Source organism: Leptosomus discolor, chromosome 5, assembly GCF_034619465.1.
Source record: "Leptosomus discolor isolate bLepDis1 chromosome 5, bLepDis1.hap2, whole genome shotgun sequence".
Taxonomy (NCBI): Eukaryota; Metazoa; Chordata; class Aves; order Leptosomiformes; family Leptosomidae; genus Leptosomus; species Leptosomus discolor.
The window spans coordinates 5,233,389-5,305,477 of record NC_141395.1 but is presented as its reverse complement, the minus strand read 5'-3'; the positions used below and the strand labels follow the sequence as shown (position 1 = coordinate 5,305,477).

The 72,089-nt window shown below is 40.4% G+C and overlaps 1 protein-coding gene across 1 annotated transcript; it reads left to right on the top strand.

Annotated features, from left to right (window-relative positions):
- Positions 1 to 16,811: 16,811 nt before the first annotated feature.
- On the top strand, positions 16,812 to 70,839 carry KYNU (kynureninase). The gene is made up of 13 exons (XM_009952266.2): positions 16,812 to 16,995; positions 22,446 to 22,566; positions 29,352 to 29,434; positions 35,091 to 35,152; positions 36,536 to 36,607; positions 38,013 to 38,087; positions 39,428 to 39,574; positions 45,608 to 45,706; positions 46,486 to 46,559; positions 63,950 to 64,002; positions 65,511 to 65,596; positions 68,926 to 69,156; positions 70,687 to 70,839. The coding sequence occupies exons 1-13, from the start codon at positions 16,827 to 16,829 to the stop codon at positions 70,837 to 70,839; spliced, it is 1,425 nt and encodes a 474-aa protein (XP_009950568.1). The 5' UTR covers positions 16,812 to 16,826.
- The last annotated feature ends 1,250 nt before the right edge of the window (positions 70,840 to 72,089 follow it).

Sequence of the window (72,089 nt, the reverse complement as noted above, 5' to 3'; positions counted from 1 at the left end):
AGGTTGCTGCATGATTCAATGTATACCAATATCTTTTCCATTAAATATATATTTAACCAACTAAGCATTTAATGCATAAATAGATAGAATAATTTTAAGTTCCTCCTATGTCATGCATGAGAGTTTGGTATGTTGATGTTTGGGGTTTTTTTGAGCAAGATCCAACATGTTGATAAAGAGACAAAATAGAGCTTGCCTGTAGAAAACCCTGAGGCCTTAAATCTGACCCATCACTTGAGGCTCCTTGTGTTGAGTTGCCACAGCCCTTAACGGACTCATGAAGGAGCCTGGGCTTTTACTTCTTTAGTCTAAAGCCATATGAATTTACTACTTGAAAAAATGAAGTTCTTTAACAGTTTTCAAATAGGTGGACATCCTTTTGTGGTTTGCTTGCTCTTTATTGGGCCAGATATTTATGTACACCTCAGTGTTGCATTGCTAAACTCCGTGCATTCAAGAAATGGAAATGCATAATGCAGTAGCCACCCCCTTAGGTGGTGTAGTGGTTGATTTAGGCTCCGGTGCCATAGACAACTGAAGTCTGCACGACCCTACTTTGGACTAGCTATTTATTCTTGCTATTTTCCCCGTGTGAGTTCTAGCACCCCTGCAGATATATGGCTGAAAAATAATCCAGCACTTCAATATATACAGCTGCAGCTTGTGATTTGGTTATAGAAATGCTAGTGCTAGCAAAAAAGGGGGTGAGCATTGACACACAGTTTAGACAGAGAGAGATCAAATCTGTCAGCAGTAGCCAAGCCTTGCACCAACTTAAAGTGATTGTGGAACTGCAACCTTTGAGCTCCTTTCTTCAACCTGAGAGATGCATCTTCCCTATAAAGCTTTATGGAACGGCAAGTGAAGTGCAGGGCACCATGGCACGTGTGACTTACGCCGCAAAGAGGCATAATTAATTAATTAACAAATGGAGCCAAGTCTGGCATAGTTGGGTTGAGTGGCACTGACCTTGAGCATCCTGAAATCTGCTCTCACCAAGGCAATCAGTGGCTGATTCAAAGGGCAGAGAAAGCAGCCAGGAATCGATAAGATGTAAGACACGCCATGGCCACGGTCCTGTGTCCTCAGACCTGAATGCTTTTCCTACTGCAGAAAGTAGGAACAAGGTGGGAATAACTGTATTTGTTATATTGACAGTTTGCATATGTTTGCATGATATCTCCACAGACAGCTATTTTGGCTACAGCCTCTCTGGTAAAGTCTATACAGTAATTATATCATACACTATTATTAGCTGAACATTTGAGTAATACTAAATAGTGCCTCATTTTGTTATGTTCTTACACCAAAAAAAAAAAAAAAAAAAAAAAAAGGCATTTAAGAAAACTGTGGGAAGTGTGAAAATAGCTTTTTCCCTGGAGTCTTAAGAAAAAACAGATCAAGTAGTTTCAAGAATTGACTTTAATTGCAGCAAACAGTACACCACATAACTAGCTATCCATCATTTTGCCTTATATTTAGCAGACTGCCAAGAATTCCAAGTGGGGAAAAAAGTAACAATGAAATAAAAGGGTGATGGCACACTTGGCACCCCTCACCCATCACAATTTGGTGTGGAAAGGGTCAAACATTTTGCTTTGCTCTGGTGACACTGCCAAGAGATGTTACAGGACCCTAAACTCTGGTCTCCATAAAGGCATGTTCTAGACCTCATTGAAAATGATCATGTGGGTCTTCCCACAACCTTGACTTCATCTTCCTTTGCATTTATCTCCTTTTATCAGCCAGGATCACCCCAGCATCCCCTATACTGTCTTCTTTTATGGCCATCTGTGGAGGAACTCCTCTCTGAACTTGTGCTGAGCACGCTGTGAGAAGGAAGCCCTTCCGCCTCACCTGAATTCACACCTTGCCGTATGTATACTACACAAGGTAGACTACAGCAGCAGGAGTTGTTGCGTGCCATGTTCTTCAGTGGTGACTAAGTAGATTGCTGCATCAAAATGTGCATGTTTGACAAATCTTCATTACAACAGCAGGCAAACTGATGAGCAGTAGGGGAGAGACTTGGTGAAAGACAGAGATTGAGCCATTTGTTTGTCTCGGGTTGCTAGTATACTTTTTTACAGTGTCAGGTTTTAATCAGAATATCTCAGGGTTAGTTACCACTCAGGCATTTCTGTTAAAGGCAGAGTTATACCAGAAAGGTTTTTGGTTGCAAATATCTGCAAAAGTCTAGTTCAAATGACCCTGAACGTGCCTGGGGTCATCCTGACCTAGCTGACAAAGGATGGGGACTTGCAAAGAGAGATGGCCATCTATGAGAAGAAGAAAGTCTGCATCCACTTTCAGGATGCCAAGGAATAAAGACATAAAAGAGTGTCATTGTGGCTTGAATATAAGATTGACCATGAGAAAAAATAAAATTGTGTGAGAAAGGAATCTCATAACGGGAACAGCTTGGTTCTCCAGACTGCATCTATATCTCTGTCTGGCTGTCACTGAAGAATAACTGCCCAGGCATCATGCTGGGACACACTTCCTAAGAAGATCCATGAGCAGGTACTCAGGTGCCCACAGCCCCGTGGACAGCTTGTGTTGTGCCCGGCAAGTATTTATCTCCCTTGCAGGAGATAAACGGCAAGTGTGCCCAGCACAGGTTGAACAGACTTTACGTTGTGAACAACTGGCAGGCGGCATTTCCCTCGGAGAGTGAGAACTGTGCTCTGGGGTGGCCACGATGACTTTGCAGGACAGCTCGGCCACTCCTGCTCCTGTCCGTGCTGTCACGGCTGAAGCCGTTCTCCCTAAAGCTAGCACCTTTAGGGCCTTTTTACGGGGGACTTGCCCAAGTGCTTCATCTCTTATAAGGATGAGTAGGAGTTATTATTCCTCCTGAGCCACATACTTTGCTGCACTTGAGAGATGAGGCTCTTGCTAAAGTAGAATAAGATTAACAAACATCTTATTCCAGAAACGAGTTAACAACTTATGCTGTGAAGAAGCCTCATCTCTCAAACTGCAAAGGGGTCTCAGCAAAGCTCTCCTCCCCTTGTGTTTCTCTAAAATTCCTTTTTTGCAAAGGGTCTTTCCTGCAACCCTGTATCTCCTCCAGCTATTATCTAAGCTGTCAGAACATACAAATACACGTGGTGATTTGGTCAGTGATGGCTACCAGCCCAGGAAAAGGTCCTGCTGAACAAGCCTCCAGCATGTTCGGCAGCTTGCGTTCGGAGGACTGCCTCTGATATGGGAGATAGTGCTCTCTGTGCAGTGGCAGGGGAGTAGGTGTTGGTGGCCAGCATTTTCTATCCACCAGCCGGGTCTGATCACCCTTTCTGTGCTTGTTGATGCTGCCTCCCAGTCTAGATTTTGGATGTGCTCGGTGGTTTGGGAACGTAGAACTCGGATGCCTACAGGTTTGATCTAAATCTAATGAGAGATCCTAGGATGCTGCCTGAAATCATTACAGATATCCTATATCATAGAATATTCACATCTTTTCCTTTCTTGCTGGTTCTTTCCATGTAGCTTGACATGCAAAGAGTTAACAATACCCGCCAGACTTAATATTAAAAACCAGCAGCTGTAGCATCTTCACTGTAATTTTCTGAGTTACATTATTTTCACTGAGTTACACATTCTTTAAAATACTAAAGTGAAATGTTCAAAACCTAGCAGTTTTCCAAAAGCCTCTGGCTTCTTTTTCTTTTTTTTTTCTTTTTTTTTTTTTTTTTTTGTGCAGAAGAATACACAAAGAACCTTGGCAAATAATTAAACATTCTAATTTGAGATAATCTGTGATTAATGAAGAAGCTGCTTTCGAATGTTCTTCTCTGGCTCTAATAATTGATCTCTAATTGTCCCATCTAAAGGTTATATATTGCCTTTCCTCATGATTGTGTCCTCCTAATGCCTTATAACTCAGATCCAGCTATTAGCAACGTTCATTAATTCCTCTTGAAAATGTTGTGAACTTTCCAAATTGAAATAGTGCTTTATAAAACCAAGTTTAGTTTTGTACTAGGGTTTTTAGTCTCTTGAGAAAACCACACCAAGAGATGTCAGAAACATGATGTCTAATTATGAAATTTAAATTATTATTAAATTTATCTATAAACTATTTGAGGGTGTTGGACAGAGGAGGTGTAGGAGGACAACCTAATTAAAAACAATGGCACAGGTGTTTTTGTTCTCTTACTGCAAATAAACAAGTGATGGATTTGCAACTAAGTGCATGATGTCTTCAGTGGTAAATGCATTTATGCAAAAATTAGAAAAATATAAAATTTAATATCTGGTGAAATGTTCATGATGATAGAAAAACGCTGGGTTATTTCAGAGGAATCTTTCTTGGATCTCTAACAAGCTGGGACAGCTAAACATATTTACTTAATTGCCTATCTAATTGAGCGATGAGGCTTCTTCATAGCCTAAGTTGTTAACTCATTTCTGGAATAAACAGTTTTTAAATTTTTTTCTATTTCAGTAAGACAAACTCTCTTAACCTGTTGCTTGGCAAGCTTCCTTTTATATAGCTTAAAGAAAATTGGCTAAACTTCTTTGTTTTTCCTTCTAGACATTAAATTGTGTACCCCAAATGTTGGTGTGTGCCTGGTGCTTGACCACAGCATTACAGCACTAAAAGCTTGTAATTGCCCAGGAGATTTTCTGCATATTAAAGAAGTTCGATATTAAAAAATGTATAAGGTACTTGCATGAACACAGGTTTTTACAAATGTGTCTTAATTAATAATTTGAAAATGCTTTTACTTCCTTTGCTCCTGAATTTTTCAGTCTAATTTCATTAAAGTGGAATACTTATTCATGTGCTGGTTTCCCCAATTTTGGCTTAATTGTTTCCAGTCTGTACAGCCTGGCTGTCTGGAGATGTTTATTACTGAGTAAATGTATTCTGGAAGGAGAGAGCCTGGCTAAATTGCTGGAAAGAAAAATTCTACGATCTGACCTTATCAAGACAGGATCCAGAAGGTTCTTATTTTTCATTTTGACTGTGGACAGTTAGCAAGGAGAAAAACAATCCAAAGTAGTTAACTAAAGTCTATCACAACAATCATCAGTGCTGGGGGAAAAAAAAAATAAAATAAAAGAGGGAAAAAAAAAAAAACACTGTCAAAAGCTTATAATCCATTCTGCAGAACTGCAAAAAAAGTGTTATGTATCCTATAATGATACAAAGCTATTTTCTTCTGCCTTTGGAATACACAGACCTATTCTACACAAATACACTTGGTATTTAGGGAACCTTTTAATGTATTTTAAGTATATGATAACACAGAATGAGAGTGTGGCATCAAAGTATTCAATAATATATTTTGAGCGATCTTTAGCAACTCTCCTGAGCATTTCTGACTTGCTAGAGGGAAATGCACTTTTCAAAGATCATGTGCAGTCCCTATGGAGACCCGTAACCTTCCTGAGAGCAATTCACCACAAACTGATAGGTCTGATCACAGCACAAGTGAGACAGTCAGTGTAAAACGCTCTGGAAGTGCTCTAGGAATACTAATAGGAGCCCTGCGACTGCTGAGTCACTGCCTGCAACCGTGGGTTCAAGCAAAGGGTTATTTGGGGACTGTAAATATCGGTAGGAAGTCAGGTATTGGCAAAAGCTTCATTTAGACCTTGGCCGGTTTGTGGTCTGATTTGCTGCATAATCAGTTTATTAGTGAATCCAACAAAGATAAAATCTCCAGTTAGGGAGTGCTGCGAGGTTCAGATCTAGGGCTGGGGAGGGAAGGAGTGAGTGTGTGGATATCAAAAGGCTCCTCTGAGTGGCACAAGAACCCGTATTTGTTCGTCTAGAAAGAGTTTGATACTTGTCTGTCATTCCCACGGAACCTGCTGGGTGTTTGAATAAAGGGCAAGGTTTTCTCCTCACCTCTGTCCCCTTGCAGGAGTGATGCTGTGACCCGGTGGCCTTAAAGCAGGAGCTTGTTGGTTTCCTCGTGTTATTTAGAATTAAAGTATTTTTCAGGAACTTCAGCTTTGCCGGAAGGATCAACCACTGTTTGAATGTGTGTTGTTAAACCCCTTCTGACAGAAAGCAGCAGAATGAGTTTCTTATCACAGGATGGGTATGAACATAGTCCCTTCCTAAGCCACTGCTGGCTCTTTATTGTGGCCTTCCTCGGGTGTCACAAACCACTTTGCTGCCTGTCATGATCCTTTATGTACTACTGCTTCCTCTGCTGCTTCGAGGCCATCCAGAACAGTAGCACGCTCTTTAAGTCAGGCATAGCCCGTCTTTGCAATTTCAGCTCTTGGAGGGTCCAGATCTGCATGGTGCTTCAAATTAATCAGTACTACGCTGTGTGTGGCACTCTTTTTCTTTTAATTCTTTTTTTTTGGATACAACACACGCATAGCAAAAGCTCAGCTTGTTATTTTCTGACCTGTCTTTTCTTCTTTCTTCCCTCCCCGAGTCTTGCTCCAGATGGTAACTGCTGCAAGAGCTTAAAAATAAAAATGAAAGTGTGAAGTACATTCACTTTTATGGAGCTGCAAACAGGGGGCAGGGGAGGGAGGGAAAATGCTCCAGGATCGTTTGTCTACCTCAGTTCAGTTAATGTCCTCGGTTCTTTTTCAGCCTGCAATGGTGTGAAGTGCATCATAAAAGACATAGTACACAAATATTTAAGAAAAAAAGAAAGCTCTGCTGTTGTGGGGAGCCTCTCTATAAGCTCTTGTTGTTGTTATCCCATTGAGTCTGGCCTGTAGCTGATTTCTTATTTCCCCTTTCTCAGAAGGTCTTTGACCACAGATAGGAAATGTGGTACAAGCAGATGAAGCAGTTGGTGATTGTCCTGTACTGTGAGAGTCCGGACACACAGCTGGTCACGTGGTGGGTGAGGATCTGCAGATGAAACCCTGGCTGTATAGAAAGAGGCTATATCTGATACACAAACACTTTTACCTGTCTCTGAGAGGACTTTGGAGAAAGAGTAGTTGGGAGATTTGCTGTAAATCCATCCCCAAAGCACTCACATTTATTTTTAAGAAGGTTGTGCAAAACTTAGCAAGCAGCTGCCGTGAGAACAGTGGGTGTCAGTTCCTCCATTTTGCTCTCAGTCTCTCCAATGCTCCCTTGGCTGTCATACTACTGCTCCCTCGGGAAGGGACAGACACATATCCCCTGCTGTCCCTGCATTTGGTAAAAACAACCTGAAATGTCCTCACTGTCCAAAGCAAACTTCAAGACCAAATATTTGACTAAAGAGGGGAAAAAACCAAAAAAAAAGCTCTTATCCTTTGCAAAACATGAAAATAAACAACGTTGATAAACCATTCCTCATAGCAAGAGGCCTTTAAAACATATGTGTCTGTGTGTGTGTTATTTGGCCTGGAAATGCAGGCGAGGGCATCGGAAATACAGTTGTCTTTTATTAGGAGCAGCTAACTTGGAGAGATACAAGGAAGTTTCATCTGTTCAAAATATATTCTTTTGCTGTTGCAGCTACCACAGAGTCATCAAAGCCGGGGGGAGTTACTGTTCTTGTTTTACTTTACGTGGAAATCGCTTGACTCCGATTCCCTTATTGTCCCTCTCTGGATATTGCTGTTGTTAGTGCAATGGTGGAATTTTTCTTGCTACATGTTACTGCAGAAAAGTAAATAATTTTTATTTCTATTCTTTCTTTTTTTTTTTTTTTTTCCCCCACAGAGACTCTACTTTAAGAATAGATTTTAAAGGACAAACACTATATTTAGACTCAGAAAGAAATGAAAACGATAACTGATACAGAGCCTGAAGAAAAACAATATTACAAGCATGACACTTAACAGGGAAAAATCCATATGTATTTAAGTAGGTGTGCCTAACAGTCCAACTGAAAAGAAAATAGGGATAAGTGCTTCAGACAAGCAAGAAGATTTCAGGAGCTCATTTTGCCACCCAAAAGGCAGCCAATAAATTATCAGGAGCTACTAATAACTGCTCCATAAATAATAAAAAAAAAAAAGCCCAAACCCTGGATCATAGTTACAGAGCGTTAACTCTCCAAAAGATAAAGCTAAGTGGACTGTGTGAGGTTTTTTCAGTCAGAATCACATGACCAGAGTGATCCACTGCTGCAAATAGGCCAGATATGCATCTTCCTTTCAAATCAGTGCAGAAGCAAGATGCAACTGCCTAGGGTCTGGGAGGGAGGAGAACAAGGTAAGTGAGAGCAGGTGTAGGACATCCTGGCCAAGTAGGGTTTAAATATGGCCTGAGGTAAAAGGTGAGCTTTTCAAGTAGATCAGAAGTGTCGATGGGGGTGGAGAGAAAACAAAAGTGATAAGAAGGTTGGTGTAGCAAGCTCAGCAGAAAGAAGACCAAAGGTTTTATGCTGTTATTTACCAAGTTGTTGCTGTCAGGCCTGAGGAGGAATGGATCGTGCCATCATAAGGTGCAGATGGCATGCTTTAAAAAATAGCTGTGGGGTTTGCCTTACAAATAGAGACAGTCTTGGTTTTTCTGAGCAGCTGTGCAATGAGCAGAGCTCTGTGCTGCAGGTGCAGTGTGTGCTGCTTGGACACATCATTGCCTTGCTGCTCCTTTTCAGACTGTAGAAGCCACAGTGTTTTGCTGCTGGAGGGTCTTCCAGACCATCTCATTCTGCATAAGACCTGCCTTTTTCTTTTAAAGAGGATCCTTTGTTTGCTGGATCATTTTACTCTCTTGACAGCAAGAGCGCTCTGGGCTAGCAGTGCTAAGGCGAGCCTTCATGACTTAATGGACCAAGTGTCCTGGCATCCCATCTGGTATGGGGTGAGTGTGCTTTAGGGCACCCTTGGTTATTTGTTGTTGTCACATGTCTTGAGAAATTTGTCAAATTAATTTATTAGAAGTTTTATTGGCTTTCCTGTGGAAAAGCTCACGCAGTTTCTTTCAGTCAAGGGACAAGGCTCCTATGACAAGGACCCGAACGCGCCCCGGGGAGCCTGGGGCTGTCAGTGACGGGTGGCAGATGGGTGTGGTAAATGGTGAAGGATGAGATGAAGCAGCATCAGCGTGCTGGTGGATGCGTCTTGCAGCACATGGCTTAATGTGGTTATGCACCTCTGAAGGAGCTGGGAAAGCTGTTACTATGAGAAATGTGTTCGCCTGTCCACCCCTTAATTCCTTCTCCGCCCCATCTACCCTATACAACCCTCAGTAACAGACATTCAGAGCTTGTCCTCCCACAAAGCTGCAAATCCTTTTTATTCTTTTTTTTTTTTTTCTTTCTCCAAACTGTCTGTCAAATGTCACTGCCTTCCCATCACTTTCCTAACAGCTCCTTTGAGAGGGTGATGGCAGGGCTGCCCTCTGCTGCGTTTTCTGCCTTTTCTCTTCTACATCAGCCAGTGCCTGCTAGGACTTCGACCAACTTGTGCGGCCTTGCTCCCTTGCATGTCGGTCTCACTGTGGCTTCCAGTTCCTCCTTCTTCTCTTCCTGCCCTTTGGTTACTTTGCAGCATCGCAGGAAAAAAGATACAGACCATTAGATTAGTTCTGCAGCTAAAAAAGGTACCAAGGAGATATGATTGCTGATTTTTGAGCCTTGACTTTAAGGGCAAAGGTTTTTGTCTTTGTTTTTCTTTCGTTCCATATGAAGAGTTGAGAAGAATAGCTGGGAAAAAGGGTTCAATATTCCTACTCTTACAAAAGTCTACAAACATAGGGCCTTTGCCAGCACAGCTGCTTTCCTGCCACCATTGACAATGAAGAGCAAAACTCAAGATGCTTTTTCAAAGGAAAACACAGTGTGAATATTTTCACTCTAGTGTTCATATAGTTTTATTTCCAAGAGCAAAATGAAAAGTTGCATCGTATTTCAGCTTGGTTTGACCTAAATGGCAAACCAAACAAGAAATAAATAACCTTTTGGGGTGAGTTTGACATGGGATTGCTCTTGCCTCAGTAGCTGAAGTGCCTCAACCTCCTGCTTCTCTTTCTTGGCCCAAATTCCTGGTGGTACAAAGTTTCTTGAGCAGTAGTCCTGTTGTCTTGCTGGTGCAGTAAACAAGCAAGTTAGTGGGAAGTCCAAAAAAATCATCTGACAGTGCAAAACATGGTAAGGATAGTGCAGGAATTGATGGATAGAGGCTAGCTCTATTTTGGGTCAATATAAAGTGCTTTCTGTGGTTGTTTTGTTGTGTTTTTTTTTTCTGTCAAAGAAGATGAAATGTTACAGATCAAGAGTGTCAAATATATTGGTGCTGGCTGAGAATGGAAATCATAGAATCAAAGACTGGTTTGAGTTAGGAGAGACTTTAAAGATCACCTAGTACCAACCCCCCTGCCATAGGTAGGGACACCTCCCACCAGACCAGGTTGCTCCCAGCCCCATCCAGCCTGGCCTTGAGCCCTGTCAGGGAGGGGGCAGCCACAGCTTCTCTGGGCAGCCTGTGCCAGTGCCTCACCTCCCTCACAGTGAAGAATTTCTTCCTAATAACTAATATAAATCTCCCCTCTTTCAGTTTGAAACCATTACCCCTTGTGCTATCACTCCCCTCCCTGATCCAGAGTCCCTCCCCACCTCTCCTGCAGCCCCCTTTCAGCACTGGAAGCCGCTCTAAGGTCTCCCTGGAGCCTTCTCTTCTCCAGGCTGAACAACCCCAACTCCCTCAGCCTGTCCTCTCAGGGGAGGTGCTCCAGCCCCCTGAGCATCTTTGTGGCCTCCTCTGGACCCGCACAAGCAGGTCTGTGTCTGTCTTGTGCTGGGGGCCCTGTGCATGGAGAACACCACGATGGAGTTGTATCTCTAAATGACATTATTAGTTCACAAGTCTGACCCCTTTGCCCCGATATCTCTCCTCATTGTTTGGGGTTTTTTGTGGATTTGTTTTTTTTTTTTTTTCCCTCTGAAACTTCAGAGGCTGAATAGAAAGAAACTATTTTTATTGCTTCCAGATGACTATGTTCTCGCTATGTGTAGGAATGGGTGTCATTGAAGCTCGAACAGAGGGGTTTGGGCTAACACATGGCTGAGATAACATTTATGGAGAGTAAAGAGAGAGATCAACTCTGTTCTTCTCTAATTTAATCTCTCATTCTTCTTGTTTTCCACCCTGGCAAATCCATGCTCCGTGTAAATTCTCACCACTCCCTCTATCATGTGGCTGTGAACATTGCTGCCTTCTAGCTGTTACACTATCGATCCGCTCCTTCACTAAAGCGAAAGAGTTTGGTTTGAAACCATTCTCATTGTAATTGTGTGTGTATTCTTGTGCCTGTATGGGAGAAAGTTGCCTTCTTAACTTAATCAAAGCTTTAAATTTGGCCGTGGTGATAAAGGAAAAAACAAAAAGATATTACGCACCTGGTTTTTGGTTAACTCTCGGAGGTCATGTGTTTGGTTGCTGTGAGGGTCAGAGTCTGGAGAAGCAGGCACGTGACTGCGGTTGTTTCTTCATGCAACGCCGAGTATTTGCACAAGGATTTCATCATCTCTCTCAGGAACGGCTGCCAACCGCAGGGTAACGTGGTTTCACTGTGGAGGGGAAAAGATGAGTTTTATATGTAAAATTACTTTTAACACCGTAACACTTCTTGACATGAAGGTCAACGTGTGCCTAAACTGCTCTAAGTAACTGAGTTTATTATAATTCCTCTCTGTCACATTCCCTTGCTCCAGCTGTGACACTGCGCTGTGTAACTTATTTAATGATACAGTTGTGTTTGCCACGGTGTGTCTGTTGTTGGGTGTGCTGTGAATATTTAGATTTTTCTTTCTCGGCAGTTCTGCGATTTAAACAAATTCACTGAAGTGTATTTAACCTGAAGTAACCTCGGATGCGTGCTGCTTTGGGCTGTGGGTTTTTAGGAAGTTCCTTCAGCAGAATTGTGTTCATAAAAGTGATTTTTTCTCTTCTGTAAAGATGGGGAGGAAAATCAGACCTCACACACTGTGCATTTCTGTAGTTTTTCTTTGTTTGTTTTTAAAGCAACTTCAATCCACAGTGCTATTGGTGTTTTCAGTGGGTGTATTTTGACAGCGTGGACCTATACTGCTAACTTGCACGCTTATACGTGTGCACACCCCCAGTTTTCCTTCCAAAGAGTTCATTTGGACGCTAACCTGAAAATGTCCAAGGTCTGTGGGCTGAGCTGCGTTTAGCAACCTGGTAAACAGCTATTGGAGGGCAGAAAGTGCAGGACATGCTATTTCCATGATAAACTCTGTTTCTCAGAGGATATTGGAACAGCTTTTTAAATAAGGATTCATTGCATGCTTGTCAGCACTGTGCTGGGTAGAAAGACTGTGAGTAACATCTTGAAATATTTAGAGAAAATGTTTAAGGGGGGGTGAGGGGTCTTTATAGGTGTTTTTTTTAATAAAGACATCAAGATACAGTTGTAGACAGAGGGTAGATCTATAAAAATATCATAAGTGGATCTAAAAATAAGACAAATTATCATTCTTATGATTAAGCCTAATGGACCTTCCTGTGTACGTTTGCTAAGATGGCTTGCTAATATTCACACTTTTTTTTTTCTATTTAGTCAGTAAATTATGCATAAAGGACAAACCAGAAATAATCACCCAGACATTCATGTCACTTGTGTGTGACTAATTCTCATCTATTGTCTTTTATAGCCTTAAAATGGGAGATGAAGTAGCGGGGCTGATACCTGTGCTGATAACATATGCAATAATGACTGTTTTCTTAACTTAAGTCGCATATGCTCCTTTTGAGAATGAAAGAATGCCAACAGTTGTTGGGGAATTCTTTACACTGAATCAGTATGCAACACAGGCAAATTCTGCAGAAGAGTCAAAAGAGCAAAGAAAGAGACAAAAAAAAAATAATGCTGACTTCGTGTCATCTGTATCTGTTAAGTCAAAAAGTGTAATAAAGTTTCAAGGAAAAGAAGAAAAAAACACCTAAATGCTTTTTTATTTCAGAGTAGGTGGTGGAGGCAAGTTATTTCTCTTAAAATATTGATTATTTTTACTTTAAGTTGTACAAAAAAAATGCTGATAAGGAACCGTGTTTATCAAGGTGGGAATTACATTTTGCACTGATGGGTCTGGATTTTAATTTGAAGAGGATACAGAACATAGTTTTCAGATAAATGAAGATAATTGGATGGAATAAATGTGGGCTGCACTTATACAAATATGTTTGCTCTACATGTAGAAAACAACATGTATGACTCATGAATTATTGTAAAATAATTGCATGGGACTCAATTCTGCAGCAATTAGAAAATGCAATAATGCCAGTGAGTGTAAAACAACAACAACAAAACATTAAAAAACCCCAAACCCAAGCAATTCTGGGATTCTGTCTCTATGAAGCCCAATTCCCATTCAAAGGACAAAAGTACTTTCTTATTCTGGTCTCAGAATTTGATCTCTGGGATTTTGTTCCTCAATAGGATTTTGATTGATTTTATTTTAGTAGTTTTATCTTATTTCATAACGTTTCTATTAAATCAGATACCTCTGAGCACTTAATCATTTTTAGCCTCTAGATCTTTGTATTTAATATTATATTTGCTGTCAAAATTTAATATAAATAAGAATCACAATAAACATTAGTCATTGATCAGATGCAGCAAACTACAGCAATGACAGGGAACCAAAAGCCTGATCCAGAAATCTTTGTCTGTAATAGAGACACCTATTGACTTCAGTGGGTTTTGGGTCAGGCCTCAAATGGAAACAATACCCATCTATGCTTGCCAGACAGGTCAGCAGATGACCTGGAATATGACAGCCATTAATCCACTGTAATAACTCTGTGTCCTTACTGAAAAATGGTAACTAGTAAGACAAATGGAAGGATGTTGTGCTGTGTTCATGGGGTGTAAAACAGAGACTCTACAGACCAGGTGAGAGGGATCTGGTGTATAAAACTCCACTACGCTTCAAGAGTCCTTATCACCCATCTCCTGATCATAAATTACAGGGGAATTAGCTGGCTTTGCCTGTGTGGGCCCCAGGAGATAAACTTTGGGGGCTCCCAAACCTTCCTCGTAGGCAGTATCCTGGAGAGGACATAAGTGACGGCAATACAAATGCTGCATGGTCCCCCTCCTAGGGACCGGGGGAGCTAAGCATGACTGAATAAATATCCCTAACTCAAGTGAGTCATCTGTTTAGGGAGATTAAAAGGCTCCTTCCCTTACTTCAAGAGCTATGTCACTGGGGAGCAAAAAAAAAACGGGAATTAACTTGAGTGGGAAGGAGATTGACTGTATAGAAAAGACTACATAGACTACTGTGTGGTCTTTTAAGCTGGAAGGAGAAAGTCAGGGAGATCTAATTTCCAGCCCTTTCTCCAAGGATTGTTTCCACAATTTGCATTAAAATCCTCTATTTTTAATAATGATTATTTATCTTGATTGTGTAAGTATGTACTGGACATGCTTTGATAATGTCTGTGGGATCAGGACACCCAAGCTAGTGTTGTAAATCAAAGAAATAACCCTTTGGAAACAAAAAGTAGTTTTACTTTCCAAGTGCTCATCCCAGTATTGCTTGAAAATAAACCCTGATTTACTCATTAACCCCATGGGTTCTTAAAATTTGTAATTTGGATAAATGAAACTTGAGGTGTCTTATACTGTCTTTAGATTATTACAAGGTGTGTGTATTAGTGATGGCCGTAGTGTCTGTGAACCTATTTTGCATTTCTAGATGTTTCACAACATCTGCTGGAGGCTATAAAGATCTCTAAACCATCCTCCCTGGTATCTGCCAAATGAGGTCCAGAAGGCCATACTCTTTTGACCTGCAGAAGAGCACGTGTGTTGTTACCAATACCCCAGCAGGGCAGCTGGCAGGGGCAAGGTCTTGGATCTGCTGTTCAGGTGTGGAGGAACTGAGAAGTAGTTCCCTGGGAAACAGGGGGGCTGGTCACACCTCCCGTGGGGCTTTTAGCAGGGTGGCAGCAATTTGGAAGGTGGCTGGTTGGGTGTATTGTTTCCAGCTGGCTCAGCCCCTGTAGCGTCACACCCAACTAGTCTAGGTGTAGCCCTTTGCCTTGAAAAGCACTCTTACAATGAAGATGTTAAATGTGGCTTTTTCCACCATTTTTTTGCCATTTTATTTTCCTTCTTACCAGCAAAGGGATGGTTAGGATGTCTGAGTGGGAATGGAGAGAGTGAACATTAGCTAGATGTTCTGTCTGTTAAACTGCTGTCTTAAACACCTCTGCTTGCAAATTTTTATTATTTTTTTTAACTCTACATGCTGGTGGGAGAGGAACAATTGCTGCTATCAAGTCTGGAGGGGAAAAATAAAATGTTTTCATTGTAAACTAGATGATAGCAAATTAAACCAGGTAACTAGCATCATGCTGGCCATTTGGCTAGAGTATAAACAGGTTTGGATTAATTGGCACTAATGAGGCTGTGCTGTTTAGGGATTTGTATTTAAATAGCAAGTGTTGTCCTTTCCATATGTGTCAATAAAGCTCTTCTGGATGGTGTTCAGGGGTTGGCATAAAAATTTGATAAAAATCCTAATCTGCACTTATGTATTTGCAGTGAAAAGATGTATCATAGGGGTTTTAATTTTTAAAAATATCTATAACTTGGAATATACAATCACACTGACTCTCAGAACCCCTCTTCCACAAAAGCCCGAGCTAGGTTAAGTGACAATGAACGTAATGCTCAGCTGGCTACAACCCATATAATTGTCTGTTCTATCCACAGCTTGTTTCTGGATAACTATCCATAGTATACTAGAGGTTTCAAGAAAAGAGAGCTGGTACTTATGGAGGATATGTACTTAAAGAGTTTGCTTTCTCAGAGAGAAAAAGCTATATTCTCTGGTGGCTCTATGCTGTATATTATGTACTAATCTGTCCTATTTCAGCCTATCCCCTAGAGTTTTTCTGTTGCATCAAAACACTTGGGGATGTTAAGCAGAGAGTATTGTTCTAAATAAATGGTTCCCTAACCTGGGGCAACCTGCAAGCATCTCGGTAAGCCCCTTGGATGCCTTCTGCACCAGAACGCAGCGGGCAGCACCCATGAAGTTTTGCCCTAAAGTACAAAGTACCTGTCATAAATTTTCTTTGCCAATAGATACGTAAAGCCAAGAGCACAAATGCTATTTTGAACACAATGGCTTCTCTGAGCATTACAGTTAAAGAGCTATTTTTCTAATCAAGATCAATGAGCTTGTAAATGTTGCAGTTATTGTTTTGGATATTCTGTTAGAAACTATGATCTGGCATGTTTGCAGCTTGACTTGGGCTTCTCTCCTTTCCCGGGACAAACAGAGTTAAAACACCAGGATATTCGGTGTAGCTAGAAAGAAATATTAATTCAAGGTCCTGGTCTTGAAGCTACATTTCTAACGCTGCCTTTGTCTGCCATCTGTGTCCTGCCTGCTCTGCCCTGGTACGTGAGCACGGCTGTACACAAACATCCTCTCCTATTTTTAAGGCAGAAAATCTGAAAGAGGCTGAACATTGTGCAGCCTGGAAACAACTTCAGCTTAGCTGTGCACCTGCTATTTTTAGGAGCACAGACTGCGGAAACAATAACGCTGCCTCTGGCTTTGAGATCTCAAAATTGTGAATGACACTTCAGCGTTTGTAACTGCTATCGGTCTGGTGGGAGAACTTAGAAGCTGTTGATAGATCTTAAAAAGGGAAGAGGATTGTATCTATAGCAGGAAAAAAAAAAAAAGCCTTTGGGGTTTACAGCAATATGTTGCCTTGGCAATACTCAAACTGATCAGTTTTACCATTCTATTCAAATACTTCACTTTTTAAAAGCTTTAAATCAAGTAAGTTTGGGTCTTGAATGATGCGGCTTTAGTGGCTGCTTATCAGCCACTCGTGAATATGCATACTGCAGAAGCTAAACTGTGACATTTTTTTGTTTTAAGGTGAAATTGAATGACCTGAAAATGGATCCATCTTCTCCTGTGTTGCCAGCAACCATTTTAGAACAAACTGCCTTGCAGCTAGGATGCAGTCCTGCAGACAAGAAACTTGCTTTTCGCTTAGATGAAGAAGATGAGTTAAAGCATCTTCGTGAATGTTTCTGTATCCCAAAAGTCAAGGATCTGCCTCCAAGTGAGAATTATAATTACAGTGAGGGAGTGGGGGGAAAGGGTGGGGCTTCACGTCTTCTGCAAATGTTTATCACAAATTTTTGGAAATCATTGTCACTTATGAGATAATTGAGCAATTGCAGTCATGTCTGAGCACAGTATGTCCCCGGTGTTGCTAAATCAATCCATCAACTTATTCTAGCACCAAAAGCTTCATGCTCTCATTCCCATCCTGAATAAAATGTGAGGATGCAGTACTTAGATGGTGCTTATGCTGTCAGTCAGCTGCTTTGAACAATATAGTGACTGATTGAAAATTATAGGCAGAAGCATTTCTATCTGACGGTTTGAAATGGCAACGTCGCTTACAATAGTTCAGAGCAGTTGCTTCCTTGGTATAATATAGTTTGGTATTATCTGGTTACAATTATTTTAGTTAATGAAAGAGATGGTACGTATATTAACATTTATGCCTTATTGCTGGTAGTAGAGATGATTTTCTTCCTGAGGCCAAATGGAAGACTGTGCCTTAGAACAAATAATTGATCTGAGCAAATAATTCATAATGAAACCTTTTATTTGAAGATCTTTTCCCACTTTCCTCATGAATTGCTTACAAATAGATAACTGCACATAGCTTCAATGTAGCCATGCAAAATGGTTCTCAATATTGTCCTGCTTCGTTCCTGGTCTGTAGGTTTTTCGAGGAGCCTGTGGCATGCCTGGGCATGGCAGCAGGGCTACCTTTCATTAATTTATTAAGTGAGGACCTGGTGTGCAAGCAGGGAGGCGGGAGAGCTATGCAGAAGGGGTGGCAAGCTGAGAGGGAAGCATTTGCTTTCAGTTAGGACTCCCAGCCCAGTGAAACTACAAAACACTTCCACGTGTTGTAGTTTTTTGTGGGTTTTGTTTTTTTTTTTTTTTTTGTACCCACTGCTGCTGCTGTGTCAGGCCAAAATCATGCAGGGAAACCCACCTATGGAAGCAGCGTGGTTCTGGGCTCTTCTCCTGCTTCCCGGGTCCTGCCTGTGTTTATTTTCAGCTCACACGTCAGATACACGGGGAGCAAGAGCTGTGCCTGCTCTGCAGGCCCTGGTCATCACACGCTGGAAGCTGAAGAAATGGCATATTATTTCCTTAGATGGTGAACATATATAGGCACAGTCACTCTTCCTTTTCTACCTTGGCAGAAAGCATCTGTTAAAAATGAAAGGAAAAACTATTATAGAACTTCCCTGCAAGTTATTTTCATTTTCTAACAAATGCAGCTAGAATTTTTTGCAGAATTTGTTGGGTTTTTTTTCTGAACGGTACTAATGATACATGAGAAATGACAGGTACGTTCACCAAATTATGTCCAGTGAGGATTTGTGATAGAAAATGGTATCATCTGAATTTGTGGACAGCTTCTGGAACTGGCTTTGCTTGGCAGGAAGATACTGAAGACAACGACGAATGTTGGGAATGCAGTCTGCTCCTGCCCTTAGGACATGGGGATGATAAATCTTAGTTCTCTACATACTGGTGGTGTTGTCTTACCTTTCCTCACATTTAAATCCTTGGGTTTTGCTATTTATATTATTCAGAGCAGAACTGGACACTTTACAAATATTTAAACTAGGTGCTTCCTCCGCATGGAGGAGGTGTTCTCGGCTTGTCTGCCAAGAAGTAATTTATTTTTTTCCCTCCCCTGGTTGCTTAAAAGCGTTTCCTAAACCCCATCTGTTTGTTTGGGTATGACTATTCTGTACTCAAAGCCACTTCAGCTCCCACCATGCCAGTGCAAAATGTCCCTCTAAAGCTGGAAAGATGCTGGAAGGCAGCTCACATGGCCATTGCGCTGCTGCCCTTGATCTGGCCATGCTACTGAAACCCAGCTCAAGCAGGGCACCTGAACTGCAGCTGTGTCTTCGACTGCAGCGTGTCAAATGTATCTCAAGAACACAAAAGGTCACTTTTCAGTGTACTGTCATAGCAGCTTCAGATTAAAGAATCTTCTGATAAATACATAGGGGTTTGGATATCCCTGTGACAGTTTTCATTGCTTCCCTCCCACCCTCCATTATTGTTTGTTTTTCTGATCTGTAGACCCAAAGACTCTGATGTGGGTTTTTTTCCACAGTTACTATAATATTTAGTCCTGACACTGTGGATATATATGTTTTACTGAAGGTAAGCAGCCTACAAAGTAGCACCAGTTGAATCGTACAGAGAACCCATCATTCCTGTGATCCTAAATTGAGGTTTTTTTTTTTCCCTTCTCTCTTTCCCCTGTCTCTTTTCTGTGCTTCATCTGTCATCAGGAAGAGCTTCCCTGCTGAAAAACAGCAGGGGTGTAAATATATATATATTTACATTCTGTGTCTATACCATAGAGACGGATCTCCCATGACATTTATCTGAGCACAGGAGCGGATCCTAGATAACATGCTTCTGAAGATAAATGTCAGTACAGATATTAGCCGTCAAATATTCTTTATATATTTACATAAAACATTACAATGAGGTTTTAAAATGAAGCCTTACAAGAAGCAGATGAGAACATACATAGGAGACAACTGTAAGATGACTTACATAAAAATGTTTAGAAAGTCATTATAATAGTTTAATTTAGTTTTCAACATACAGACTGTCACAGCTGTTTATTTGTTGCATCAATCAAGTGGAAACCACAAGCAGACTAACTCCCTGGCAAATCTTTGAGTTTTTATGTGAAAGCATGAGGGACGAGGCTCAGGTGAGCAAATAGGAAAAGACGACAGCAGAAGATTTAGAAGAGTTGGATCTCCTCGCTCCTCTCCAAGCTGACGACAAAGTCTCTTTAATGCTTTTTTGTGCACTGCAGGGGGGAGGTAGGAATGGCTGCATTGCAGTTGGCAGTTGGGCACCAAATCACCAATCTGGTTAAGGCTATGGCTTGTGTGTTGTAAGGAACAGAGCATCGTTTGTGGTTCTTGGGAATAAAATGATGTCCCAGAGTGAACCTGTTGAGCTATATTTCCCTGAAGATATGGTTAAAGGTAGTGGTTAATCATATAAATCTGGTTCTTTGTTTGGAGGGGTTGTGAGGGGGACTATAGGAAGGTGTGAAAGATGTGATCTTTTATCTCCAACAAGATACGGGACTTGGATATGTATATGCAGATTTAGTCCTTCCTTTCGTGTTAATTTTATTTTCTTTTGTTTAGACTGAGTATTCCTGAAAATAAACTTGCTTTTTCTTTGAGGTTTAAAAGGAATAGAAATACATCTTTAACGTAGACAAATGGATATATTTAGTATGCAAAATAATGCATGTTATTAGGCCTGGCCAGTTTGCATGAATCTGAGTAGGTGTGAGAATAATTGATAATGTATCTAATTAATCTTAATGTAAATTATTGTTCATGTATTTTTTTATTCATACTACTCTAAGGACACATTTCAGTAATTATCTCCTGTTTGTTTTGCACCAGCCTTTATTTCATTGTGCTTATTTCCTGTTTGAATATTTCAATATATATTGCATGTCAACTGCAGCTCCTCCAGAAATAAAAAGGGCCAACGCTTTTAAGAAATGAGGATAGAGTAATTTGGGGAAAGACAAATGATAGTCTTAAGAAAACAAATGCGTTACTGTAAAGAATGTCACAGTGATGGAGGAAATGTTGGAGCACAATGGCATGCTGGTCAGGAGAAGCTGCGAAATGGTGAACACGCCGCAGAAAACCAAGCCTAGTTTGGGAAGAAACAGTGGTCCAAAATGAGTCTTGTAATGATGTCAGGGTCGGAAATAAAAGGCTTTTTTTGAAAAGGCAAAGAGCGCAGCCCACTACAGGGTTGATAACATGCCAAAACGAGAGTATCCAAAGTAACAGGTGTAAAAGTAGAAAAACACACTTTGTCAAAGGGGTAATGCCAGCTCCTTCCTGCAGTGACCCAAGAGGTGTTTCCATTTGGAACAGACTGTGGTGCAGGAAAAGCTAACTTGCCTGTGATTCTATGATTACCGTTCTTTTCCTGTTCAAATGCTTGATTGGGGTATAAGGAGTACTAGTGAGATTGAGATCCAAATTCTTGAGCAAAGATCCTTTGCTCTATTCCCAATGAGACAGCATTATTGTGTTTCTTGATAGGAAAAGAACTGTTTATGGAACCAATTTAGGAGCATGGATAATATGTATGCCTCTCTGTTTTCATTCGTATTAGAATAGAGATGAAAACCAGACATAGTATCTGTGAAACAGATTAGGCTGAAATTGCTCTCTGACTTATGCTTTTTAAAAGCTTCTGAAGCTTTAATTAAGAAATTACCCAAGTTGTCTATACTTCTGAAAAATGTGTTTCTGGTGAAGTTCAATGAAGTTGGTAATTGTTAGGGCAAAAGTTAGTAAGAGACCTTTTCGAGGCATCTAATCTATTTTTCTACAGCCCTAACATAAAATTTTCACAGACAGAAATGCAATCTTATCATTTGTTTCAGTGTGGATCTTAACATACTCATTCATTTGATCCCTTTTCTGAGGTATATCGACCATATTTACCAAAAATAAATGTAGTGTTAGCTTTTGGGGTATTGTATAGATATATAGTATATGCATAGGTGAATGCAAATTACTTACTACTTCTAGAAGGTCACCATCACTTGTCCCTCCAAGAATCTCTAACATGAGAAATAATAGAAAAAGGCAATGTTGGGATTGATGGATGATGACACAGGGTAATTAGATTGTTCAGAACCTCACTAGAGTTATTATTTATAAATTTCCACCGCCTTGCTTTTCTCCTAATCATTGAAAGGATTTGTCAACATAGATTTCCTCCTCCTCCTCAGATGATGACATGAAGTGCAGCCCACAGTATATGCTGACGAGACAAGAACTTTTGAGACTGCCTTAAAATATTCCGTGCAATGACTACACTTTTCTAAATAGCGATTTAATCATGCAGGGAGAACTTACGTGAAAGACACAGATTTACCCAGTCTTAACTTTTATTAAAGGCACGATTCAGGTAGTTTCACAACTTGGAGCAGGAATGTATCGATGCTGGAAGAAAAGTGGATAGCCTGGTCAGGAAAATGCTCCCTCTCCACTCACCGTTGGTTACAGATCCTGACAAAACTGGTGCCAGTGGCTGCTTCCCTCACAGCCCAAGAGACCTGGGGATTTAATGCTGCCTGAATTCACATTAGCTCCAGAACAGGTATAGGTGCGCTCAGCCAAAAATTGCAGGAGGATGAGGGGAATAACTGCTTATGACTTGCCTGGCCGCCTTCCTCCTTAGATCCCTTTGCAGGGTCGCCTGAGTGGTGTCCTGGGAGGAAGATTGGGATGCGACACCTCTGTTCACGCATGGGGACCATGATGTCCCAGGGAGATGAGGAATGGGCAGAGCTCTGGCTGGTGGCACACGTGTGTGTGTGTGTGCACATATGCTGTCCCTCCTGTGCTCGCTCCCACGTGCCTGTTGTTCATGTGTTTCCCTCCACAGCTGATCTAAGCCTGGTGAACGGAGAGGAGAGCTGCGTGTACTTTGCTGGGAATTCTCTCGGGCTCCAGCCAAGAAAAGTTAAAACTTACTTGGATGAAGAACTGGACAAGTGGGCTCGAACGTGAGTACACAGCAGGGTATGCGAGATGATACCCCGTGCTTCAGATGAGCACTTCATTTTATTTTGTGATCTGACTTGAAAATGCTTGAATAGAAAAATTGTGTGTTAAAGCCACTACAGCCCAGGAGTAAAACATGTTTAGTGTTTCCCTAGCACTATTTATATCTCCTTTAAAGGTGTGAGCAGTAAAACAGGCAAAAAGAAACTTCTAGCTGTGATAACCTGTTCTGCACACAGTGGCTCTGCTTTGGCTCATCTGGAGGGCCCGCGTGGTTTAACTGTCACCATCCAATTGCTATGTGTGTTTATATACAAGACACACAAATTCATTTGGTTACTGCTGCTTGCTGGTGAATATGACTCAGATTCAGGCCCTATGATTTTCTACTTGGTATTTTTAACTGTGTGTGATTCACCCTGCAGGCCTTGCAATGGGCAGTTCCCCTTGAACTAGCACCGAGCACAGGTGGTGCTGCCTCTAGCGCTGGCAGGTTTTTGGCTTCTCTTAAACCAGGTCTCTGCCTGACAAGTTCATTTCACTTAGAAAGAAGCATTCCTGTCTTCTCAGGAGCATCTCAGTGAGGAGCTGAGAGTGGATCGCAACGAGCCCTGCCAAACAGAGCTGATGTAAGAGAGACAGGAGGACAAAAGAGGGACATATTTCAGCGTTTTAGGAAAGGGGTATTATCATAGCAAATAGGAAACTTTTTAATGGGGGGGGGGCAGCCTTTTTTTTTTTTAATATATTATGCTTTGTTTCCATGGAGAGTCTGTGCTTTGAGGTGTCCAGCACCTGCCTAAGCAGCTGGAGCAGGGATGAGTAAGGGAAAAGATAAGTGAAAACCAGGGAGCCGAAGGTGGGGATGGAAAATATTTCAGATGAGCGAGTGAGCTGGGAGAGAGATGAATACTTTTATAGGGTGTGGGGTAAGAGTGGAACAGATATGATTTCATGGTGAGAGAGCAGAGGAAATATGGGAAGGCAGAAAAGGAAAAACTAATTCTGCTAACTGGGCAGCCGTGTTTCAGTAGAAACACTATGGATGGAGGCTTCACAATGTAAATGTGAAAACTCTGTAGTTGCCCTTTCACTTGTTAATATATGAATGCTGTGGGTTAATAAAAATGGTTTACTGTTTCCTATTTATTACTTATATTCTTATAAGTCAGAAGAAGGTTGAGAACGAATGGGAATGAATGTGAACTTTGGGAAGTTCCTTCTGGTTATTCATTCAGCACAACATTGCAGTTTCCCCAGGCGATTGAAAAAATTGCAACCCTGTCCAGTCCTGTATGATTATCGTACTTTATCAGGGAAACAGCTGAGCTCTTTTGAAAGGTAAAAGTCAGATAGCGCTTTTATCTGTTAGAGTGATGCACGGGGAGTGCAAACATATTTCAGCTCCTTCACTGCACTTTTTCATTGGTTCACTTCCATTCTCATGTTTGTCTTTGCTACAGAGAAGGATATGTTTTTTCTCAAGGATTAGAAAAATCTGAAAGAAAAAGGTAGGCAGCACGTTTCTCCAGAAGATCAAAAGTGCCTTCAGTAGCTGTACCTAAGGGGGAAATATGGCAGAACATGATTTCAAGCCATTGGAAGAGAGCAAGCAAATCTAGAAGGCCGTTTGCCAAAAATACAGCTTGGGCCCAAATACCTAACCCAAAATAAATCAGAAAGTTTAAAAGAACCCAACAAAACCAAAGGCAGACCAAACCCAACAAAAACCCAGAACAAAATCCTGCTAGTTGCAGATGCACCTAAGGCAACTGAGAAAGTCAGGGTGAGGTCAAGATAAATGAACAGAGAAATTTATGCTTAAAGGAGCTGATGGGCGGGATTGGGTGGTGGGGGCTACAAAGGAATTGGTGGTTGTAGATGCACAAATCAATGCTTTCATTCCAGGAAATTCTTACACCAAGGATAGCTTAGCAAAATCCAGTCTAAGGTAGTAGCTATTACCAGCCAAAACCTGTTCGATGGCTTGTGTGTTGGCAGCGTGGAATTTAGTGTCTGTAGCTTAGATAAATAAATAGCAAGAATCTGAGAAATGGCATGCAAATTAGGTACATCCTTCAAGTCAGCAATGATATAGATTCTGGCTCTCTTATAAATTGCTTTATCGCATTTTCTGTTTGTTGTGTCTTGGGACTCATCTCAAATAGCTACTATACTTGTCTATTTAAATGGTTTTCACTGCTTATAGCTGATGGCAAGAGTGAAAAGGAAGATTACCTGGTAGCTGTTGTCAAGGACAGGGAAGCTCATTGCTTTAGCTCTGCATGGTGATGGCAACTCATTAGAATAAGGCCTGAAGAGAGAGAGGCCTTTTCATGTATTTCTTTCGTGTGTTCCCTTTTACAGTGTCACTATCCTTCACGTACACACACCCCGCCCTTTAAAAGGTGGGTTATAGCTTTCTTCTCTTACATCTGCCTCCCACATACCTGTTCTGGTTTTGTATTCCTTCTTTCCACATTCCTCAGTCCTCTTTTTTATGCTAATGTATAAAGACTATGAATTCAAGCCATGGGCATTCTTAGTACGGATTAAAAAAGAGCCTTTGAGACTTCATTTTCTTTCTCTTTTGACTTCAGCTAAATCCAAGATTTATTGAATGAGGGGTAAAAAGAGATGAAGAGTTGTCTTTTCCATGCTTAGCCTAGGGTAGCCAATACCTCAGTGTTTTAAAATCTAAAAGACCAAAGTTCAAGTGACTTGTTTGGCTGGAGAAAGGCCAACAGGTGCTTTGCAGTGTCTGGTTTTCCCTTTCCCCCACCAAAAATGTTTAGGTAATTAATGTGTTTTGTAGAATCATTATTGCATGCGAACACACTCGCTGCGGCAGGCAACGTCTCTCACGTCCAAGTAACTTATTAAAGTGGAACTATTAAAACAGAAGGGAGTCTGCTGTAGCCAGTTGTTACGCTCTTGAGAAGGGCTGGTAGGGTGATTGGGGAATGGAGAACCTGCTGTATGGAAGTCCTGAGGATTAGAGTTGCTCAGTTGAGCAAAATGAAGACTGAAAGGAAAAGTGATTGTTCTCTGTGGATGTATCAAGGGGCAAATATAGGGGAAAAAAGGAGCCACTTATGCGAAATAACATGCTGGCATGGTAAATATAAGCTAGGAACTAATAAAGTGCATCTAGAAACAAAATATGTATGTGTATGTATACATATACTTTTAAGCATAGAAGCAGTCTGGCAACAGGCTTCTGACATGAACATAATAGACAAAAAACCTCCAAGTCTGTGGAAGCCTTTATAATATAACACTGCAGTAGCACAGACTAATTTCGGTGAGTCAAAAGGTGTGTTTGGTTCTGTGTGCCGAGCTAATCCTGCAGGATCTAACAGCCCTGCAAATGGGAGCGCAGGTTGGTGGTGCTCAGTCTTGTTCTGTTTGATAGACCCACTTCTCCTGCCATTCGGCAGGAGTCATCCTGCATTGTGCCTTTCAGCAGGTTGTATGTTAGAGCTGTGAATGCCTGTTTTAAAGCCCCAGGTTTGTTAGATTTGCCTTCAATCTACTGCTCCATACAGTTCTTTTTCTTTGGATATGTCTTCCTTCCTTTTTGGCTGTTTCTTTGCTTGAAACCACGGTCGAACTTGAGTCTGTATTGGCTCATTAAATACCTCGCATCATTTTTGGCAAAGAAGCAAGAAGGAAATTTCCACTTGAACAAGATTTGGATAAGCGCAGAAGATTCCTGAAGCTGGCAATTAATTTAAATCCCTTTTCTCACCGCCTTCGAAACCCTGGGATCATATCAGAAAATGTGTTTCTAGCTCCCCTAGCGAGCTTTAAATCAACCAGACCTCAGCGAATAAAATGTGGCATTGTGATTTCTTGCCAAATTGAAAATAAAATGGTAACTGACTAAGAATTAATTTGCACAATGAGAAACTCTCACAGTAGTTTAAGAAATAGTTCTGTTTGTATGATGCTTTATGATTTGATGGGCCACGCTTTGTATTCATTAATTTGGGTACCTTTACTTTAAATCTCTCTTGCTACCTAGGGTGCAGCGGAAACAAAATGCGACGTAGGCTGTCCGTGTCTGAGGGGAATGCCAGAAGCACTGCAGTTGTGTCCTTAAAGATTATCACCCCTGATGCCTACCAGAGCTGAGAGAGGGGTGGCATAATATACAGAGATATAAATTCTCTGAGGCAGAGCATAGAACTTTACAACCTAAGTGTAATAGGATGTATTGTGCCATCAGCAAAGGCTACAGAGTTTCATGTGATTAAAATAAAAAAAGGTTCCAAGAATATGCCTTTAACTACCATTTTAGCCTCAATAATTTCTGTCTCTTGACATTTATATTGGCCATCAAGAGGGAGGCAAGCTGTAAGCTGTGCCGTAATAATAATAATAATATGAATAATAATTAATGCTGGATCTTCCCTCTTTCAATATACTTAAATTTCCATGTTTTCTTCTCAAAATAAAATATCCTCATGCACAAAATCTCGTATATGTTTTCATGATAACTTTGAAATTTACTCTGAAATTCTGTTAGTCCTGTGTGCTGGTAGAGAGAGCTTTCATCAGTAAATTCCCATTAGAAGGACACTAATGGCTATAAAATCAGAGAAGGCTAATGAAAGAGAATCCCATCGGTAGTTAGGGCTTCTTTTTCCCATCTTATTATGTTCACTATCCTCTTTCAGAAATACAGATCCCCCCGGGCTGGGAGCCACTGAAAATCTTTGGGTTTTTTTATTTTAACAGTCTGTATTATCCCAAAGTCCCTTGATCACTATATTACAGTTAACAATAAGAAGGGAAATTAGCAATAAATGTCTTGCTGTTTGTGAAACACATACCACTGTCTTCAGGGAACGCAGCTGCGTTATGGTCTGATAGAAGGGAGGAACTTTCAGTGCTAATCCTGCCCCTTACCATGTTTTCTCCCCTGCCCACCTACAGCCTTTATGCCTCATCTATGAAATGCTCTTGTAAATTAGTGCTGTTTCACTCTGCCCGCTTTCTGCTATTGAGGTCTCATCAGAGAGCAATTTGAAAATAGGGAAAAGCAGTCAGCTAATGTACCGTGACCTTATCCAAATTAGTGATCGGGGTTCTCCTTGTCATCTGTGTGGGGCTGGACTTGTTAAACGTAGGGAGGTGGTTTTATTTGTAAGAGACGTTCACTTGTACCTGTGCCCTCATTCAGCTGTTGACCTAAACCATTTCAAAAGCAAATGGTATGTTGCAAGGATAAGAGGCATGAAATGGTTAATACAAATCGTGCTTTTTGCAGCAGTTCTTCTTTTCTTTAGGACTGTGATTCTTTTGGAAATATCCTCAGGAGGCGTGAATTAGACCCAAGCCAATCAGAAAGGGTCTGACTGTAAAACATCCAGGTAATTTGTGTGGGAGACAGAACAAAATTCTAGCTGGGATGGGAAAGTAGGAGGTTGATAGGGAAAACCGATCTTTTAAATAGCCTTTAGCATGGGGCACTAGCTGGTAGTGTCTCATATGCCATCCTTTCTCATGTCTTAATCTACCAGACTTCTCATAATTTTGAGTGAACATTGTGTGCCTGTTCCTCTTTAAAAAGTTGTTAATTTTTTTTCCCCTTTTTCTTTCTCTCATAACAGCTTTTAGGGCTTTTTTTTTTTCTCTCTACCCAGTTTCCTACTGGTTTTGTCCCTGTTTTGAAACAGCTTTATACTCGGTTTGCCTTGGCCACATGTAGCCTGGCATTTCCGACTCCACAAGTACCCCGTGGTGCTCAGCAAATATGAAAATCATCCAGTGTGAGATGGAAGCCCAGAGCAACGTTCCCCTGGATTAGCACCATTATTGCTTTGCTCGATCTGCCTTCATTTGCATTTAAATCTGTACTCTATATCCTGCATGTTTAAGAAACTTTGCAACTTTTTATTTATGTATGCATGGTGGCTACCTTAGAAGTTTATTTCTCTGTCACATTTGAAGCAAAAATTACTTCAGAGCACTTAATCCAGAACTGAAGGTACGTACCTGTCCCTTCAGAGTAGTGATGCATTCAGGTTTAAGGCTACTGCATCAGCTGCTGTAGACAGGAATAGTTTGCAAAATAAAGGCCCTCTGTCAAACTAAAAAGCTTTATGCACGCTTAGATCTAGAACAATTTGGCAGGGAGAAGAGATGCAATAAAAATTAGCAAGCAGCTCTGTTTGGGCAGGTGCTTTGTAGCATATACATTTAGTACCTGCTGGTTTATGCAGGAGAGTGAGTTCAGACAGGAGATTCGGGAGGACAGAAATTGTTTCTGACAAGAAATACTTCTGACTGGGAGCAAGGCAGTATTCAAGTCCACCGTCCTCTGCACCATACAACATTCAGCTAGAAATGCCGGTGGTGCAGCTCTTCAGGGTGATCTCTGCTCTCTGTGTAGTTTGTGTGAGCTGGGGTTAGCGGGGTGCCGTCCCGCACTGGGCACCACTGTGCCCTTTCCCAGTGTGCCTGTTCCCAGAGGCTTCTTGTACCCGAGCAGCTGCGTCCAGAGGGCTTGTGAAAAAAGCTATCAGCTTCAATTTTGAGGGATGTTTAGAGGAATTTTGGAAGCCAAAATAAATAAATTTCAAGCTGTTGAAAACCTGTCAGAAACCAACAAATGAGTTGCGTTTGCAAGGAGCCTTAATGGCGTGATAAAAGTGCTCAGCTTAGGCGAGTCTCCTCTTCCTCCCTCCTCCAAATGTGGGGTCTCCAAATCAGGTACGCTTGTTAGGACTGATCTGAAGGGAACAGCATATGTTTTCATTGGTTGCCTCTTCCTTTGCAGAGGTGTTCACGGCCATTTCAATGGTCAACGCCCATGGGCTTTGGCAGACGAGTGCATCCTGGACCTGATGGCTGAGCTGGTTGGTAGGTGTGAACTTTCATTTCTCTAGAAACGAAAACAAATTTGCTTTCTTTTAAGACTAAAAGTCCTGAAACTCTGTAACCAGAATTTAGTTGCTTGCATTCTTTTTGTTTTAAAGCAGTATTTCTGACTGCCTTATGCACGGACTAACACTTTATTTTAAGGCTGTAAGTGATTTAAGAGGTGAATGTATGCGATAATATATGAGCATATGCTTATCATGAAACTAATTGCGGCAAAGGGTTTCTTGGAGCATCGTAAACCACTTGGTCTAACACGTGAAGCCTTTTTAAAGGGCACTTGACATTACAGATTCTCAGTCCCTTCTCCTAGAAGTGAACTGATGAACTTTCCCCTTTGAAAAATTATTTCTATCTAGACATTTTCTGCTTTTCCTGATTTCCCTGCCACTAAATCCAGACTCATATTTGAGAACTGCTTATGCCAATGAAGCAGATAATTGGGGCAGGACCTCCTATTTGTAAGTTCCCATTACCCTCTGTACCCCTTGAGGAGTCTGCAGTGCTGCAGGACCTTGGCAGTAAATGCATATGGTTATGCTACAGATTGCGAAGAAGCCCTGGAGACTTCTCCTGGTGAGTTTGCCAGCCATGAAAGCAGTCGTCTGAGTCTGAATGCAAATTTCCTCGCTCGCCTCTTACTCTAACCTGTGTGTAGTTGATGAAATATTCTTTCACTGGGATTTCCTTCAGAGTTGTTGTTGTCAGAAGGGGGAAGAGAAATGATCTTGGCAGGGTTTCTCACAGACCCTTTTTCTCCCCAACCCTTACAGCCATTGTCAAGGCTAGGTTAGTAGATTTTAGTGAGGTTTGGCCAGTATTTCAATTTAGCAGTTGAAGGCAACTGTCGATATTGAATTATCATGTGTTCATTTGAGCCTTTGCTAGGGAAAAATATTACTGTTAAGCTGACCTACTGTATGCTAGATATTGTCTCGTAATTTCTCCTCCAAGTATAGACAAGTGTTCAATGAGAAAGTTATGGGTTTTCTCCTTCGAGAGAAGTAAATGAGAGGTTTATTTATATATTTATAAATAAAGTGACTTCCTGACTTCTTCATGAAGTTTCCAAATAGCTGAAACACTGGACATTACTATTGGAGCAGAGCAAACATAAGAAAATATTGTTGTAGTTGGTCTATCCATGACGTAAGCACTAAGATAACATAAATACAAGCGTGGCTAGGCTGGGCATCACTGGGATATCCCATCTGCAGAATGAAATAAAAACCAAGATGCAGATTGGTCATTCTGATTTTGGAAGTTGCTACCGTAGTACCTAGTATTGCTCAGGAGGTTAAGAAATTACTTTTCTTGCTTTTGTTACGTTCAAGGGCAAGCTCAGTACATTAATCCATTAACTATCACAGAACATAAAAATGTGAGAATATAAAGGAGTGGAGGGTGTTGAAATGCTGAAGGCAGCCGATTTAGGGATTTCTCTAGTTTTACTGATCTGTCCTGGCAAGTGGTTATTCTCGTTCTGGTAGGGTATAACCGGGAAGCTGTGGGAAGGTGGGGAAATGTGACCTGTCACACAACTAGCCTGATGCATAGTAAGGGCTTTTAAATTGGAAACCTTGCACTTAATTAACTGGAGGGTGGAGAATTTGTCTTATGAGAGTGGGAGAGCAGTGACACTACCTACTTTCAGGCACTTAAATTAGTAAAGTAACAAGGCAGCCCATCAATGCTCTTCACATAACCAGGAGAGAAAGTCAAGATCCCCCAAAGGGCAGCTTGAAGCACCTAAATTATCATCCTTTTCTGCATCACCTTCTGTGAATGTATGCTCTGTTAGCAAAACGTGGGGCCCCATGCACTCCCCGCAGGGTGTCGGGGTAGGCTGAGCACTGACCTCCTGCCAGTGCCGGTGCCGGGGTCAGTTTGGCCTCAGCTTTAGGTTAAGAGTCACTGCGGAAAGCAGGGAGTCAGGCTGGGACTTTTTTTTCCGTTGGCCATCTGTCTTGTAGAGGCTGCCAGCTCAGAGTGTTTTATAATATTTGTTTAACTAAAAGTATTCTGGGTGGAAGGAGAGGGAAGTGAGAGCTTTGCTAAACTTAATCTAAATTCTTACCAGTCTCTCTATTTCTCTTTCTTTTCCAAGAAAGTGCTTGGTGCTTTTTTTTTTTATCACAATGGCCAGAATTCACTGAACTTACAACTTTGTTCATTTAAAATGTATATTTTAAAGTTTTCTATTAAAAAATTATGATGGCTGAGGTCACCCTGCCGTTAACCTATCTATTTTTTTTTTTAAATACTTTGTTGAGAAGGGTTTCATGGTCGTGTTGATTTCCTCAGCAGTAAAGGGCATGTCAACATGATCAGTTTGGATTTTGTTCTCTGGATTTTTTGGACTTCGTTTAATTGAACATTAATTGAAATGTGGTTTGGGCTCCAATCTGTCCCTCAGATCCACCTGCCAGCAAGGTTTTATTTATATAATATCCTCATAGCTTTTTTTCAGGACCTAGGTGAGCAATTCTTAGAATGCAAATAAATCAATATTTCCCAAATAATGGATGCATTGTAATAAATTCTGATTTTTTTAAAATTGTAGGTTATAGTGAAGAGGCTAAAAGAATAAATGCAGAAAAAATGTTATGTTAAAATACTCTCTTCCAATGTGCTATTTACGATTAAGTAGTGTTTTCCGGCAAGGTGTAATACCAAATATGTACAAGTTGAGTGAATGCTGAATTTCTTTTTGTAGTGAATTTAGTATAGGAACATAAACAGAATTTTACCCTGTTTTTTACTCAATATTTAACATGTTACAAAGGAGGAATTGTCATTTCTCACTCTAAGTAGTAGTAGTAAGTAAAAATTATTCGGTGAGATTCAGGAATAGACTAAAGACTGTAAAATATCTTTCTCCGTTTAATGGTTTATAGTGCTATAACACCTTGCTTATTAAACGCAGGCACATTTTCTTGTTCAATGAAAGTTACAGTAGTAAATACATTGTGAAATGCAGAGTCAAGGTCGATGGAGGCCAGAGCTTTTTTTCTATGCTCACGCCGAGCGGCATAACGCGGTGACGGTAATCTCGGCTTCTCCTACCAGACTTTATTAAAACATTACAACCTTGGCAGGATCACCTTCTGATGGAACAAGATTAACTGTATGGCTGCTGCTGTACAACGCGCTCGGGCAGGTCTCTGTTGAGGGAAGACTGAACGCTTAGCAGATTTGTAGTGACTTTGAGTGATAAGGATTATTTGAAATAACCAAACTGTTTTCAAAATTGGGGCCCTTAGCCTTTTTCCAATCATTTTACAAAATGCTTTTTACTTACTCTGGTGAGGATCAGGCTCCCACTGCAGTCAGAGAGGAGAAGGATGGCAGTGTCTGCCTAACGCAATCATAATTGTCTCTGAAGTTGTACTTTGCAAATGCTGCTTCCTTTTATTAAAGAGGAGATTTATCAAGCAGAACATACAGGTTTTAGCCTGTCTTGGAGATATGGTATAAAGTTAGGAAATAAAGAAAGCAAACATAATTTTGTCTCCTGTGTGCCGGGTCTTTGAATATTGTAATAGGTTAATTGGATCATAGAAAGGTTGTTTTCTGAAATGCAGTGCAGGTTATAAAGGATAACAGTTTTCCAATGACACGGATGAGGTTTGTTTTGTGGGCATGAAATTCAATAATGGAAAGCTTTTAATAAATATATAATTTACGGAAGACCAAGACTTACATGACAAATGTAGTGTCATATTTAATTTGGGATGCTAGCATGCAGCTAAAAGTGATCTACAGATTAACCATTTGTTTTATATGGAAACGGTATGGCAGGCAGAGGATTGCTTCTGCAGAATTTGCTATGAAAGCTACAGATTTCGTGGAAGGAGCAGAGGGAGAAATAAGAACAATACCGTTTCTTGATGCTATCCCTTTTTTCAGCCTCAAGAGTTCCATAGAAATATTAAGACTGCAAATAATACTGTTTTGAGCTGCAATCACTCTCTCTAGCTGTCTTCTGTATCTGCAATAGAACAGCCACAAGGTGACCTCTTTCAGCAGCATGGAGCCTGCAGATGCAATGCTATCAGAGGGAAGAAAAGAAAGCGAAGGAGAGGAGTTCAAGTGAGGAAAGGAGCTTATTTTTCCCTATGAAGAAATAAGTCTACTTATACTTTTTATTACAAGCTTGATGACGTTCCTGGTGTCTGAAGGAGGGAACTTGTTCACAACATCTCTTTCTCCTCATGGCTCATCCCCTGGACAGGTCCTCCTGAGTCATTGGCAACTATTGATGAATCTTTCTGACCGATACTAGGAGATTTCAGCAACACAAAGAAAGGCCCTTAAATACCTTAATCGGAATGGTTCTTGGCTTTGCCTGTGGTGGAAGGAGCTGAGGCCTGCTTGGCGAGGATTTGCGAATAAACCTGTCTTAATTATAGATTTCCATGTTCTTTGGCTATATTCATTTGCATTGAGTTCAGCCCCTGGTTATGTCTTTTTCCTAGGCTGGCAAAGTAATAACTCCATGAACCTAAACTTTGTGGGATATGGTGGGAGTGTCTCCATGCTCTTGCTGCCTTTTTCCTGTGTTGGCTGGGACCCTGCATGCCCTTCAAGGCAGGGATAGGAGAAACCGAGGATTTACCTCTCTGTTTCTTGTGGCTCCTCTTACCCTTTTTACCCTAACATCACGTTTTCCTTTCCTCTTTATCCATCTCAAGGGTGGCTGCTGCCCTACCTGCTTACGCTTGTCTTCATTCCTCCCTGTCTGAAACCTCTTTCCACCTTTGGCAAACTCCACTGCTGGGGTGACGACTAGGGCAAGGCGCACAAGCCCGTCTTCCAGCTGAAGAAGACTCTCAAAGCACTGATTTGTGCCAAGGGTGAATCACTGCTTTTCAACAACAGGTATCAGGGAAAACGGAACGAAACAGGAATTTAATTTCTCCATATCTCGGTGGTGCCCTGCCCAACGTGCAGTCCCTCGTCCTGCCGAGAACCCTTCACCAGTGGTGGATAAACGTTCGAGAATTTGTGGCTGAATACTTTGTAATAACAATTAGTTGTTGCTCCGTTAGCTCTGTCGGTGATTAGCTGTAGCGAAAAGTTGTCTGTTATTAGCCTCCTTGGAGCTATGTGGGTATGGCTGCTTCTTGCTAAGTTGATACATTAATAATGTCTGTTATATTCAATAGGCCAAATTTGCTTGGGTTTCTTTTTATTAGGGATGAGATTTACCTTGACATTACAGTAACCACTTACAATAGATGATTGTCTCAATATATTTTCTGACTTGCTTTACTTACAAACTTATGATAAAAATAAGCTTGCAAGTCTTGCTTTACGTGTAATCTTCTGACCTGATTTTTGTCTGACGTATTAATGATAATAAATCCACCAGTAGTTTGCCAGGAAATGGAAGTATTTCATTGTTTTCCATGGCTGACCTGAAAAAAATAAATATTTTCCTGCCAGTGTGGTGTAGTGAGTCAGACAAGAAATCTTTTTACTTCACTGCAATGACACACCTCAAATGTTTGTTTACTTTCCAGTCTTTAGAGAGACATTGACTAAAAGCATACTTTTACTTTCTCAACACTGTACTAGATTTCTCTGAAATTGTAAAGAAACCCCCTAACCAGTTTTTTTCTTTTTAATGTTTCAGGGGCCCAAAGACATGAAGTAGCCTTAATGAATGGGCTAACTGTTAACTTGCACCTCCAGATGGTATGTATTTGCAATGTTTCTTGGATATTGTGTTGACAAATATTTTTTTTTTCCTTTCTTTGTGAATGTAAGCAAAGTGTTTTCTGAGGACCTCACAAAGACAGCACTGGATGATAGCCTAACTTTTCGTAAGCCTTGGGAGCTGTATCTTGAATGATGCTTTGGCTTGTGCAAGACCTGGCGCCACTTAATGTTACAGAAAAGTTGGACATAGAAATATTTTCAAGGACTCTGTGGGGGAAGCTTAGCTGTTCTCGCACGTGCTGCATATCAGCCCTCAGAAAGGAGACCTTATTATTTTAGAAACATTTACAAATAACTTTCAGATTTGAATTTCACAGCAAATTTCAAAGTTTAAGAAACAAGAGCTCAACTGTGAGCAAGACAAAGCTCTAATTTTAGTCAAGCTTAAAATGCAGTTGCATATAAGAGATGGCATTTTGAGCTGTGTTGTTTTATATACACCCAAAATGTGGTAAAGCATCTGATTTTGATCTTCATGACATAGTGGCCATAAATGTGGTTTCCTTATGCACAGATATCTCTGTGGTTCCATACAGCCTATATCTGGTTCTCTAGTATTTCCAAAGATTTGGTTCAACTGAACGAAGACATGATGTTTCATTTTGTGTGGTTCACACAAAAAGATTTAGGGCTCGGATCTGCTCCTCTGTAACACGTCTCTGACTTTTGTTAAATTAAGAAACCTGAAGCCTGGAGTATGGTGCTGAGTACAAGCCAACTAGCTGCAACACAGCCATACTCGTGCCAGACTGCTCAGGTACACAGCACATGCTGAGCTCTGTGTAACCACTGCTAACTTCAACAGGAGGGCTTGTAAATCTTCTCCGAGGCCTCTCAGCATGGTGGAAAGCCCAGCTTGCCTCCACACAAGGAGCTGAGAAGGAAAGGCCATTCACGTAAAGGTGATGAGAAGAAGTCTTTGCAGAAGGCTTAGTCCTTTGGTCAGGCCTGTTTCAGAGGAGGGGATGATTTCAAAACTAATGTTTTAGGGCAGGAATGGAAATCCAATTCCTTTGCACTGTTTGCTACTCTTCAGCCGCTGCTTTTGCTTGCACGATGGAGCCGGGTGAAATCCCAGCTTCCCTGGCTGCAGTCAAAGCTTTGCCATCGATTCCTGTAAGTGTAAGTTTTCACTGCCGGATTTTTGTGGCCTTTGCCATGGATATATTAAACACAGTATTACAACTCTTTCCTACTTTGATAAATGTTATATGGACAAAGCAATATTTGTAATTTTTGAGGAATTGTCTGTAGTCTGCATGAAAGTAAAACAGCCTTTATTAAGTTATATGCTGGGAGCTTTTCTCATCTCTACTTAAATACATTTCAATGTATCTTATTTTTTTTTGTTCTTGACAGCTATCTTTCTTTAAACCTACTCCAAGACGGTATAAAATTCTTCTAGAAGCCAGAGCCTTTCCCTCTGACCATGTAAGAAATTAATATTTCACCATATTTATATTATTAATCATATTTTCCTAAAGAATATCAGTAGCCTGATTTGAATATTTATTAGCTCATCTTGTCCAAGTAATATTACAATAAAAAAATCTGTCAGAAGCTTTTGAGCTCAGCATATTTTACAGATCGTAGCTTTATTCCTTTTGTTGAAATAAAAAATGTTACAAGAGGAAAAGATTGAATGGGTACATTGATTTATTAGTCTTTTTAAAGACATTGAGCAAACTACTGGCCTAAATCAACTGAAGTTGTAAATGTTTTATTAATTCTTGTTGCTGTTTTACTTTATGAAACCAAATCAATACGAGCTCACAACATTAACACTTATATATCCCCAGACAGAGATGGAAATGTTTGTTCTTGGCACTTCAGATTACTAGTTCAAATGTAATTTGTCCGCTATAAAATAGGAGACAATAGCCCGTGCATCCCATCTGAGAGCAAATTAATCTTTGGGTTTGTGGCCCACTGCTGCTTAATCATCAACTCCGTAAACTCATGGAAATTGATAAGAAATTTGATCCCTAAGGTGTGATAAAAGTGGATCAAGCTACTAACAGGTTTGTTTGTGATGAAGATGGCGGCACAGATGCATATAAACCTCAAATTGCCTTGATTCTAAGTAATGTTCATACTAATCCCACGTTTGTTCCAGGCACACTTGTGCATTTGGACTCCATTTTCTTGAATTTCTATGGTACTTCAGCAATAACCAGTGCAAGCGCTGTCACTTCGGTTCCTGTCATGTATATTTAAACTATTTTATAATATTATTCAATGATTTTTATGTTATCTCCATAACCATTACTTATTGATAAAATCAGAGGGTAGGATTTTCAAAATAGCCTGAGAGTTGAGAGCTGTTGTTTCCTCCCAGCTGTGCAGCAAATTGAAGGCGTGAGGATAGCATGGGGCAGCATATACGTGCTGGCCAAACCTCGTTTGCATTGACAGCGGTGCATATGGGACAGCCTGGGATTTAGCACGTGCTACCAAGAAAAGTAGGTACCCAGGGCCCCTGAAGAGGTGATGCTCAGTCTTCTCCTTGGCTGTTGTCTGTGCAGCTTTTTCTTGCTGGCATGGGATAAAGCACATCCTCCACCACATTTCCACCCTCATTCTACTCCATGAACTTATCCTGTAGGATTTAGGCTTTGACTTTATCCTTGCTGTCCGACGATGTGAATTACATTCTGATCTTTTGCAAACCAAATGAAGTTTTCAGTGGAGTTGGATGAGGCTTTCAAGCGTTAATTTTAGTGAAAGGCAGGCATCTGAATCCCTTCCGTGAAGTTCTGATGTCCTTGTCCATTTTTCTTTTAGTTGTTTTATCACCTAATTGCACTAATGTGTTCTGCATGGAAATCTCTTCCAGTATGCTGTTGAGTCCCAACTTCGACTTCATGGACTTGATGTGGAGAAATGCATGCTCATGATGCAGCCACGGGAGGTTGGTGAGAAATACATCGGTTCTGCTTGCTGGTGCTAAGAGTAGAAGCATATTTCATAGGAGAATGGTCATACATTCCCAAATATTCTAGTGTCTGCCTGGAGAAGCTATAATCTATTTCTATTAATACTTTTAGGTAAAATTTATGAATCGTGTATTCTGTGTCTGTATATATTTTTTGGTATTCGAACCCATTTTATAGTTTTTTGGTTCAACTAATGCATTTGCCTTATAGACTGAAAAAAAGGTTATTATTTTCTCTATTTTTCCTGTTTACAAAACCTGACAGAATGCTGAGAGAACTGCAAAATATAGTAGCTCATTGAGATACCCCAATGTCCTTTGAATGTCCTAAGGTAAAAGATTGCCATAACATGAACAGCACTCTGTGTATCAGCACAGACTGAGGGAAAGGTCTGCTTTGAGTAATATGCAATTCAGATTAATTTGAAAGACTGCCTTGCTTCACTTTCGCAGTATTAAGAACTTTGCCACCTATCTATAAACTGATGGTGACCTTTTACTTCTGAAATCTGAGTCATCTTGTGAGTAAAGAGCCCACTCCTGAAAGCCTGATAGATTTGCAAAGATTGTTGAGATAATAACAGTTACTTGCAATTCAACAATCTTGCCCAAGCTCTTTTCAGTAACAAGTCTAATTTAATTCTAGGCTTTCACTGCCTAATTGATCCCTAGGTGGTGGTATGTTTTACATGATCCCTTGCTAGGAAGATGGGAGGAGGATGGGGCAGTAATTTTCCTATAAAGAATCAAGAATGAGGGTTTTTTTTATTTGGTTGAAATTCCTCTAAATTTAATGACCCCAGGTTTGGGGATTTTTATACTTTTGATGATGTGAGACTTATTGTTTTTGAAAGATAAATGTGGCAGTTTTATAATAGCTTCCTGTGGGATATGAAGTTTATCAGAAAAGTAGAGTGAAACTGATAGATAACTTTCAAGTCTTGTGGCTGTCAGTTTCAGATGCCACATAAAAATCTTTGTACGTGCTGTTTTCACCAGAACTTTTTTACTGTAAATTAAAATTGTCTCAAATATTAAAGAGTATGAAGCACGCTAGAATAGAAAGTGAATAGACTTTTTATAACTGGCACCTTCAAGATAAGTTTGCTAATGATTTTTTTTTTTTTTTTGAGGTAAGTTACTCACAGGCTACTTCATAGCCCTACCTTTGTATATCATTACCATGCTAAGGATTTGCTTTTGATCTCCTTATGCAAGCAGCACAGCTCATGGTAAAATATAGATTATGAAATAAGAAATGACAGTTCCATTACTGCCAAAGTTGATGTAAAATGTGTGCTTTAACTTTCTTTTAGGGGGAGGAGACCTTGAGGAATGAAGATATCCTTGCTGTAATTGAGAAGGAAGGGGACTCTATCGCTGTCATTCTGTTCAGTGGGGTGCAGTACTACACAGGACAGTTGTTTGACATCCCTAGAATAACAAAGGCTGGCCAAGAAAAGGTAAGATTGCTCCAGACCCGTCCTTTTAACACCAATTTTAGACAATTTTCCTTGTGAAATATTTTTAATTTCTGTGTTTTGTGTCACAAAAAAAAGCACATGTGGAAACCTGTGGGGCTCTGATAAGTAAAAACACTCTGTGCCCAGATCCTTTGAGGGCTGTGTGCTGCATGAAGAAATAACCCTGTGAGAGCAATCTCAGAGGAGCAAATATGGAGAGATAATTCGTGACTATTTACTTCTACAGGGCTTTTCTTGAAGGATAGAATTTCAAGAGGTTCAGCGTAGAAGGAAGAGGAGGTAATCACAGCTCTAATCTCTCTTTAAAAGTTAGTTTGCGTTAGATTTCTGCTTTTTTGGCAGACTTGCATGATTTTCTTTCTTTCCTGCAGCCACACTGTGGCAGTTTTTGCCCCCAGTGAGCAGGTAGGTGAGCTCCCCGTGGAGCCAGCAGTGTTCAGACTCAGCTGATCAGTTTTCTGGAGACAGGCACAATGTGAGGAACATCAACGTCACAAGACGACTGTATTTTTCGTGATGACTCAGCCTTTGGAGCTTGCAGGCAGTGTGCTCTCTGGATGTAGCTGTAAAACTTCTTTAACCATCTCAATTGCCCTAGGAACCCAGGAGAAAATAGTTTTTAATTAAGTTGTCTTATCAACAGCGGGTCACCAGACTTTCTGTAGGGGTAGTCTTTTACTGGCTGTACCTTATCTCATATAAGATTAGACCACTCAAGCATAAGCATATTTAGTATCACTGGATTTGGCAAACCAGCTAACTATTTATGTTTGATGTTTTAACTCTCTGGAGGGGTCCCTGGCTCACAACAGGCTATACATCTTCTGTTGCTGTAGGTTTGGCACTGGAAATTTTTCTGGAGTAAGTTATGCTGCTGCAAAGTGGTGGTAAAGTCTCCCCTGGGAGAGCAGAGCAGGTGTGAGAGCTAGTGTAGGGCCCGTGGGATATAAAAAGGGAATGTTCTCACAGAGCAGCACCTGGCGACAAAATTGGTCCTGAACGCAGTACAAAGCAAGAGGGACTTCTGACATTGGTGCAGAAATCGAAGGAAAAAAGAACTGAGGGGAGTCAGCTTCAGGGGGAAACAGGTCTGTGATTAGCTCTAAAAGCAATACCTTCATGGTTGCCTTCCTTGAGGGTCTTCCAGTACTTTGCTGACCACAAATAATCAAAAGGCTATGCTGAAAAGTTTGAAAGGGAAGATAGGTTATTAATAGGACGGTGCCACCCACTGCTTTACTTGCTCTCACTTGTGGTGACAGCAAAGCTTTCGTTCAGCCGCCAACATCTACGTGCCTGCAGTGCTTCCTCCCTGGCATCTGCTTTGTGATGTGTCTGAAAGGTGTCTGAGAGGAATCTTTCTTCTCCACTATAAATGCGAACAAACTGGGAAAAGCCTATCTCCTTGCCGCCTCTCTAAAGATGCTCTCTGGACTGCGGGACACATGCTTGCATGAGTGGAAGTGATGCAGTTTCACTGAAAGCTATAAACTACCCCAAAGTGACTGAGAACCTGTGTTCTGGGGAAAAGCAGTCACTGGTATTTCATTATATGAAGTGAAAATGGATTTGGTGCTTATGTTATCTGAGGAGATAACTAGGACTTGGTGAAAACAGCTTAAAATTTATATAATGTAGTGCAAATAATAATATTAACTCAGGATTATGTGCTTCCCCGTGGATATACACAAAGTCACTGCACACTTATACAGAAACTGTACCACGTTATTGAAGAGGAGAGTGATTTCTGACAGCAGTTCAGTACTCCAGCAGGCACAGATAGATGTGAAAGGCCTGTTTCCACCTGCATGCCTATTAGAAATACCATAACATAGAAGGGAATCTCTTCTTCCTGAGATTTTTCAAAAGGGTAAAAAAACCCCCAAACATTTCATTGCCATCCTCTTTTTTTGTTAGAGCACGTAGATCCAGGTAGATCCATGGCCTGAAATGTCATTACTGTATTTAAAAAGAAAAAGTGATTGAACCTGAAGAATTGCTTGAGTACCCAGAAGGCTTCAAAAGCATGAGCCAACGCTGGTTTTATTTCCCTGCTGTCAGATACACTCAGCTCAACATCCTTATGGATTCTACCCCCTGGGTTAAGTAATGTTTATATGTTTATACAAACTGCTGTATAACGTACTGTTACACCACACTTAAACATCTACATATGGCAAATATTTACTTGAATAGCTATGAAATCAGCCGTACATGAAGAGTTTTCTGTCTCAATATTGGTGAGAGGTACTCCTGTGTCCTGCTGCTTCTCTTAGTCTCAGGGCTTCTGATTACCACAAAGCCCAAAATGTTGGATCTTCAAAAGCAATCGGCTCTTCTCCTCTTTTCCCAGGTCAGAGCTGATGTTGGGAGCTGCCGTTGAGTTAGAGGAAAACAACTGCGGAACCAGAGTCGTTAGTGTCTATGTAATATGTAATATGTATGAGCTTAATTTCTGTTTGATACCATCCAACCAGTTCCTGTCCCCAGGCTGACAAGCTTTCAGGGCATTAGATGTGTGGACTTAAAGACCAGATCTCCTTCAAGAGCTTGGGGATCTGATGAAATCAGCAGTGGTTAGAACAATTATCTCATATATGACATATTATCACAGAAAGGCTGGAAGTCCTTTAAAATGTGTATTAAAAGACAATAAGCCCGAGAAGTCATGTTCATAGCAAAAATGCAAGGCTCCCCTTCCTGGTGATGAAGGGTGGTGAATGACCCCATGTTCATGAACAGAAAATAGGTTGGGGAGAGCTGACAGGCAAAAAAGTCAGAAGGGGAAAATACAAGGTGGAAGTGTCACCTGAAAAGAGGAGGAAAAAAAATCACTTGTCAGCCAGGGTAGCAGAGAGAAAAGTCCTGCACAGATGGTCTTAATAATTCTTTTAATGTACAATTGAAATAAAATCCTGCAGTGTTGTACCCTATCAGGGCTTGGCCAGAAATTTCAGCTGTGAGCTCAGGAGGTCTGGAAAATGTCCTGGGATTCTTGAGGTCAATCATTTATGAATTAAGTTACTGATTTCCTTTTACATTTTTTAAGCCAATTTCCTAAGTTCTCTACGTACGTTAAGATTCCTCCCAGAGTGAAAGCTCTGCACATAGACAGCTTCATTAAGTCATTAAATATTAAATGAACTAAATTAAGCTTGAAAAATTACCTCAGGCTATTTTTCCATCTTGGGTCTCTCAGATAAATCAAAATTACTATGTATTGTGCAAGACACTCATCAGCAGGCTGAAGAGGATGTAGCAGTTTTCCTTGTTTCATACTTTTGAGCTTGCTCTAGAGGATGGAGGGGGTTGAGTCATTTTATTCTTCCACAAGTGAAGAAATGGCTGACTTTTAGGAGGCTCTAGCTTTCAAATACAATTTTCATTTCATAAGTTATATTGTACTTTCAACTGACTCTGTACCGTATGTAAAGTATTTTAATCTCTTGAGTCCCAGTAGGAAGAGCTTTAAGATCCTTCATCTTCATTTCTTTTCCTGTCTCTCTCTTTCTAAATGCCCCAGCTTTGCTGGTGTGAAGCTGTCATTTCTCTCCCTCTCTCCAAATGTCATTGTCCATGCTGAGTTGTTACCTGCTGGTTATCAGCAGCTACCCAGACACTTTGCAGAAATGACTTTTAGATGTTAGAGTAAAATGGAAGAGGCAGGGGAGAGCACACATCCTCTTCTTCGCCCAGAGCAGATGGAGAGCTCTGTTTTCCCCCTAGTCTAGGGAAACGATGTTCCCACGCAGTCCTTGTTCTGCGTGGCTTGCGCAGGGAGAGCTGTTTCAGTTTGTTTTACTTGTTCCATGCAATCTGTGTGGCTAAACATTTGCTGTTTGTGTGACTCGAGTGCCAGACGCCTCCCAGGGAAAGCAAACCAGCACCGCCCATCTTGCAGATGATGACTTGAACAAAATGGTACGAGTGGGTGTCTCTGAGATGATGTAGGAAACCTGCCAGCGCTGAACCCACATTTTCAGGCTGTGCCTCATTAGTGAGTTAAATAGTGCCCACTAGGATTTACTAACCAATTTCAAAGTGTTGGGGAGCAGTGCAAGCAGTTCAGGAGTATGACCCATGGGTGGCCATCCTGTTTGAGGGCTACAAGGGCATGGTGTGGGTGCAAGCCAGTCTGTGCCAACTAGTGGCAGTGTCCAGGCAAGTTTATGCACGTTGACATTACAGGTATGGATGTGACTGTGGAGCCTTATTATAGTACCATGACTGCAAGGGCATCCAACCTGCTGGTGTCCTGAGGAATCTCGTCCTATCTCCCGTCTACTGTATTTCCCTAATTTGTCATCTTGTGCTTGAACATATTTTTTCACAGTTTGTCACTTACTGACAGGGAAAGGACAACTGATTATAACACAAGACTTACGATAGAGTTAAATTTCTTATGGGCTCTTTTTTTTTTTTTTATGAGCAGCTACTGTTTTTTTTGTTCATTTTCATTGCATTAATGTACAGCCAGAAGCATACATTCTGCAAAACTCTGAGCGTATCATGTTATTCCTGGTTTCCACTGCAACCACTGAATCTCTTGTAGCAATTCTTCAAAAAAAATTTGTGTGGGACACGTATGAAGGTATACATGTAAGTGTGAAAATCCAGTCAACTGAAGTTTTGAAGATAATGCCTTAAAACCTTATGAAAACCTTCTTGTTCAATAGCAGATTTGCTTTAGTTTACTGTAGCTTATTTCTCTGAACCAAGGCCATTTTATCTCCGAATGAGAACATTCCCATGGGCACGCAGTGTGCTTCAGCTTCTCTGCATTATCTTCACCATTTCAGTTGATTTGTCTTAACTCACTTCTGTGTGTCCCTGTGAAGACAAGCCACCAAGGGTGCCAAGGCTAGGCTATTTATTGAAACTTTGATTCCAATGTTAAATCATGCAAATGCTATGGCAGTGAGTTTTCTTCCCATCGTTTTGGAGTGACTTCTCAAGCTGATAACTTCACCAATACCTCCATTAGAATTAGTGTGTCACATCTTCTTAAAATGCTGCTTCATTCAAATTGTTATCTATTTTATACAGAAGATTAAATTACCAAAGTACTGTTTAAATAATTTAGCTAAGGCTCCCTTCATGCAAGAAACAGCAAGAGATTCTTAAAAAAACCCTTTGTTTTATTATTGGACGTTGATTTTTCTGAAGCCTGTGCTCTCACTCTTATTTCTACCATGCTGCTTGCAAGCAGGATGTTTGTGTTTTAAAAGCAAAATGCAAAATAGCATTTAATTTGTAGTCCAGGCACAAAAGGCAGTTTTATTTCTCTGCGCTTAAATAAATCGCGAGGCTTGGAAGAACTTTTTAGTTTAAAAATGCTGCCATCCAGTGGTTATTTTGCGTCTAAAACTGCTGCTTTTTGATCTATCCTTCTGTGGTCCTTACATGTTTCCGCCCCCTGCCCCCGGTGCTCTATGCAAATTGTGGTTATGACAAATACAACACTTTTCACAGAGAAATGGCAGGATGTGTTTCTAACTTTTTAAGGACAAGTACAAAAATCCTTAAAGATCAGTGTGTTGCATAGGCTGCTAGCTCACCCGTTTGGATTTCCAAACAACAAGAGCCTCATAGTTTAAATACCAGGGAGACCTTAAGTATATAGTGGAATGTAATTGTTCATGGGTGACTGGCTTCATTATGCATGTTACTATTTTGTCTCTACCTAGAGCTTGCCATGCCATACAAGACGTTGAAATTATGCATTTGTTCTGAGTACTAATTTCAAGTGATGTCACTTTACTGCGTGAGAAAAAAATCCTTAGGGATAGAAACCATATCCAAGTGTCCTTGAAGTCAAGCCCACAAAACAATTCATGATTTCTACATGTATCTATGGATAGAAAACTTGTTTCTAGTAATAACTCAAAACAGATGGGACTTGGTAACATGCCTATATAGAGAGCAAGTAAAGCTCTAAAGATGTTTTTTAAAAATAATTTTATAGTGATGATTCTCTTGATAAGTAGCATATTAATTATCTCTTTCCTGCAGGGTTGCTTTGTTGGATTTGACCTGGCTCATGCTGTTGGCAACGTAGAGCTTCATTTGCATGACTGGGGAATAGATTTTGCCTGCTGGTGCTCCTACAAGGTGAAATAAATTCATTGTTTGACAATATTTTCCATAATGTCACTTATACGACGGGTCAGCAAACAGGTCAGATGAATAAGAACTGCACCTGAACTGTTGATCAAGACTTGGCTGAATCTTTGAACCATCCACAACGTGAAGATGGACACTGTCTTTAGCTGTGGTTTCCTTAAGAAAGGTTCCAAAAGATAATAGTGGCAATGACCTGCAAGGTCACCCATGGATGTGAAATGGATGCTAGTGGGGGTTAAACACATGCTCTAAAGCATACTCTGCTCTGTGGTCACAGTATCAGAGGCTCTTCTCTTATTTCCCACACCAAGAAAGCCTTGCAGCTACAGGATTTTCTTAAGTGGTCCCTAAATAAGAGAATATTCTGGCCCAAACTCAAATAATTTCAGATCATAAAACAAGGTATCTTTAGTTCCTTTGACTTCTCTTGAGTTTAAGAATCGACAGATATAGTCACATGAGTTGTTTGATGACTGTGCTATATGTATTATGACATGGGAATCTCTCAGCCGTACTTCAATTTTCTAGCCTTTTGTCTGTTAGACTTCACATATCTTATGAAAGCCAAGACAGATATTTTTAGAACTAATCTGAGAAAATATATCTGCTTTTACCTACATCAGCACTTTGAAACAAATGCTAAGATCTCGAGTAGAAACCACTAGAAATTTTAAAATTGATCTGTTTTAGAGAGCGGGGAGAGGGAGGGAAAGCTATACTTTACAGATAATGAGCACAACACGTACGTGTTGATTTATTCTTTGCAGTATTTAAATTCTGGAGCAGGAGGCCTCGCTGGTGCCTACATTCACGAGAAGCATTCCCAGAGCATTAAACCAGCGTAAGTATACTTCTATACTCAAATAAAAGGTGCTGCAAAATTTAAATGGGAAATATCTTCCTTTTGAGTTGACATCTGAAAATGAAACAGTGTACAGATTCCTAGTCATAGACCATGGACATGCAGAAGAAATTCCCCGCTTCAAAAAAGTCGTTGGGTTAACATTAGTTACTGTCTTACTGCACGAGTGAAAAGGGTAGTACAAGTTTAGATAATCTGGCTATCTGACTATGTTACCTCAGATGGGTTGTTTTATGTTAATTTTAGTAAATTTTGAAATTATTAATGTACATGGCTCACATCTTAAATCCATTTCTTCCTTGGAGTCTGGTATCAGTTCCAAACTAAATATAATCATGAAAGAGAATGCTTATAATATTAAAACCAAGTAACCTAAATCATGCCTATGAGACTGTTTAAAGAGAATATTTAACATCTTCCTTTAAAAAGGATTTTTTTATAGCGTTGAAGTCTTTGGTTGGTGAACAAAATCAAAGACAATTTCAACTCTGTGTCTAATAGCTCTTTAATACTGGCATGTTTTCATTAAAATTATATCCACTGGTAAAGCTAGGAAGCATTACATGGAGATCTGTGTTCTCAAAGACTGTATAATCCATGAAAAGCTGTGCTATCAACTGAGGTTAGCTGCACTAATAAAAAATACCTGTTATTTAAAATGTTATATGACTACTCTGAGTATGTATATTAAGAACAGTAGGATTAGTACTTTTAATGCACCGACAAATGTAAACATTTCTTTCTGGCTATAATGCTTGGGGAAATTGCTGGCACTTTTATTTTAGCTTGAAGAAGGCAAACTAAATCAAATTTCAGAGAGAAATAATATTATAATAAGGAGCTTTGCTGCACTATGTGCTGGTTTCAGACTGTCTAGACTCCCGGGAGATAACAGAATAACATGATAAGTTCTTCTCAGTCACCCATCACAGAAAACTCATTAGGATGACATATGACCTGTTGTGAGCTGATCTGATCCTCACACGTGAACGTTGTCAAAATATTCCGAATATCTGGATTTTACTTCTGGAAAGTGTTTTTTCCTGCTTCCCCATTAGCCAGTTGCAGGCTTTGCTCCTATGGCCAAACCTCTGGGCCCTGTGAGGAGCTGGGAAGATGCTGCAAGATGAAAAAATGTGGGCCAGCTAGAAATCACAGAATAGCAATAGGAGAAATGAGTAAAATCGCAAGGACTTTGAGCCTTTTTTCCTCTTTGATGAAAATTTGAAGCTTCTGTGAGGGCACTAAGTTGGTATTGTAGGTAAGAGCTTAAATTAGTGTTTCCTGAACCAGCTTTTTCATACATAGTCACTAACTTGTGTACTGAATGTGGATACTGAATGTCTTAAATACAATTGCTTATATGAAATAGGATTTTGCAGCGTGGGGCCCAATTAAGTATATAATTTCAAACTTCCTGCATAGACCCTTTGCATTATTTAATCACAGTTATTTCATATTTCCTGAGATTTGATAATCACTCATCAAACTGTTTGTAGTTAATATGCCCTGGTTGCATTACTTTTCTTTCTTTTATGCATCAACCAGCCATTCCAGGTCTCCAAATAAAGCAGTGAGACAAAGGAGAATTTGTCTATGTCAAAGTATTCAATTTTATAGCTGATTTAAATGCAGAGCAATTTGCTGTATGTTGTACAATCAAATAGAGTGGAATTTAACTGCTCTGGAAGTTGCAGGGTTTATGTTGTATCGAAAAAGTCTTTGGCTGTCATCTGAATCAAGGATGACACCCAGTGGCCAGACAACTCCGTTCAACAGCAGAAGCACTAAACACTGTTGTTTCTTTGCATCTCAGCCCACACATAACCAGATAATTAAATTCCAATCCAGCTGATATCCTTTTGTCGTTTAAACAGTCTGAAATATTGTTTTTAACTCATGGCCAATATTATGCAAGTCACTTTACCCACCTATATAGATTTCTGTAATTTGTCTCATCTTTCATGTTTTCTGCAAGCTATTGACTAGGTAGTTATTTTTACATTGAAATAATGTATTGTATTTTGATACAAAAATGTATGTTCTGACCATAATTCAGAGAGGCAGACCCAGATTGGTTGCCAAGCGCTTTTGCCTGTTACGGACTGAGGCTGGGGCAGAAAGGACTTAGGTACTTACTGAAAATTAAACAGCTTAGTCCAAAATTTTCATTTTAAACCCCCAAGCCCAGCCACTGCCTGTCATTAAAGGCATTTAGCTATTTTGTTTTAACTTCCCTTATTTTTATCAGCATGCTTTTGTTCATGCCCAGAGTCTTGCTAATAAGAGCAGTGTAAGCCAATAGGCTCTTGCATTGTAGCTATGCCCCATTTCAGAAGCTGGATCCCCCTCCAGCTGCTCCCCACGGTGCTGCTCCATCCAGAGCCTGCTCCCTGGACAACATAAGACTTATTTCCCGCTGCTTTCTTTTAAAATAGAACTTGAGGAAGAGTTATTAATTCATTTAATAGCCTTACCACCAGCAGCCAAGGCCATGCTGAAACTGCTTTCTGCTTTGAGTCTGCAGAGCGAGGTTGCGGCAGCCTAACTGCAAACCTACACAACCCAGACCTGGTGTTATTCAGTAATACCATGTCACATCCCAGCAGCAAAAGGCAACACCAATCCCACTCCTGTTCTTTTTGGATTATGCAAGCTTCCCACAAGATTTTTAAAAAGTTGGTGATTCACTAACTCGGCAAAGGATTTATGTCCAAGAGCAAGGTTTGATCTTTAGGTCTGATGGCTGGCAGATGGAGGCTGTCGGCAGATCAGACTTGTATGTCCCCTTCTTGTTTTGTGTCACTGTAAGCATCATCCTGCACTCCATGGCTTAGCTAGGAATAGTTCTCTAATTCACTGCAAGGGCCGTGGGTCTAAAAGTTACATGGTGTAACCATCCTAATTAACATCTGTACCTGAGTATGTTGGGTAGTCCTTTGCTAGACCCCTCTCTTTCTTCCTCGAGCAGTAAAACTGCATCAGTCTGACATATATGGGTCCATATATCCCTGTTCTCTCATGATCTCACCTTCTTTGAAGTCTCTTTTAATACTCAAATAGCTTTTTTAATACCTGCTCTATATATCACGATGCAACATATTCTTGGCTAATTGTGCTAGAGTGATTTCTTTATGGGAAGGTTTCAAATAAAAAAAGACTTGGACAGAGCAGAGCCAAGAAACACAACAGAAACTGGTCAGTGCAGGCTGATCCTGTGCCACCAAGTTTCCACATAAATGACGTTAAATTGTGGAGGGGAAGTTTCCAAGACACAGGGAGCACTAAGGTGACCTACTAATACTGAAATTTTGTTTGACTACCTTTTTGGTTTCCAGAAAAGTTTCTTTTTCTTTCCCTTCCCCTGTTTCTTGATTCCTCCATTTATAAAAAGAAGGATAACTAAAATCTACCAGCCAAGTGAACTATAATGAAATGTGAGCACCTGGGATGGAAGGTACAGGGGAAGTCAGGTGTGCACAGCAGAGTATTTGCAGCTGTAAACGTGCAGCGAGTTCAGCTCTGCTGTCAGGTGGCGTAAGCGACAGGAGAGGACAAACTCGCACAGTCCTGAGATAGGAGAAGAAAAAAAGTCCTAGTCAAATCCCTGTAAGAAAAAGTAAGGCACAACTTAAAAAGATGAAAGGGAAATAAATGTATGTAAAGCATCCAGGAGAATAATAGATAAACCTTGGCAGAGGATTAAATGAAAATTGTACAGTGGCTAGTGTTTAGAATGAAAGGATTTATCAAGACTTAACTTTAACACAGACTAGCAGCAGGTAGAGTTTAAAAATAAAAAGTTTGATGTGAAGAAATGCTGTATGTGCAGGAAGCAGCTGATGTCCAAAGAGCGTGTAAGCTTTTACGATAGGATGAAAAAAAAAGAAAAAGTATCAAAGAACAAGAAACAAAAAGGCAACTGTTTCATTCTAGCTTTGATAAACGCAAGGTGTCTTCAGACAATTTCTTCATAGACAGAGGTGAGATATCAGCCCTTTCTCTGGGATCGCTTTTGGTTTTGGCGTCTTGATTGCAATGAAAATGCCGGAGCACAAATGGCTTCCTGCTACTTCTTCACAGAGACTTGTACAGCTTTTTGGTACATGAACTTTTACCCTGGCATGAGATAAACAAAAATATGCTGTTCCAGCTCCGTATGTCTCCCCTTTCCCATTTTTCCCAGATGCTCTGGGTCCCTGCCCTGCTCCAGTGCAGACCCTCTCTGCCCCCCAGTAACTTTGCTTTCCAAGAGGTTGCTCAACCCCTTCCAGGCTTGGTGGCTCCAGCTGTGTTTTTCTTTAGTTATTTTCCTGATCTATGAGGAGATATCACATTGTTCCTTTTTGAATTAGAGCCACATAATCCCCAAGCTAAAGAGCCAAAGCTCCTGTGAAACTGCTGACAATAATGCAGCTTTGGAGCAATGTGAGTTGCGAGCAAAGGACAGTCACGAAAGGTTGGGAAGGTTGTTTTATTTCTGCTGCATTGGAAAGAACTAAAGCTGCTCTTGTTTAAAACGTTTCTAGAAATAATAGACTAGATGGTCCATCTCTCATTGACCCTTGGAGTCTATCAGCTCTGAGTATCCCACTACTGAATATTTTAGTGGAACAGAGCACCCTGGCCCAGCCAAGGAAAGGATTTGGAGAAGCAATGTAGAGACTACCAGGGGGCTGTGCTGATGCAGCAAGGTGGAAAGTCGGTGGTCACAGCTGGAAGCGTACACACTGCTGTTTGCAGAAGGGTTTGTCACTGGTCCTCAGGGACTCAAATTGTGGGCTAATGTGTGTATAAACTATTCGTGTAGTGCAACACGCGTCCCCCGAGGGCATAAAGTATCCCGTACTAAGGTAGAAATGAACTGTTTCTTTGCCAAGGAGATGAGAGCAATTTAGCTCCTTGAGCTAATTTAGAAACCAAAAGTTAAAACCTCCCTTGGGAAGAGACTGTTTAGGAATAAAGACATTGGTTAATTAGGCTTAATTGCATTGTCTTGGGACAAGTGATTTATTAGGCCAATCTAGACCCATGATGGGCCTGCAGGGGTGTGTTCTCAGGTTCACCAACTGAATGGCAAATATCCAAGAGCATTTTTTAACTTTGGAGTGAGTCTCTGGGAGAAAAAGAAGACAGAGGTTAATGTGCACTCACATCATCTATTCCCATTTTCATTTCTTCAGTTCTGTACTTCCTTTTATGTGACTCCCATGATTGTTACCTTGTTCTCTGTCAAGCATTTTCCCTCTATCTTCCTTCAAATCCTCCCTTGTAATTAAGCTGTATCTTCAAGCAATCTTGCTTCTTTTCTCATTATAAATAATCTTCACATTCTTTCCTCCCTGAAGGTCTTCCCCTGTGTTTTGTCATCTTTGCCCTGGTTAGACTTTTAAGGTGTTTGAGAGAGGAGCTGTATGCCTCCTTGTAAACTCATGGGACTATGTACGAGCTAATGTGCTCCATATCAAGTCTGCGTCACCTATAGGACAACTGGAGTGAGTGTGAATGTAATATGATGTTTTCAGTCCCTGTGTATACTCCCATGCTACCTAGACACTCCTAGTTTTGAAAGCTGAAAATGCAGCATACAGAAAAACAAAGACATGGTTCCTGTAAAATTTCTCAAATATATAAAGTAGTGTTTTTAAAAAGAATGGTACTGGACTGATTCCTGCTTTTCACACTTGTTATCAAGGCATCAGAACACTGGGATAAGTGGAGATGAACAAGTAAAGAAAAGCACTTGGCTTCTATGAGTCATGTCTTCTCCAAAATAGTACTTATAACACTGATGTGTTTGGCTGCAGATATCTTGGGGGCAGATTTGGGGATTTTATGTATTTTTAAATCTTTACCCCCCAACTTGCTTTTTCTTTTGCTCAAAACTCCACCAACAATATGAAGAAATGTCATGTAAAGCATGATGCTTGTCACAGCCTTTCTTAAAAATGATTTTTATTTTAAGGCTGAGGCTGATCAAATTCTTGCAATAGGTCTTTAATGGTATATTCTTCAGTGATCACTCACTAAACTAGCGAGGTTATGAGTTAGATCTGAGCAGATTCAAATTTCTCGTGCATCTCTCCTTCTGGACCATGCTGATGGGACATACACCACTTGGTCTGCTCTGCCACTGCCCTTTCCCACTCCCAGCCTCGGAAATGAGAGGGAGGTGGCTGCATTCCTTGTGGATGTGGCTTCCCATCTGCTGCCTCTGGCTTTTCTCATCAGATGGTGTAAGACACAACTGCTTGAACACATGAAAGGAACCCAACAGGCTTAGCCTGATGGAAAGGTGAATGTAGCCTGGGGGCAACTCTTGCATCCCCGTTAACTAGCAAGGAAGAGATCCTGGGGCTCTCCTCGGAGTTTATGTGGTTGCTGTGATTTTTTTTCCCCCCACTTCAAAGGCTGTGTGTTGTTAGCTGCCTGCTCTTTGTGCCTCAGTTCTCCACTTTGAGACAGGTAGTTTTGAAAGCACTTTGCTGTGTCTTGATTTTTCCCAGTAAGAGAAGGCAGTGAGTCAGTTTCTTTCCTGCTGAATGAACTTCCAGAGATGCAACACTTGAGCTGGTGTCACACACTTCTAACAAAAAGGAAAGAAAACATTATTTGCCTGCCTTTTTAATAAGTCACAAAGAGAAACATTATCTCCCGTCTTATGCTTATCTCTCAACCTGTATGTTTCTGTACCCACCTCACAAAACCTCTCTCTCTTAGGGAGGAAAAAGTTTATTTTCAACAAGAAACATCAAGTAAATCTTCTGCTCTTTCCACTAAGAGTTCGCTTACCTCTGTGCAGAAATGTGCTAGAACTAATGCAATTTTACATTTGGGATTTCCTACTAGATGTTGACTCACGTTCAGTATTTGATCACTTTTTCTACTTCAGACCCCCACTTTTGGTACTTTCTGTGAAAGTTTCCTCTAAGGTTCTCAATTAAAGCTCTATTCTACACATGTCCTTTAAAAATGAGACTTTCTCATGCTTTTGTATTAGTTTATTATCCCAAAGTGGGGAACTGTTTCTAATTTTTCCTCATAGAATGTGCTTCAAGATCATGGTACGCCTTGAAATTGCTGTAAGCTGAAAGTACCAGCAATAGCCATTATGCTTTGTGCTATTAATATAGTTACCTTTTTCTCCCCCCATTTTTATCCCCTGGAGTATATTCCTGTAAATCAGTTGCTGGTTCAGATGGGGTCTCCTGCACTGCATGTCTCACAGAGCTATTCACATCCCTGTCCCGGCTGAACACCTCTCTGGCTCTAGCCACAGCTCTGGAATCACACACACAGCTCATATTGCAATTCATATCACAGCCGGCACCTGATTCAAACCATAAGCATTTTTAAAGGTAATTGGAAGGTCATTGCCCAGGTTAAGGAAATACTTCAGCCTCTTTATTTCTTGCAAAGTTGGTATTCTGTGTGTGTGCACTGTGGGGATTATGTGGGGGTTTTCTTTTTTTGCTTGGTTTACGATTTGTGCTTATTTGTTTCCACTTGTTCATGGGGTTTCTGGTCCTCATTCCCCTTCTTTCTCCTGGCTGAACCTTCCTCTCTCCGGTGCTCAGCCAGGACAAAACAGTCTCACCAGGGCATACATCTTCATACACTTCTTTTTCTGTGGGATCCCTTAGTCAAATTTCTTTTACCTTCACCATTGTTGTGAGCAGATAGATCATTTCTATTACCCCCATGCCAGCTCCTTTCTTGGTAAGTCCAGCAAAGAAAGAGTCCGGAGCCTGCCTTCCTTTACTTTTTGCTGATCTCCACACATCTTTGAGTCAGGACCTTCTTAGAGACCTTCATGACATACGTTGTTCCTTCTTGCCTGCTTGCTTTAAGCCATCCTTCCTCCCACTTTCCATTTGTGAAATACTTATTTTCACAGCTGTTTGTTGCTGGTAGTAAATTCCTACTATATTAGTCACTATTCTTCCTTTGTCATTGCAATCATTGGCAGTGCTTGCTGGCAGTTACCTCTTGCTGCCTTCTACTGTGTGGAAACTGTAGGGCAGCTACAGCAATATAGTTCCCATTACAGAGGGGTTTCAAGTGAAATGCTGGGGGACACTGTATACTTCTCTCTTCCCTTTCCTTCTCCTAGTTCCTCCGTTGACATGGCATCAAATCTGGGACATAATCACACTGGTGCAACTGTTTTGGGAGACTTGTAGATTCTTTCTGTCCCGTGGCATGAAAAACAGCACCTCAAAGTGAATAATTATTTATTAATTTCTTTAGCTGCATACAGTTTATTGAGAAAAAAAAATCTCCTAATTTCCTAACCTAACCTAGTTTTTCAGCACTGCTCTGTTTTCGTTGACAGCTTTCTGGCTTGATTTTCTAGCAGCCCATTGTGAGCAAGTGCAGAGAGATTTGGTCAGCGTGTGTTGGTTGCAGATACAGTTAGTTTGTGATGTGGGAATAAGCTCATATAAGCATCCTTATCTGATAATTTCTCACCTGCTTCTGCAGCGAGAAGAGCCTGTGAAACCAGTGCTGGACCTCATGTCAAACTTTTGACATACTTACATTGGACCTCTTGTCGAACATTTGACCTCGTGTCAAACGTATTTTAGGGCCCAAAATACTGGTAGTTTATGTGCTACTGAAAAATAGGGCAACTACATCCCTGTAAAGAAAGGTCCCCAAGTCACGTTTCTCTCATGTTCTCTAGTGATGGATGACATTTCAACTTTTTGAGAAGGGACTCTTTGAAATAACTCTGAGAGATGCCCATTTCCCTTAATGATTTCATGTCTTAGGCTTCAACTCAGTAAACTCTGTTTCTGTTCTTTTCTCCTTGAGTATCACTTAGTGTTAGTAAATGTTTTGTAACACAACTACTGGATTCTGTGGCAGCTCTGCTGGCACTTAAAACTTTGAATTCAATTAGTTCCAGACATTGACATTAAAAATATATATATATATAAAAATCTCATGTAATGTGGATTGCTTCTTGTTTCAAGCAAAGAGCGGAGGTGATAACCCTTACATTTTAGCTAATAAGGATTCTAGTATGATAAAGGTCTTGCATTAATATTGTGATTACTGTATTCAAAAACAGCAAAGACCCAGGGAAGTGCAACTTCCCAGATCTTAAAATTTTTATATTATAGTTCAGTCAGATACATGTATTATTTAGAAACTTATCTAGATATCATCCCCTCAAAGGTTCATTCAAGGGATTGAGGAGACTGTATAGTTCGGTAAATGCATCATGGTAATCAAAACTATCCAAGTCTCCTTTAAGTCGATTCACATTTAAAAGTAGCTCTAGGAGGGATTGTTGCTTTTACTTCTTGTTTAATTTAGTCCATTTGAAACAGCCTAAAAGAAATGACTGAATTCTTAAAGAATGCAATATACTCTTTTTAATCGCCATAATATAATTGGGAACTATTCAGTACTTTATAAAAATCACTGAGAACTTTATTAATATCTCTATGAGTAAAGTGGCTCCCTGCTTGATTTTTAATTTCTGGTGTTAGGCAGAATATTTGATTTCCCCTTACTAAATGTGCTAACATACTGTTGGCTGTATTCCCCCTTTTCATATATCTGATATTTGGCTAGTGGAAGTGATGTATGAGCACTTTCTGATAATAGTTGTTCGTAAGCTGATTTAACAGTTTTTAATTCAACTTCATTAGCCTTAGAGGGGTTGTTTTTTGAGAGATCTTTTCCCAGGATTTAATTTAGCCTCCAATTGTGTCTCCCGCTTGATCATACCTTTCTTTCGCCTGATCATGGCGAATGAAATTACCATCGCTCATCGCAAGCGCCTTAGAGGTTTGACGGAGAGCTCTGTGCGACTCCAAGGGGCCCTGATTGGATTCGCAGCATTGCAGCCATCTCTCTTTCTCATGCCCTGATCACAGCAACTTGTTTCCTGCTACAAAAGTGAACTCAATCTCCTATTGTTTTGACCTGGAGGGGTAATATGGAGGGACATGTTGAAATTGGTGTATTCCCACTTGTGTTGAGTCTAAAAGACTAACAAGGAAAAAAATCAATTCAAGAAGAGCGTGTGTACCCTCTATCTTCAAATACCTATCAGCTGTAAATCACCTTGCACTTGATTGACCAAACAGCCTAGGTTTTTTACCCAAGAGTCTCTCTAATTGTGGTTGCATTAAATTCCCCATCTCGGAGAACAGCGAAGCTCAAGGAGTTGAGAGCTGCCCAGCTACTTTTGGAAAAAGAACAAATACTCAAATCTAGAGATTTCTTAATTTCACCCATTGCAGTTGCATGGTTAAGTAAGTGTCACTGTTTAGGTTATGAAACTGTTTTTCAGGATTATGGTCTTTGCTGTAAAACTTGCTGCTAGGCAGAAAGTGAATTTAGCTATTTTTTAACCAAGACAAGCCTCAAAATAGAGAAGAAAAATTGTCTCCTTTTACATGGTACTGAATATTCAAGTTACTTAACAGAAGAAAAATGTCATGCTATTAGCCTCTAATACAATTATATTACTTTGGTCTTTTGACAAAGAAAAGCCTCATCGATATTAAATATGAAAAGTTACTTCTTTCACAGTAGCAACTTTTCATAAGGAGTTTTGGGTTTTTTCCACTGAGTTCTAAGAGACTGGTCCATTAATAATGTATGGCATTGCTCACAAGTCACATATGCTTAATAGTTAGGAAACATTTGTAAGGAGTTGAAAAGGGTAAGGAAGGCATCAGAGTATGTGCAAGTCCAAAATTACAGAAGTATGAGGCTAATAATTACCTGGGCTTCAAAAGCTTTTCAAATTCTAACAACAGATCCTACTTAAAATTAACAACAGACATTGCACAGAAGAGAATAATGAAAGAAGTCCAATCTTACCATTTGGGATAAAGGATATCTAAATAGATATAAGGGAGGGGGAAAAAAAATGATTTAAATATAGCTTCTGGCAATCTTGCCAAGGTTTTCTGAAGGAGGCTGTGATAGTTAGGTTTCCAAATATTGCTAGAGTCTAACAGGGGCTAGCTGCTAACTCCCTTAATCCCCCATGCATATCCTAGCCCATATATATATATATATACACACATATACTATGAAATACACTCTGTAACTGACAGCTTCACAGTATATGAAGAGTTTCACCTACACAGGAGGGTTAAAATCTTGGAATTCTGCATTTCAGTGATGAAACTGGGAGTCGCTTTTCAATTATTCTGTGTTTTGATTAAACAGACCCCTTTTCACCACGCCAAATATGGTTTGAAATATTTTTCTTCCTTCCAGTGAGCTGTCAGCAGGGGAGCCCTGGCTCAGAGCAAGACATTGATGTGGTGCCCAGCCTAGAGAGGATGGAGTTGCAGTGGAAATAACGTTGTCCATGCGCTTGGGCTTCAGTTTTGTTTCAGCATAGCTGTAAAACACCATGTGGAATTAAGCAATAGAAATATTGATTTTTTAATTTTATTTCTTTTTCTTTTTTCCTTGACGTAAGTGCCAGTTAGGTGATATGGATCAAGAAAAATATTAAGTTCTGAACTCAACAGAAACCTAACACTGGAAATAACTTTTGAGCCCAAGAGGATAGTTTGAGTAAAGACTGAGAGGAGGGAAAAAACCCAGTGGCATCAGCCATTACCTCCAAATCCCCTTTCCCTATCTGTATTTAAAAAAAAAAAAACAAAACAAAACAGTAGAAGGTACTCCAAGGAAATCTTTTTCTCCAATCTTACATGATCCTCATCACTAAGTATGTGAAAACATTTTAACAAATATGTTCTCATCACTCACCGGAGAGTTAGGGCAGTACTGAGCAGCATTTCTAGAGATGAGGGCTTGAGGCATGGAAAGACTAAATGACTCATCTGCGATCAGACAAGTCCATGATAGCAAAGAAAATTGAAAGTCCTTCTCAAACTCTGATCTGTGAGACAAAAATACGCTATATGTGAAGCAATGAAGCATTTTTTTTTCTGTTTTCTTGAGGGGGCTGGGGGGTCATTCTTGCTATTTATTCTGAATTTTAGCATTGAATCCAAAGAAATGTAATCGTGCTCATGTGTTTGCAATAAAATTAGTGCAATAAAAATGAAATTAAAACATATAAAAAATCAAAATTTAAAACTGCAATAAAATTAGTGCAGAGTAGAATGCAGAGACTGTGCCCCAGCTGTTGAGCCTGGGGATCAGGTCTGTGCTCAGAGTTTGTGGAGACCTGTTTACAAATGTGGGTGAGAGTAAGGTGGCTTTGAGGGCGTGATACAAGTGTTTATAGAAGTTTGGCTTCTGGGATTGGCCTTTGTCTGAGTGCAACAGCATTCGGAGATGCTTCTGCTCAGGGTCTGAGTCCTGGCTACTTTTTCTACCCATATTGCGGTACGTGGAGCCCAGGACTGTGAAGGAACGTACTTCAAGATCCAGAATGAAACTTTCAGTTGAGCTGGAGATTCATCTATGGATGTAAGGCATGCTAAGGAATGTTTTTGGTCTTTGGGAGCTGACTGTACCATTTCTTCATTGTTTGTTTGGTTTGTTTGTTTTTAACTTGCCTTTTGAAACATGAGACCTGGGCAGGGCTGGACTTTGGTTGTGGCACCAGTGGTGTGGTACCATCACCGTTCTCTTAGGCAGCAAGATGGTGATCAAACATGGTCGAATTGCCGTGACAGGTCAGATGTAGTTTGTTCCTAGCTTCAGGCTGGCTCCTGCCTCCAGGCTTTCTGTGTTCTTTTGTAGCCTAATTCCTAAGACCTCATGGGTTCCTTGTTTAACACATTTCCTGCTAATAGAGTGAGAGATGCAGTTAACCTCTGTTCTCTAAACTTGTGCCACACTGCACTGTGCCTCATGCTTGTCTGTAATGGGTCTTAAGGGGGTCATGAGACGTAAGCACAGGGAATGGATGCGCTCTTCAACCACTCAGTTGTGTCATGGACATACAGGACTGCAAGAAACTGGACTTGATTATTGCTGTTGGCCCTTTCTTTCCTTTTCCTGCACGAGGCTGCCTTTGCAAACGTGGTGTAATATCTGCCTCGCTTCTGTGTAATAAACTTCGGGAGTAGTGAGATGTCTCCTGAACTTCTTAAAGCTGATTCTTACTCAGACCTAGAACAGTAATATGAAAACTCAAACAAATCTTTACCAACACCTGGAATTTTTTTTGCGAAAATAAAGCGATGTGCGAATGAAGAGCTTAGCTGCTGCTCAGCAGCTACATCAGCTGCTGTGGACACAGCTGCCCCAAAACTGCCTGTTTATGATTTAGCTTAATCCATGGTTTCATAAATACAGCATGCTTTGCTGGTATATACTCTTAATATAGATATAATCTAAGTAATGAATACTGAATACAAAATTTCTAGATAGCATGGTGACCTGCTAAGAGAGAAGACAAACTGTTCCACGCCCAGTGAAGCTGGCAAGGGTAATATAAAGTATTAGTAATTTCACACTGCATTCATGCTGTAGCTTTTCGACATGCTTTCTCATAGACATGAAATTATTTCTCACACAATGTAATGAGAAGATGCTTCCAGTGCATTGCCCTGGATTGTAAAAGTTGGGCCACATTAATGGTATTTCCCTGTATATTTTCTATATCGCTACTCGAGAGTTTCTTTTTTTTTTTTTTCTTTTCTTACCAAGAAGGGAAATGAGACCCGTGTTGCTTCAGGCTGTAAATTATAAATGAGTAGCATGATCATCTGTAACTTCGAAGCAAAGGTCAAAGGAATTTTTTTTTTAATATTTTTTCTGTGTTCTTTTACTGGATCTTCTTTGATGTTTACACTGCACATACATCATGATCATTATATCCCACACTCTTGCATCATTAATGCAACTACAAACGAGATGACTCAAGTTATGAACAACCAGCTCTTCAGTCTAATGCAGACAGATATGAAGGAGGAAAATGAGCTAAATAAAAATACTTATTGAAGGGATTGTTCCCTGCTGTAAGTGCACTTAAAGAGAGTATGACTAAATGGGAGGATACTGTTGCTTTCTGGAGTCATTTTCCAACCCAGCAAATCTTTGTTCATTGATTTGTAAAATAAGAGAACATTTTGGCTTAAAAATAAGGAATTTGAAAACCTTTCAACAATATTCCATTATATGCTTGCTTGTTTCATGAAATTGAGCTAGTAACAGTTTTCTTTAAATTTTATGTGGCACGTTTGAAAGCCGGTTCTGTGCATAGACTGGAAAGCTGCAGAATTCCCTGGGAAAGTCTCAGTGTTATCAGGCTATGAGGACATGGGTTTTATTTGAGGCATAAAATAGAACAATGCTTTATTTCTTTTTAAAGTTATTTTCTTATAGAATTGGGTTTGTAAGAACTTGCACACCCCACGGAAAAACCCACAGCTGCTTCGGCACTAGTTTACTCTCCTTTTTGGCATGATTGCAGTGGGTTTCATGTACGCTTTTGGTGCTGGATGGAGAGATGTCCACTGTAGAGGTGCTCCAGGAGCATGTCTGCTGAGCAGCCTTGGCAGGCTGTGGGTACCTGGGACTGGCAGCAGGATGCTATCGGGGCACACACCCCAAGCTGGCCATCACTGGGTAACCGTTGCAATTAGTGCTGTGTTAAAACAAGGAAAGTGCTTTGGATACATTTACATGTAAAGGGCCATGACCAGTAAAACATTATTCTCAAAGGTTTATAGTAGAACATTTGCGAAATTAGACCCTTTTCTCCCCAGACACTGATTTTTAACACTCTTCACAAAATGGGTTTTGTCTGCAGTGAAAAGGATGTAACTCTAGAGCCCTATTACTAACAAGTTGAAGGTGTTTTGAAAAAGAAGCACATCATATAAGGCTTTTCAGAGCCTTCCACGTCATGCATTTTCCAAAGATTATGGTTTGGAATTCAAAATCAATTTAAATCCCGGTGCCTTTGTTTTTGAAGCCGGAATAGTCAAAACGGTGACTGCATTTCAAAATACTCATTTTGCATGCAGAGTAACAACTCTTTAATAAGAAATTTTACTGCAGTATCTTAATGTGCAGTTCTATTGCCTATTATTTTTAGCGAGCATTTATAAAGCCTTATGTTTGGAGTTTAACACCTTAGCTATTTCCCATCATAGCAGGTTGAAATTTGGCATAGCAGTGGCAACCTTCATTTCAAAATTTTCACAGAAAATTGTAAACAGCAAATTGCTAATTTGTAAGGATTTTGTTAATTTCCACACTTTGAAGCCTGTCAACTTAAATGTCAAATAATGTGACATCCATATGGACCATTAGATCAATGAGAGTGTAGGACCAGAGCTGCCTCAAAGTGCACATCCTGTAGTGACACCTCTAAAGTTCTAGAACAGCCAAAAAAAAAAGCAAAGAAAAAAAAAAAGTAAAAGCAAATTGTCAAAGTTATGGTAGGAAAGGGCAAGACAGCTAAAACTGTCTTTAAAAACATCCTTCATTCTGTCATTTTGGAAAAGTTCTGAAATTTTAGTTTCTGTGTTGCAAATGTGGTGCTGCAGCAGAGATCTGGTTTTAAGCCAGCTTCAGAGTTAGCAAGATTCGAGCATTCAAAATGCAACCGGAGTGCTTTTCATCAGCCTCTAGCTGGGTGATATTCTGGTTGACGTTTATTTTGTCTTTGACTTTAGGATGTGGTCCAAATAGAACCTGTATTGTATTCTCCTTGCTATAGAACAATAGTCCAAATGTTAGATTTTCCATGGAATTTTTTTCTGTTTAAGACTTTTGAAATTCATGCAATGTGTATTGACATTAGTAGTATGCTGTAGTAACATACAATATTCAGGGTTTATGACAAAATGTTTTATATATATATTATACAATTCATATTAAATCGGCGGAATATCTTTTATGATTCAAAGCATCAGTAACTGAGTCACTTGGGCAGAAGCTGCATTATACTTTATTTGGGGTATTTCCATTTTGGCAACATAATATCTCATTTGAAATGAATGTATATTGCACTATTGATTTTCATGGGTCTTAGAATAATAAAAACATCATGCAGCAGTAAAGAAAAAAGCATGCTTTTTCTGTATACACTGTGTTTGGATGCAGCTCAGAGCCTTTCATAGAAGTAAACATAAAACCTACGTTGTTACACAGAAATACGAAGTACTTTATTTTATACAATGCAATATTCCTATAACAAGTTTTTTAACTCAAACGTGGTCTTAATTCTGCAGAGCTAAGCTCTTGTAAGCATGCTGCAAAGAACTGCTCCTGCTTTAGAGAGGGGCAATGACTTCCTTTTTCCTTGTTTACTTCTAAGAAGGCTGATCTACCCTGAGTTTTACTAGTAGATTTTTTTACTGTTACAAATTTTAAGCACTTGTCAGGCTTCTCACCTGACATCTGCTACCTGGTATAGAGAAAAATGAGCAAAGCCTTTGAAGAAATGGAGTCCAATAGGTCCAGTACTAGAGACCCGAGAAGATCAGGAAGGAGCCTGTGGTGGTGATGTCCTGGTGTTGTAGTAGCATTGATATATGGGAAATTTCATCATCAGTCACCGATATTGCCGTGTACTGAGTTAAGAAGAGCATGGGAGGTGGGGAGAGACTCCCTGATTCTGCAGTGTTGACTTTATCTGCAGTGCCTTGGGCACTAAGTGAGCCAGGGCATCCAGCTGCTTTGGAAAACTGTTCATAGCGGTGTCCCTGAGCATATTTTTCAGGAAATATGAGTTAATAATGTAGTGTAATCTTCATGTAGAAGCTTGGAGAAATGGTTTTCAAAGTAACTGATAGTTACTTTTTTTCTGGAAATGATCTTAAAAAAAAGAATTTCGGATTAAATTGTTTTTTGTGGTTTTTTTGTTTGTTTGTTTTAAAGAAAGATTTTTAAAAATGAGTTCAGTTCAGGAGATAAAAAGTTTACTCAGAATTCACATTGCTGTCTCACAGTAAGGAAAAGGCAATGCCCGCACAATCCTCCTTCTGAGGTCTTATTGTTTGTCTGCTGTCCATCACAAACTCCTATTCTTGGTGAAACTAAGTCAGGTTTTATAACACCTTTTAGCTTTCAATATTCATTAAACTTAAGTTTGAGGGGGGGCTGTTTGAATTTAATGCCTTGGAACAAAACAGCGGAAATATTTCTGTTCTATTTTTCTTTTTCTGAAATTAATTCAGATAAAATGGCTATTGTTAGAAATCAATAGTTAATTGAAAGATGTGGTACATTTTATCATCAGTAGTTAAAGAGAAATTCCTAAATAGTTATATTAAGTTTTTAGTGCTAGCTTTTTATAGAATTTATTGCACTTTTATGTCATTGTTAGAAATATATGTATTATTAGAAATGTATGTATTTTTTACTCTTACTTATATATTTCTTAACTCTCAAATCTAAATTAAAAGATATTATACCAAGATTGCTATTCATTTACTTTCTTTACAAAATCTTAGGCTAATCGGCTGGTGGGGCCATGACTTCAAAACACGATTCCTCATGGAAAACAGTATGTACTTTTACATTTTCACTTTTACCTTATTTGATGTATTTATATATAGCCAGCTTCACTTTCATGGTAGTTTGAGTAGGAAGGATAGAACTTTCCATTTCCTCCCTTATGTTAAAGGTATTAAGCGAAACTTACCCCAAATACGTAATACAATGGAGTTAACAAAATAAATGTGGTGATAAATTTGGTCTCTGGGCATAAGGGTCTGTTTGTCTGCTTCTAGATATTTTTCTGAAATTTTAAAAATGGAGATATGGAATATGGATGAAACTTTCAAAGTTTCTCAGTGAATTAAACTCGTAAGTCTCTGAGGAGCGAGGATCTGCTATCATTCACTTGGGTAATATCTTACTTTAGGATTAGTTCCACTGGAATTAATGAGGAATTATATAAATAAAGGTAAGGCGACCTGATGTAAGTCATGAAATACCACTAATGTTTCAGCATCTCTAAATTCCTTGCGCTAGCAAAGGATGGGTTATAAGACGAAACCAAACCTGCTCTGAAATAGCTAAGTATTTATTGTTCCAGTATGAAATGAGGACTCCTTTCCAAATCTGACAGCTAGACTGTTCAGCTTCATTTTAAAGTATGGAGAGAGAATATCCTGAGGGATCAGGAAGAGAAAGGCGCTTTTTGGTTTGATTGGTTATTTTGGTTTTAATATATTTTTAATTTTCTGTGGCAGCGCCTATTGACGTGGCTTTGGCTGGAGAGCACCTCTCTAATAGCCTCAGTCTGCTCGTTGTTTTCTGACCAAATGTAAGAGAGCGGCACTATGTAAATCCAGCAGGAGACACAAATTGCCTTGAAACACTATTAGAAGAAGAAAAATGTTGTTTATTCATTTCCATGGGCAGTTTATAGGGGAGAAGTTGGGCAACAATCATTATAAAATTAGCCAGTCTGCTGTGCATGATAAGAATTTCCTCCACAGCATCCTCTTGCTCTGGTGCTGGAGCATGAAATATAAATGGTGACACAGAACTTACACCGAGGCTTTATAGATTTATTAAATAGATTTTGTGAAATTTCACAACCTAAAGTCTATGCAACTTCTCAACGTGGCCTGAAGCTACACTTAGCTGCATATGCAGTCCCCCGTGAGTCTCGTCAGTTTAATAAAGTTAAGGAACATGATGCCCTGCTTGTGCACCGCGGCTCCACATGAGCGTGCCTCTGCTGACTTGGAATTTCTCTGGTTTGTGCCAGTGTTAAAAGAGATTCAAGTGTAAAGGTGGTTTTAACACACACCATTTAAACGAATTAATTGCAGTTCTCTAGTTCCCATGAAGCCGCTAATGAGGTCTTCCGCTGGATAAAATTGGGCTTCTCTCGAAGCTAAAAATATTAGCTGTGAATAGATTACTATTTCCTTTTAATGACCGATTCCTACAGGCCACATTAGTGAAATATTTTATTGCGTGAGGACGGGCTTCAAGATAAAGTCCAGTCCATTAACAGGAAGAAATCAAAAACACTAATATAAGTTATTCATTTTCCAGAATTACAACTAAGTGAAGGAATTAATGGATTTCGGTTATCAAATCCTCCAATTTTACTGGTCTGTGCTCTGCAAGCTAGTTTAGAGGTAAGTAATTGCCTTACTTTGAGCCTGAGTTTAACAGTATAAAAATGTTAAATGAGTGTTACCCGTATTATTGCTGTCTCCCTTAAAAAAATTTGCAGAATAGTTAAAAAATGCATTGCGGGGGGGGGGGAAATGAAAAACAAACAAAAGAACCCTGCAACCCTGATAGAGCAAGGCCTTTAATAACTATACTCATCCCTTCATTGTTCTCACAAACTTTGCTGTTGGACCCAACACGTGTGAGGTTTGTACCTCCAGGCCTGACCGCTTTGTGTTTGTGATAGTCCCGGCTTTTAGGGGCTCAATACAAACTGCAGCTTTTCCCACAGGGATGTTCAGAGCTTGCCTCAGTGCAACTCACACGAAGGACGCTGTTCAAGATCTCCCTACAAAGGAATCCTGTAATTCTGAATAGTTGCATCCAGAGTTGCTTCTACATCTATTTCCCTGGCCAAAACAGCCTTAGCTGCTTTATGAAAGAAAATGGATGTGGCCACTGGGTGTCCTGGAGCCTAAATTGAACCAATGGCTCAGGGAACTTGTCCTCTGCTGCAGTCCCTTTGATTATAAACAGAAAACACAGAAGCTGTCTGCAAATGACTCCTGAAAGGGGAATTCATGAGTGTGATGTAGCTTCAGGCCGCTTTTTCTTTCCTCTGTTTGTTAGTTTTCTGGTGGGCAAAGGAGCAGAGCCCCATCTCTGCCTTATCTCTGTACGAATCGCTGAGGCAGCGGCTGTGGAAAGGGCAGTCCTGCCATACAGAACTAATCCCTTCCTGGCTAGGAAGGGGTGATTCGTGTGCTGAAAGCCCTCGGGTCTGCCTTGGAGACAACAGCTCAGCCCCATCTGAAGGCATGCAGCTGTTCTCCAAGCACCTTCCATCACTCTGTGTTTCATATCTAGGCACAGCAGCATTTCTTTTATGGATGGTTCACCCCTGAGCTCCAGGACTCCAGGTTTTTGAGGCTGAAAAGGATGGTTTTGCATAGATTTTCCCTACTATACGCTACTATGTTAAAATCTTTCCTAAGCTGCTTTTCAAGCCAGCTTTGGTTAGCAAGGTTTCGCCACCAGCATGAATGGGAGAAATTTATTTCTGCCTGCGTTCCGTTAACGCTAGTGTCATGGCAAAGCTGATACTGGAACAAGCAGCGATGCCCATACACCGTATGTCCCTCTTCTTTATGTACTGAAAAAGCAGTATCTTAAGCAAACAATGTCGGAAAATTGCCAGTTGTGCTCTCTCCATTTTACTTGCAATGCTGAAGGACTGCAAAGGGCATGGCAAAGCTTCTTGCTCTGCCTGGCAATTTATTTTGTTAGTCCTTAAACATCCAATATATTTCTTTAAACTTTATGTGACCTTCGAGATAAGCTGCAAGCTATTCTGCCATGACCCAGATTGTCAGTGCTCCAGTTTGTGTGGGTTGATGTCATTTAGCCCACTGCAGGGAGCCTCAAACAATGAGGGCTGAGCAGTTTCCATCGCCTCCCCTTTCCGTGTCTGCATTACCTTTTGGCACAACCAGGATTTCCCAGTGCTAATTGCTCTAATACAGTGGGAAACAAAATAGTTTTCATGTCTGGCAAGAGATGGTAAGTGAAATTGCATGCCACCTTCACTGGGACACATTAAGCAGAAGGCAGTGTTTCCAATGGAAACAATGAAAACTGCAAGTGTTAATGGATGTTATTCCTCAATAATGCTTAAAGTGACTGTTATGGCAGTAGCTGCTCCCTTTTATGGAAAAAAGGGGAGCGCTCTACAGCCACATTTAAAAGATCTTTTTCAAAAAATTTCACCCAGGAGGCCAAATATTCCTTGCACAAAGCCTGAGCAAACAGATTTTTGCGTGCAGCCCAAGGAGCTCCATCCCTCATGCCGCTGCGAAGCCCAGTGGAATAGGAGGCAGGTCTCCATTTTACCTCCAGTAATGTGCTGAACGGTCATGTGTGAGCTCTGCCTGCCTGTGTGGTGAGGGAAACACCTCTAGATTTTTGTTGACCTGTGCAGGTCCTGAGTGCTGGCAGCTCTGGTCCCTGTCACATTCATGTCCGTGACTGCACTGTCTCCATGCAAACTCTGTCTTACAGTAGCCATATTTTGTTCCACAGAAAACACATGTAGGGGCTTTTGGTTTGTGCAGCATCTAGTGGTTGTGATAGCATCACAGAGTAATACTTGGGGTAGGTCTACAGAAGAATGACTTCCAGGTGCTGCTGGAAACCAGGCTTTGTTGTATGTTCAGCAGGATTTCTCACTTTTCTCTTTATACACTCTTCCAGGTTATGAAACAAGTAATCTTAAAAGTGTTACTCCTTCAGTGTGGAGCAGTGATATCTTGAGAGTGAAGATCATGGATTTTCATGCAGGACCTCTGCCTTGCCTCTGATTTTGCAGCTGCAGTCAGTGGAGGCGTAATTGTCCACGAGCAGCAACATTACATTTCTGTGCCAGAACGTGATTTGAAGTGACGGTCGGGCTTGCACGTCTATGCCTTGTCATTTTTCCCTGAAACTATTTGCATGGGAAGAAGAAAAGGGAGGGTTCAAGGAAGGCAGGGGTAAATTTTTGTGGAGTTACATTTTCCACTATTCCCCCTAACTGAGCCTTTCCGGAGCACCAGCAGAAGCTGTCTCGCCTTCTCCTGCTCCCAACCCCTTCTGTCAGATTGCTTGTTCTCGTTTGCGCGGCACAGCAGCGCTGCCATTTTAAGCAATCCCTTTTGCATGTCTCATGGTGGTTTTGCGTTTCTGCAGCTCACCAATCTTTGTAGCTGTGTAAGAGCATAGAGCTGTTAAACCAGAATCAAGTGAACATTTGTTCTTCACGCAGACTAGCAGAGACAGAGCCTGTACAGGACTTAAAGCAGTAAAGTCAGTACGTTAGTAGCAATTTTGTGTTTTCAGAGGATTTGTAGTTCAGTCATGATGTCGGATTTTGTTACTTGAGGTACATACAAGGAAAAACTTGTGTGTGATTTTGAGTTTCATGCAGCCCTGCTGCATGTATAGAGAATTTACGAATCCTCTTCAGGTATGCAAACTGGTCTTGTGCTCAAGTTCATTTATGCAGATATGAATGTACGTAAAACTTTTTAACAGTAGGCAGAAATGTCTTTCATTATCTAAAATAATAGCATTATCCTGTGTTTTCAAAAGCCCAATCCTGCCATGTTTATGTATAATGTCTATCTGATATTACTACTTGGTTTCAGTGATGACGTATAGAGAAATCTGCTACCCTTTTAAACTTCTTTTTATTTAGTCTCTCTTTTTGTTTTCTATAGCAACGCATTATCCTTCTAATGATTTAAAATCATTCTAGGTTTTTGGTCAAACTACAATGAAAGCACTGAGAAGGAAATCCATTCTACTCACCGGTTACTTGGAATACCTGATAAAACATTACTACAGTGAGGATAAAACAAATCCAGAGAAGCCCTTTGTAAAAATAATCACGCCATCTCAGATTGAGGAAAGAGGATGCCAACTCACACTATCATTTTCCCTTCCAATCAAATCTGTGTTTAAAGAGCTGGAGAAGAGAGGAGTAGCTGTGAGTAAATCAAACTTCATCTTCTTATGCACTGTTTTGTGAACCTAGATCATAACAGAGTAATAATTTTGCTTTTGTTCAAATATCTTCTCATATAAGGCCCAAAAAAGGCTGGGAATGATGAAAATTTCTTACGTGTCATCTTCAGTCTTTGCTTGTGTAAATAATCAATGGAGTTATTTTATAAATTATTTTTTAGTCTACTTACTGTCTTTTCTCTATTGATTAATTTCCAGTAGCTTAGTGAGTGGTGCTCAGGAGTCACTACTGAGGTTAAAGATGCTTTATGGGCACATTATGGTGGGAGGCGTCGTGGGTCTGAGGCTGATGGTCTGAACAGGAAAGATAGGAAAAAAGAAAAAAAAAAAAGAAAAAACTGACCTCACTGGAAAAACACAAATATGAATATGTCAGAGCTGTCCAGTGCAATGTACTGCCTGCGCGGGCTTCTCCTCTTCAGTGTGCTTGTCCAGGTCCCCTGCTGGGGGTCCAGGCATGGGGCCAGAGACCCAAAAGAGGAGGTCTGGGCCACCCCAGGGTGCTGGCTGTCAGCAGTGCTCAGGTGGTGCTCACCACCCTCAGCGCCACGACTTGCACACCTACAGCCTGACGATGACAAGGAGCTCCGAACACCCACCGGTCCCTTTCCCGACCTGAAAATGGACAAACTCTTGCCCTGTGCGAGGCATCGAGGTGAAGGAATTAAAAAGCTGTCATTTCTTTAGAGAGGCGTTTTAGCACTCTAGAAAAAGAGGCCGCTGAACGGCAGTGCCGTGGAATGGCACCGTTACCGGTGAGCGCTGCTCAGAAAGAGTAAAAGCTAAATTTAAGGCTGTACATTTGGTGATTTAGAAGTGCTGGGAGGTGAGGCTGATAGCGTGGTGCCGTATAAATAATAGATGAGTTTTATTTCTGCTGGTGACTTGTGTCCCCAAAGGCCAACTCTTCTAGGCTAAATATGCTGCTGTTTTGGTGCTGCCAGGGAATTCCAGGAACTGCTGCTTTTAAGAGAGCACGGGGCCCTACACTGTTGGCTTGTCTTTGTAATGCAGTAATATCCTTCAAATATGAGACATTGTTGTACTCAGCAAAATGTTCAAATTCACAGAGGGAGGGAAGAAATATACTGTAAGCCCTGCGACATCGCTTGTACCTGCAGTAGAAGACACTCTATCCTACTGGCATGTTTCAGTTTTGTGGTGGCTTTTTTGTCACGTGTGTGCCTCTCCAACTGTGGGTTGCTAGAGGTGCTAAGGTAAATTATGGGGGGACACAGCTGGTTTGGAGCCCCTCAACGGCACTTCTAGAGTCCTGCCCGCCCTGAGCCTTGCATCCTTTTTTAGGCAGCACACTACTCTTCGCAATGATGCTCCTCCTGGTACTTTTTTGGGGGTCCCAGAGTTTTTACACTTGTCTCCTTGTTGGTCCAGTCATTCTTCCTTGAAGACAAGGATGAAATTTAAAAATACAGTCTGACAGATAAATATGAAGGGACCTGAGTTTACTAAGCATCCCCTTTCTGTTTTGCAGTGTGACATGAGAGAACCAAATGCTCTTCGCGTTGCCCCAGTTCCTCTCTACAATTCTTTCCATGATGTGCACAGATTTATTGAAATCCTGGGATCTGCAATTACATCTTCAAAACAAACAGCAAACAATACTGCGCTATCTGGTCCTTATTGATGGCTCAGCTGTATCTTTTAATCTATTTCTGACTAAGATGCATTTATCCTGCCGAGCGATTCTTTGCTTTGAGTAGACTGAGCTATATCCCACGCAATTTGCAAAAAAATGACTGTGCTTGAATAGTTATTTACAACAGACATAGTTTTATTAAAGCTCACATTTCCACTCTGCTTTGACTTTGACTTCATGAATTAGTATGCTTTGTATATTTTAATGGGGCTTTTCTTAAACATTTTATGTAGTTTTATTACATTAGCTTTGAGAAGCATGGAAGAATTGCTATCAACTAGAACAGCAATGAAAAAAAATCCCTTCTTTATTATAAAAATGATGCATAATAAAAAGTGGAAAATAGACAAATCACCGACTGTTAAAAGATATGGTCCAATTTACATTTTTAATTTATCAATTCTATTTAAAGTACATGGTATACTTGAAAAGTAAAAGTTGAACAATTAGTTGTTTCAAAACTGTTAGCTGCTGCATACTGAATTTTTCAAAGGGCCCAACATTTTGAAAATCTACTTTAATTAATGATTTAACTGAAGAATGAGTTTACATCGCGGATACCTTCTTCGGTGTGATACAGTTGGCTGAAACAAAACATTTACTCTTTATCTTTCAAGGTAGTCATCCTGGAGATGATATGCCTGAGAAAGCTGAGAACATGTTTAAACTCGTGTAAGCCAGAGCGAAGGGCTGTATGAGCACCTACTGCAGTTTCAACGAGGCTTATTTTAGATTAGGCAAAAATGAAATCTGAACTGTTTCAGCAGCAGCAAAATATCTCATTGTTAACTCACAGTGTGGCCCAAATTTTTTCAGAGATTTGCACCAGGCAGCTCACAGCAATGAAGAAAAACTGCTTACGTTTAACCAACACTTTACCGGGAGTTTTTTTAAGACATTGAATAACAACCTTGGCATAAATGGCAACTAAGCTTCTAACGGTAGCTATCCAGCACGTACCCTTTTTCAAGAATCAACTAAAAATTTCTCTCTGATGATAACTAGTTTTTGGTACGAAACACTTAGAAAACAACTTCTGGTAATACTTCTTTTTATGCCACTTCAAGCTTGAGAAAGGATTTGGGGAAAGAAGTGAAGACTACTCCAAACCGTTTTGGCTCAGGGGTATTTTTGCTGGTTGACATTTTCACACTCTTTGAGCATCTTCTGCTGCCCAGGGAAACTCGAGGGCCTTCGCAGTGTCTACCTGTGCTCTAAAATTCCCTAAAAATGTGTGT

Coding starts and splice junctions, on each gene's coding strand:
- KYNU (XM_009952266.2), top strand. CDS start 16,827: ATGGATCCATCTTCTCCTGTGTTGCCAGCAACCATTTTAGAACAAACT. Junction 45,707..46,485: donor CCTGCTGGTGCTCCTACAAG/GTGAAATAAATT, acceptor TATTCTTTGCAG/TATTTAAATTCTGGAGCAGG. Junction 69,157..70,686: donor TGGAGAAGAGAGGAGTAGCT/GTGAGTAAATCA, acceptor TCTGTTTTGCAG/TGTGACATGAGAGAACCAAA.